Source organism: Castanea sativa, chromosome 3 (assembly GCF_040712315.1).
Source record: "Castanea sativa cultivar Marrone di Chiusa Pesio chromosome 3, ASM4071231v1".
Taxonomy (NCBI): Eukaryota; Viridiplantae; Streptophyta; class Magnoliopsida; order Fagales; family Fagaceae; genus Castanea; species Castanea sativa.
The window spans coordinates 34,114,982-34,187,070 of record NC_134015.1 but is presented as its reverse complement, the minus strand read 5'-3'; the positions used below and the strand labels follow the sequence as shown (position 1 = coordinate 34,187,070).

At 36.0% G+C, this 72,089-nt stretch overlaps 4 protein-coding genes across 11 annotated transcripts; 1 reads left to right on the top strand and 3 right to left on the bottom strand.

Annotated features, from left to right (window-relative positions):
* Nucleotides 1-6,307: 6,307 nt before the first annotated feature.
* Nucleotides 6,308-6,610, bottom strand: LOC142628844 (uncharacterized). The gene has a single exon (XM_075802881.1). The coding sequence runs from the start codon at nt 6,608-6,610 to the stop codon at nt 6,308-6,310; it is 303 nt and encodes a 100-aa protein (XP_075658996.1).
* An 11,789-nt stretch (nt 6,611-18,399) lies between these two features.
* On the top strand, nt 18,400-20,694 carry LOC142628096 (non-functional NADPH-dependent codeinone reductase 2-like). The gene is made up of 4 exons (XM_075802070.1): nt 18,400-18,832; nt 19,438-19,681; nt 19,785-19,964; nt 20,237-20,694. The coding sequence occupies exons 1-4, from the start codon at nt 18,492-18,494 to the stop codon at nt 20,459-20,461; spliced, it is 990 nt and encodes a 329-aa protein (XP_075658185.1). The 5' UTR covers nt 18,400-18,491; the 3' UTR covers nt 20,462-20,694.
* A 13,031-nt stretch (nt 20,695-33,725) lies between these two features.
* Nucleotides 33,726-35,773, bottom strand: LOC142626944 (uncharacterized). Its single transcript, XM_075800691.1, has 2 exons — nt 35,471-35,773; nt 33,726-33,895 (listed from the first exon to the last, which is right to left on the bottom strand). Exon 1 carries the CDS (start codon nt 35,624-35,626, stop codon nt 35,483-35,485), a length of 144 nt encoding a protein of 47 aa, XP_075656806.1. The 5' UTR covers nt 35,627-35,773; the 3' UTR covers nt 33,726-33,895; nt 35,471-35,482.
* A 13,080-nt stretch (nt 35,774-48,853) lies between these two features.
* LOC142626803 (chaperonin 60 subunit beta 4, chloroplastic-like) lies at nt 48,854-61,253 on the bottom strand. 8 transcript variants are annotated; one of them, XR_012842667.1, is made up of 16 exons: nt 60,965-61,252; nt 60,749-60,874; nt 59,544-59,681; nt 58,960-59,055; nt 58,625-58,867; nt 58,313-58,547; nt 57,401-57,570; nt 57,143-57,220; nt 56,967-57,038; nt 56,784-56,888; nt 56,490-56,582; nt 56,279-56,371; nt 55,694-55,817; nt 50,423-50,538; nt 50,213-50,349; nt 49,962-50,100 (listed from the first exon to the last, which is right to left on the bottom strand). XR_012842667.1 is itself a non-coding variant. In XM_075800517.1 (15 exons), exons 1-14 carry the CDS (start codon nt 61,112-61,114, stop codon nt 49,673-49,675), a joined length of 2,151 nt encoding a protein of 716 aa, XP_075656632.1. In that variant the 5' UTR covers nt 61,115-61,253; the 3' UTR covers nt 48,856-49,553; nt 49,649-49,672. The 8 variants fall into 8 exon arrangements, 5 of the variants coding, with proteins under 5 accessions (XP_075656636.1, XP_075656632.1, XP_075656633.1 ...); XM_075800517.1 differs by lacking the exons at nt 50,213-50,349; nt 50,423-50,538 and adding an exon at nt 48,856-49,553 and having other exon boundaries at nt 49,649-50,100; nt 60,965-61,253; XR_012842668.1 differs by lacking the exon at nt 50,423-50,538.
* Between the last annotated feature and the right edge of the window lie 10,836 nt (nt 61,254-72,089).

Here is a 72,089-nt window from a genome sequence, read left to right as displayed (position 1 = left end):
TAATTGCAAGCATTCCTATCTGCTTGAACAAGGTGGAGGACGAAGTGATCTGGCCATTTACTCCTTCGGGTTGCTATACGGTGAAGTTAGGTTCTAAGTTTCTAGCCATAGAGAATTGTAGAAGTCAACAAATAAGCCATACTCCCAACAACAATGGATTGTGGAAAATGATATCTCTCTATCCCAAGCAAGGTTCGTAATTTCCTTTGGAGGGCTTGCTAGAACGCCCTTCCTACCAAATACAACCTGCGACGGAGGCACATACTAAATGAAGACACATGTGAACTATGCATGGTGGAGGTGGAAGACACGTATCATGCATTATGGGGATGCAATCAGCTTGCATAGGTATGGGATTCCATCCCTTCCTTTGACTTCAGGCAAGCGAAAACCTTCCCATCAATTCGAGATGTGCTTACTTTCACAAATGAGGAGCAGAAGAATGTAGAGCTAATGGCTGTGGTCATGTGGACAATTTGGCATCGTCGAAACCAGGTCCAAACCTCATCCAAAGACTACCCGTTGTCGCAGATTCTCCATACTGCTTTAGAGGCTCTAACCACATTCCACCAAGCTGCTTCTGACACCCTAAAACAGATTCATCACAACCGTCCAGCCCTGATCAGGTGGTCTCCTCCTCCATTGGGATGGGTTAAGGTAAATTTTGACGGTGCGTTATTCAAAGATACAGGGAAAGCTGGCTTAGAAGTAATTATCCGAGACAATAATGGACAAGCCATAGCTTCTTTGTCCGAACAAGCTAGCCTCCCTTTTTCCCCAGACATCGCTGAAGCATTGGCTGCAGCCAAAGCATTGTCCTTTACACAAGACCTTGGGTACACTTCATTCATCTTGGAAGGAGATTCAGCCAACATTATAACCACCCTGAGTTCAGATGAGAAGTCACTCTCCATATACGGTCACATTCTCAGCTCAGCAAAGGCCAATTTAAGGGCAGACAGTTGTGTTTCTTTCTCCCATGTCTGTCGTGCAGGCAATAGTATAGTGCATAACCTAGCTAAACATGCTAGACATGTTAGAGGTTTCTCGGTGTGGACGGAGAATGTTCCTCCACACTTGATTCTTGTAATTCTCGCCAATCATGGCTAAGTTTTTTAATAAAGTTTGATGTCTTCCTTCTCAAAAAAAAAAAAAAATTTTATTTAAATTCAAATTTTTGTAGTTTAAAATAATACATAAAAGATGAGTTTATGGATCGAATGATAAATAAATTGATGTAACTCTACGCTATATTTCACTACTCAGTATTTTTTAATTAGATGTTAATTTTGATAAATTCACCACTGAATTACATTATTTTTGTATATTCTCTATACTTACGAAATTTAAAGATGATCAAAGATCAAAAGTCATGTCATCAATCAATTGTTTAAATTCAAATTTTTGTAGTTTAAAATAATACATAAAAGATGAGTTTACGGATCGAATGATAAATAACTGATTGGTATGAATATTGGTTTGCATGTTAAAAACATATAAAACACATAATTCAAATGTGTAATTTTTAAAATATGAATTTATTTACAAGTTATTGGGCGGTGTAACATTATTTAGAGTTACACCGGGTGTAACTTGAATCTATCCACTAAGAAGGTATCCTATGTGCCAAATGTATGCATCTAAATACTTACAGCATGTAGGTCTCACTATTGTCACAAGTTGTGAGAGACTCATTGCATATCCCTAAAATACAATATACTATTTTCTAACTACTTGTCATATAGTTGAAAGCAAGCAATGCTGAGGTCATCCATATTTGAGGTTTACGGGATGAATGATAAAAATAAAATAAAATAAAATAAAAAGACAAAGAAAATAAAAGAGAGAAAATCCGGTATTAACAACTTTCACAGTGAATTCATTACCAAAATTAAAATCTTTCGTTATGAATTCAAGGCTATGTTTTTCCATGCTTTTAAGTTTTAACCTTTTTAAATTAGAATACAAACAAAAAGAAAAGTTGTTGGCTGAAATTACGGTAAAGTTGATAATGATATATCCCCAAAAGATGCATAAGGCATGCCACTACAATAATGCTAAAGATACAATCTATTTTACAAACTACTGATGTGGTGAATAGTTATTGGTAAATAAAAAAAGTGATGTTAATGGTGTGATTAAATGAAAACTAATAAGAAGTTGGACACATCAACAGTTTGTAAAAATAAAATAAAATAAAATACTTTGTGACTGTATCATTACTCATGAAACTATATATGCAAGTAATATTTTAACATTCCCATGATCCAACGATAAAAACATGAATTTCAGGGATTTTTACATTTTTACATGTAAATCGACGGTAGATAAAATGTGGTGTTGACAATATATATATATATATATATATATATATATATATATATATATATATATATATATATATATATATATATTAATTGGATCCGGTTAAGCACACGTCAATCATCTATTTTAGGAAATTTTTTATGAAAAATCAAAAAATGTCAAATCAGTTAATTACTTTTTCATTTTTCCATAAAAAAGTTTTCTAAAATGGTATACTAACACTACTGCACACTTTTGGTGCGATAGTCACTCCACAAGTATAAGTGCTTATGGAGTGTTGGGGGCAAGGGCAGAAGTTTAAGTCTCTAGAAGAGAATTTCACACACATATACACTTAGATTAGGCTAGAATAAAATTTTTATCTTATATAAAAAAAATGATATACTAATATATGCCCTTAGGGCATACATTAGTAAAACTCATTAATTAAGGGTCTAATTATTGAGAGGGTATCTTGCGTATAAAGACACTCACAACATGTGGGTTCCACTGTTGAATGGGGCCTGCAAGCTGTGTGGGGCTCATTGTATACATCTAAAACATAAGATACTTTATGTTAATTTTTTTCCCATTGTTGTTGATTGGCTTTATCTCTTGCCAATTTCCTTGTAATTGCATACACATTTTCTTTGTATTTATTTGACTTTTAATGTAATTGGGTTGGACTTAGAATCTCATGAAGATTAGCTGGAACTGTGGGTCTTGCGAGATGCTCGCAAGATCAGGCTACCCACAAGTTGACATGTGAGGTGCACGCGCTTTTTCAAAATTCAGTTACAGTTGGACAATTCGCGAGACCACTCGTGAGATAGATTTTCCCACGAGTGGCCCTATACTATAGAGAATTCAGTTATCTTAGATAATCTGTTATACCTTTCTATTCCCACTACTTATATGTCTCTTTCCCACAATTTTTAACCTAGGTGAGGTAGATTGTCACGAGAGCGCCAAACACCTTAGTTTTCTGTACATCTTCCCTCTCACCATTGCCCCACCTTTTAGAGGTGATTTACCCAAATACAAAATTTATCTTACTTGAATGTTGTGAGTGAATTGGAGTTAGGAAGCATTAGAACTTAACTATTTTCAACCATGGAGGCTTGGTGGTGCAACCAAGTTGTATCAAGAGATCTGAAAATCTAGTGAAGATAAAAGATTCTGAAAAGTCCGTTGGTAGCTAGAGCTTGGAGGAGTCAAGTACATTAGGTAACTTAGGCTTGGAAGGTATTTGTGTATATTTGTACTCCAACTCATTCATTAGTGGTGTAGACACTCGATTTTGCACCCATAATTTAATCAAGGAAAATGACGAGAGTGACCATCCATGTACTCAAAAAAATCATTCTTGCATTACATGCATCATTTTGTTCTTGCATCACATGCATCAATTTGTTCTTGCATTGCATGCATCAGTCTACTCATTGCATATCATAACAATGATCTTGAGATTCTAACAGTCGCAACGGTGTGTCCGGTCTCAAAATCGAACCATCGGATCGAAAGATATCGCACGATCAAGTTTGCACGGTCCATATGCATTATGTCTAGGAAGAGTCAACCACACACGATTAATTTAAATTAATTCTAATTGGTTAAACAATTAAAATTAATTAAATAATTTTGTGATTGGTTAATAATTAGTGTTTAAAGTAGGGTTGCATGCATAGGAATAAAATGGATGATTGGATAACAATAAAATTGTGGATAATCTGAACTTTATTAAGATTTATTTTAGGATATTTATCTACAAGATAATTGTTCTTAAAAAGCCTGAATTATCTATAAAAGAGACAAAAAATCATAGACGGAGGATGAAAACACGTCTAAGTGCAAGGACCGGTCAACAAACCCTAGATGAGTCCAAATGGCACCTGAGCACGAAAGTGCGTTCGGCGTCCAAGAGCCAATTTGGCACTTTAAAAGTGTCGAATTCCCACCTTTTGGGCTTTGGCCCAATGGCCTTCAGGTGATGATAAGGCATATCCTTTTGTAGAAGGATGCGTCTCAATTCGCATTTTAAGGTCGTTACTTATTTTTTAAGCACTCTAGTCCCTATAAATAGAGGTTAGGTCTCATAATTCAGCACCTTTTGTTTATGCTCTAAGAGGCATACGTTTTAAGACTCTCAAATTGCTGATATTTGCTGATTATCTCTGAGATTTGCTACAAGAATTAGGGTTTTAGATTTCAAAGATAACTGAATAAGTTTCTTTGAACACTAAAACATCCTCTCAAGTAGAAGAGTGTTCATGCAAGAGGTTGCTTTCTAACCCTTTTTTTCTTATGCTTCTCTTACCATGATGATGCATGCTTTCTTGTTTCAAATATTCATATTCTAACTTGTTATGCTCTTGATTCTTTTATTGTTACTATAATCTGTTTCTTAGTTTTAAAGATCTACTTAACGCTCTCTCTTCAAAATAAAACGGATCTACATCTTCATTAGATGTAGATCTGATTTTTTTCTTCAAAATAAAACAGATCTACATCTTCCTTAGATGTAGATCTTATTTTTTCTTCAAAATAAAACAGATCTACATTTTCCTTAGATGTAGATCTAAATTTTTCTTCAAATAAAATAGATCTACATCTTCCTTAGATGTAGATCTGAATTTTTTCTTAAACAAAAATGGATCTACATCTTTCTTAGATATAGATCTAAATTTTTCTTAAAACAAAAACGGATTTTGTATCTTCTTTAGATACAGATCTTTTTTTTTTTAATGCATGCAGATTTTTGAAATAAAGAAAGAAGTCATGTATTGTTGTGTTTATTGTTTGTTCTTTTTGGTCCATGTAGCATAAAATTATTTTATGAATGAGATCCTCTCCAGAAAAAATAAAAAATAAAAATCTTTTTCAAATGAAAAACAGATCTAATTTTTCTGTCACAAAGCAGATCTGATCCTTTACAAAACTCAAAACCATTTTTTTTTTCCTCTTAAAAACAAATCTGAATTTTTTAACCAACCAAAAGACTTTGTTTTATTAAATAAAAACATATCTGAATTTTCTCTTCAAGAACCATTCTTTTTACACATACAAAAACAGATCTAATTTTTTTTTTTATATAAGTCAAACTCAATTTTCTAATCATTAAAATAGATTTGAATTTTTAATAAAATAAAATAGGATACATTCATAAATGGTTTTGTGTGATTTAGTCTATTTCACATGTTCAACATAGCATTCATAACATGCATAAAAATGGTACATTGGTCACAAGAGTCTAGAAGACCAGACTCTGTCAGGTCGGAATAGGTGCCTAACACCTTCTTATTCCGCTAGCCTCCGGATTTAGGTCTTTGGCTAAGTAGATCTAGCTTTATCTTTGCTTTTTATTTTGGGTAGATTGTAACTAGGACAAAAATGTATGTATTTTTGGTAGATTGTAAACTACAACCCAAAGCCATGTAATGTTCAAATCTTCAACTTATATCCTTTTTTTATTCAATCAATGAAACGAAGCAATTTAGTTATGTATTTTTTATTAAGTTATTCATATTTTTATACATAAAAAATAAGTGACGACTTCACACCATTTACCCAAAAAGAGAGGTGCCTTAAAAAGCACACCACAATCTCTTTTTTTTTAAGAGGCAGCCCAAATCTGGCGAGGTCTCTCACAAGTGGACCATTTCCAACTTGGAGAGTTGCAGAAAGGTTTTTACATTGAGTTCTTTGATTTTCCTCTTCAATAACACATTGTATGTTATTTTGGGTTTGCTGCCTCTTTACCTACTACCAGTCAGGGGCGGCTTCAGGATTTTTGTCCAGGGGGGTTTAATAAGAAACATAAATTATATGAAATCTAAAACAAAAGAGACTTGAGTATATCAATATCACAAAAAAAAAAAATTAACATGAAATTTTATAATTGTCTTCTATGAGGTTTCATATTTTGAAACATTTGCATGATAGATTCATTATCAATCCTACGAGCTATATCTTTTTCAATGTATACAGTCAAAAAATCATTCATTCATTGATCCCCCATTTGATTGCGCAGTTCATTCTTGATATATTTCATTGCTAAAAAACTTATTTCCACTATTGCAGTCGCAACAGGAAGGGTCAAAACTAACTTCACAAGCAAATATACCAGTGGATATATAACATCCTTATTTGTCTCCACCATCTTTCTAGCAAGGACCCCAATTCCTTTAAGCTCTAAAAACTCGTCATTGGAGCACATATCAACAATGTAAGTCTGAAGCTGATTATCAAGTGCCAATACATCTGTCTCAGAAAAATCAGATGGATAGAACTTTGCAAGATGGGTCATTTTTTTTTATATCAAAAGCCAAAAGCGAATCACTTGGATTCAAGCAAGCCATACAAAGTAGCAACTCAGTAGTCACCTTTGAAAAAAAATTATTAAGCTCTTGAAGTTGCAGATCTATGATTTGAAAAAATAGATCAATACGATAGTGATGTAAATTTGTAATTTGTGGGGCGTTGCGTTGTGGCCTCACACTAACTACAAATATTTCATCCATGTTCAAGATAGGAATATCATGCTTGCTAAAAAATGTGGATACTTCAGTCAACAGAGCTTCCCATTCATCATCTCTCATCATCTGCAATCGCTGCTTAGACACTCTGACAAATGTCCTAGCATTTACAATATATATCTTGATTTTTCTTTTGTAATGCTATTGACAACTCATTTTTGATCCCCAAACCATTTTTCATCAAGTATAAAGCAAAGGAAAATTCAAAAGATAGAATTAACCTTAAAATAGATCGAGCTTCAACTCTTTGCTTAGAGAGTAGGCTATCCTTTTCAGTCATCTCAAGTACATCAACTGTGGAAGAGAACATCAAAATCAAGTTGAGGATTGTCCTATAATGTGATCCCCAACGTGTATCACTAGCACGTTTAAGTCAACTGAAGTTGATGAGCAAAGCAATAGAAATAAAATGCTAATTTATTCTCCTTCAGAATTAAAGTTTTAAGACCATTAAATTCACCTTACATGTTACTGGCCTCATCATAACCTTGCCCACGTAGTCTTGATAAACTTAATGCATATTTATAGAATAAATATTCAATTGCAGCTTTTAGAGACAAAGCGAAGGTATTTGCTACATGTACAATACCAAGAAATCGCTTTGTAACAATTTCCTTTTTGTCCACATAACGCAAAACAATAGCCATTTGTTCTTTTATTGAGATATCACGAGACTCATCAACTAAAATTGAAAAGAACCCATTGTCAAGATCTTCGATGATGGCATTGGTAGTTTTATCTGCAATTGCATTCACAATGTCTTTTTGAATATCAAGATGGGTTAGCTTGCTGTTTTTTGGAGTTTTCTGCAACACTTTATTAATAACATCATTATGATCTACCAAAAATTATAGAAGCTCAAGAAAATTTCATTTATCACTTGAATCATCAAATTCATCATGACCACAAAAAGTTAATCCCCGATGCAAAAGGAATCTTATGCAATCAACTATTGCATTTAATTGAGTTCGATATTCAATTTTATCTTGATTTGACTGCTTAACAAAAATACTTTGATTGTGTTGATTTTGCTTCATTAGATTTTCACCATTTTTAAGAGCTTGGTTATGGGCGCTATTAACACCTCTAACATGTAGGTCTAGCTTTTCTTTCTTATTCCAACTATTGAATCCCTTTGTCACAAAACTATCACCTCCAGATTGCATACCAACATCTTGTCTAAATAGGTAACAATATAAACAATATGCAACATCCTTTTCAATACTATATTCCAACCAACTTCCATACTATTGAAACCATTTAGGATTAAATCAACACATAAGTCCACCAATTTTTGTTTGAGGAAAATCGTGTTCATAAGGTTGACATGGTTTTTTTTGTAAATAATATCTTCTTATTTCATCTTGATCATTAGGATGATAAAATGAAATCTTTTTTCGTAACCCAGGATCCGAAGGAAGATTGTTCACATCAACACGACCATGCTTAGAAGATGAATCTTGGGTAAGAGATGAATCTTGAGTAGGAGATGAATCTTGCGGCCTACAGGGTTTCCTTATTACAAATTTTTCCATAGTACTAGCAAAAATAAACTATAAGTTCATTTGACATATTTCTTTCTAATACAATAAACATATTAGTTATTGTTAAGTGATTTTTTGCAATTATTTAATTTATAAGTTTACTATTTTTTAAATGTTTTATATTTTTATTGTCCTTTAGTGTTAATATATTGACCAAGTCACATAGCCAACAACCACTCACAAGTCACATTCAGTAAAATTAAAAAACCACTCACAAGCCACAAATTAGTCAAATAGTCAAAGTGCAAAAGATGAGTCATAACTCAACTTTATATCAAACCAATACAAACACTAACAGCAACTCTACAATAGTAAAGAAACTCAAAACTCAACAACAGTAAAACATTATAAGTTCTCTAACCCATTAACCCCCACAAGCCTACACACACGATCAGACTTATTAGAGACTCAAAACTCAAGTTGACTAGTTGAGTTACTCAACAACAAATATCATAACATAGTCACAGTTCTTAACCCCACAGCCCCCACACACACACCCACAGTCCAAGATTCAAAACTCAACGGAAAAAAAATCAAAAGATAACTCCACAAGCACACACGGTGATTCACTCACACAGATTCAGTGAAATAGCATATCAAAACACTATAAACACACTCTCACAGTGAAAGAAAGAGAGAAAGAGAGCTGAAAAACCAGATAAAGCGATGGCAGAAGGAAAACCAAGCGGTGGCAGATTAGGGACAGTTAGGCAACGGCAGATCGTGGGGGCTATGCAGTCGCAAATTTTGTGTGTGTGAAGCAGAGGCAATGTTTTTCCTTTGGGTTTGGAGAGTGAAGATGAGAGATTTTGGAGGTTAGGCAGCTGCAAATTCTTAGGTTTTATTTGACCTTTTTTTTTTGGTTTATGATTTTTCAAAATTTGATTTATGGGCTTTTTATTACTGAGATTAAAGACCAAAATTTTCTTTTGGACTTCTTTTTTTTTTTTTCTGGAGTTTAAGTTGGGCTTTAAAAAAAATGGGTTAGGTTCATGGTGAGGGTGTGCGAATTTGTATTGTAGGGGTTCAAAACAATTTTTTTAAAAAAAATATTATATATATATATATAATTTTCGGGTTAGGGAGTTCATTTGGACCCCCTAAATATAACGTACCGTCGCCCTTGCTACTAGTCTACCCTTTACATTATTGGATTGTTCATTTAAGCTTATCCATTCATTTATTGAGTTCTATACTTAGCTAATTTGGTTAATAATGTAAATTTTGCTTTGATTATGATTAGTTTAAAATTGATTAAGCATTAATTAAAACTGTGTGTAGCCCCGTGTATATGCACGGATACAATTAAAAAATAGAGAGATGCTACGTCCACAATTTTTTTATAATATTTTCACAACAAATCATAGGTGGTTAGTTGTTATTGGTTCAAATTTGACCCTAACACTAAGATTACTTTTTTGCCCCAACAATAACAACTCGTAACAATCTGCCACTTAAGATTTGTTGTAAAAATGTTGTGGACATATTATTTCTCTTAAAAATATCCATAATTATACGATTCAAATTATATATATTTTTTAAAAGATTTTCAAATTATAAATGGTATTAGCTTACACTTTTTTTAAACCATATATTTCTAAAATGTATAATAATTTCTCATTATATATATATACTAGTCGTTAACCCGTGCGATGCACGGGAATAACTGCTGGATGAGTATCAAGAAAAAAAAAAAAACATTATTTTTGAGTTAGAGTAGTAAGTAAAAATGCATGAAATTATTTTTAAAAAATAGCACAAATGCATGGATTTACTGTGAACTATCTCTCCAAGTATGCAGTCAATTGCTACACCCTGATTATATAGAATATCATTAGATAGCAACAAAAATGCGAAATACCCATAAACTAAAAATAAACACGTAATATTAGAAATTTTAACTATTCAAGCATGCAATCACCTTTGTTAACACCAAATGCTCACATCTCAACAAATCAACCACCTAGAACAACATCAACAGATGCATTTAAAATTGGGCTTGTCCAATGAAGTTGCACGACATTCAAAATGTCATCGGGGAGTTCATCTGTGAGGTGTTTAGGATATGAAGGAATTTTTTTATTTTTTGAGAAATAGGATACGAAGGATTTTGATATGATATATACGTTTTATTTGTAATAGTTTCTAAAACAAACTAAAAATAAATAGAATGCGATTGGGAGTTTTTAGTGTTATTTATAGTTAGTTCTTAAAAACTGTATTTAAAACAAATTGAATTACATGAAAAGTCACACTCTTTGGTGTTTAAGATGTAAACATGGCTACAATTTATGTAGACACATGGCGCAATTAGGCATGGTCAACAAAAAATCAAACGTTTCGACTATTAGTTATTATATAGATATAATTTAGAATTTAATTAGCTTTAGACCTTTCGATTTTTGCACTTAATAAATCATTTGCCACAAAAATTAAAAACTTAGATGAACACATGGCAGAAAATTAGACTCAAATTGAAATCCAATTTAGCATCTAATTGGATTTGGATATTTGATTTTTACACTCAATTATTCATTTGGCACAAAATAAAAAATTAAATGGGACACACATGGTGCAAAAATGAGAATCTAATTAAAATCTAATTGGATTTTCTCTAAGTTTTGGCTATATATATTTGGGGGCCTAAATTGTGCCTAGTAATTTAGGTTTTATCGTCTCTCATCTTTTCCTAACTACTCAAACAATCCAAGAGATACTTGTTCCTAACTACTTCTCAAACAATCCAAGCCAAACCGGGATGAAGTATTTGGGGTTTACTGGTTCAACAAACAATCCAAGAGATACTTGTTCCTAACTACTTCTCAAACAATCCAAGCCAAACCGGGATGAAGTATTTGGGGTTTACTGGTTCAATGGTAAAATAGAAAAAGGAAAAAGAGTCAGACAAAATGAAAATCTGATATCAACAAACATTCACAATGCCCATTACCAAAAAAAAAAAAAAAAAAAACTTTCACAATGAATTCAACGTTTTGTTTTTCCATGCTTTCACCTTATGAAATTAGAAAACAATGGAAACGAGAAGTTGTTGGCAGAAATTGCGGAAAACTTTTTTTTTTTTTTTGAGAATCTTGTGAGAATCAAATTGCGGTAAATTTGATGAAGAAAAACTGAAGGATATATTCCCAAAAATGTTTAAGGTAAGTAGAATTCAAAATAATAATAATTAGTCGCTAACCCGTGCTATGCAAGGGAAGCTACCTATTTATGAGGTAGACTAAAATGATTTTATAAAAAATTTAAAAAACTACACTATTGCATAATTTGTTTTTGTATAACTTCAATTTGTGTTACAATTAAATGAAAAAGTCATTGCTTGAACATACAACTGCTTACAAAAATTTGTCAATATTTGAATTTGAATTTAAATTGGACTTGTTAGAGAAATAAAGTTTCACTCCTTGTTAAGTATGGATTAAACAAAAATAATTTTTTTAAAATGATAATGATGAGTTTGAGTTTAAGCTAGACTTGTTAGAGAGATAGAGTTTCACTCCTTATTAAGTTTGGACTAAACAAAAATAATTTTATTTAAATAAAATGACAATTTTATTTAAATATTGTGTTGACGTGAAAAATTGTGAGAACTTCAGAGGTTTCGGTTATATATATACATATATATATATATATATATATATATATATATATATATATAATAGGTAAAATTGAGAAAAAATCTAATTAGATTTCAAATTGGAATTCAATTAGAGTCTAATTTTGCTTTATGTGTCCCATTTAATTGAAGTTTTTAATTTTTGTGCCAAGTGAATTAATTCAATGTAAAAATTGAAAAATTGGAATTCAATTAGAGTCTAATTTTGCTTTATGTGTCCCATTTAATTGAAGTTTTTAATTTTTGTGCCAAGTGAATTAATTCAATGTAAAAATTGGAAAATTGGAATTCAATTAGAGTCTAATTTTACTTTATGCGTCCCATTTAATTGAAGTTTTTAATTTTTGTGCCAAGTGAATTAATTCAATGTAAAAATTGGATTGCAATTAGAGTTTAATTTTGCGACATGTGTCCCATCTAATCTAACTTTTTTTAATTTTTGTACCAAATAAGTTAATTTTGTGTAAAAAACGAGAAGTCCAATATAAGTAAACCATAAAAAAAAAAAAAAACATAATTTTTGAATGATTATATATTTATGATTCTTTTTTTTTTTTTTTTGTAGATCGAAAAATAATTTAAGCTTATAAGTCATCCACATGTATATGTGTGTGTGTGTGTGTGTGGAATTCAATCAGAATCTAATTTTGTACCACGTGTCCCATCTAATCAAAATTTTTAAATTTTTTATCCAAGTTAGTTAGTTTGGTGTAAAAATTAGATTTCAATTTGAATTTAATTTTACAGCATATGTTCCATCTAATCGAAATTTTTAAATTTTTGTGCCAAATGAGTTAATTTATAGTAGAAAAGGACGAGTCCAATATAAATAAATCATAAAAAACATAATGATATATCTAATACTATATATAAAATTAGAGGAAGAAATATTTTGAATAATTTTATATTTATGAGCTTTTTTTATAACTAAAAAAAATTCATTTGGTACAAAAATTATATATATATATATATATATATATATATATTAATAGGTAAAATTTAGAGAAAATCTAATTAGATTTTACAATTGAAGTCTAATTTCGTGTCATATGTCCTAAATTATTCATTTTTAGAGAAAATTTTATTTCTTAATTTTGGAATCAAATGTGAGACCATATCATAAATATCTATTCAAGTGAGTTACTGTACACAAAACCAAAGAGTCTAGAATTAATAAACATAAAAATATTTTAAAAAATTGACAATTTACATTTTCTACCAAACAACATTCATACAAGACTTTTTAAAGAGTTAAAAAATATATATGAGAATCGTTAGGATGTGTGCCCTTAAATCCTATTGTATGATGCTATAAATGACATTATGTATGACATTAATGTTGTGATTAATAAAGTTGTTTTATTATTTCTAAAAATAATGGTAACATAAATATTGGGACATTATCATATAGTCCATGAGATGCATAGTATGTGATTTATGTGAAAAGTCACAGAAGATATAAATTACAAGTTCTTTGTAAATTTAGAATTTTAGTTCATAGTCAGTGATAAAATTGGGCATTTCATCTGCGAAGACTATAACATATCAATTAAGATGATTTGTCTTAATCATGAAAATGGAGATTTCTAGTTGGTATGTTGATATGTTTTAAGAGTTAAAATATATTGAACTGGACCGCTGTGAGATTTATTATTCTCCTAACAACTATCAAATGAATAGTAAATCTCACGATTTCTATTTACATAAACTCTTAATTCTGAGAGAATAATGGACTTGATCATGAAGTGTAAGTTGCTTTGATAGATCAGGAGTGAGATCTAAAATAACGATCAAAACCTCAGTATGTTGGGCAGCCACATTTAGTGTAGATGGAACATATATTCTCAAGATGAAATTTATAGTCTCTTAACGGATATATAAAATATTCTCTTGAGATAAGTTTAATGAGTTTAGTTATTCAGAGAGTTAGGCCTAACTATTTAAGGAGTTACTAAAATATATATTTATGGAATTTTATTTCATAAATATATGATGAATAACTTAAAGGATTAAATCGGGTACTCAAGGAATTAAAATGTAGTAATTTACAAAGTGGCAGTTTACATTCATGACTTTGTATTATTACAAATATTTTATGAAAAGATTGCATGTACATTAAAGTCTTGGGATATAATTTATAAATAAGGCCTAGAGTGCAACTATATTTATATAGTGATATTAAATATAGTTAATGGTAACTTTGGACTTGTCAAGAGTTGACAGAAAAGCCCAAGGTCCATTAGAGCTAGTGTCTTATTGGTCCCTTTTGGTCCCACTCCAAGAAACATACTAAAACCCAATTGGAAAGGCCCAAAAGGCTAGCCCAATTAGATAATCAGTTAGATACAAAGGGAGAAACATACATAATATTATTGTGTGTGAGACACTATTGTGAAATGGTGTATATGTGTGACAGAAAGCCACTCTCTAATACTCCCTTAGAAATTGATTGAGAGATCACACTTCTTTGGCATTAGTGGAATTGGAATGAAGATTAAAAGTGTTTCCAAGATCTTCTAATCTTTGTTTTGAAATTCACTACTTTAAGGTATGCTCTCTTGCTTTTAAATTCTAAAAATTATATGGTGCATGTTATCAATATCAAGTGAAGTAAATCTGTTAATTTTCCGCTGCATATGTTTTGTATGAACTACAAACCATGTTTTTCCAACAAGAATGACTATCAATAATATTTAAATTATATATGTAAGATTATTATACTATGCATCTTAGTGTGTATCTTTTAAATATACCCATGCATATGCATGGGGTCACAAGCTAGTATATAATAATAGATAAAGATGAGAGAAAATTCAATTAGATTTCAAATTAGAATTAAATTAGAGTCTAATTTTACGTCATGTGTCCCATCTAGTGAGTTAATTCAATATAAAAATGGGATTTCAATTAGAGTTTAATTTTGTGACATGTATCCTATTTAATCTAAGTTTTTTTTTAATTTTTGTATCAAATGAGTTAATTTAGTGTAAAAAACGAGGAGTCCAATATAAGTAAACCATAACAAACATCATTTTTAAATGATTTTATATTTATGAGCCTTTTTTTTATAACTAAAAACAATTCAAGTTTATAAGTCATATATATATATATATATATATTAATAGCCAAAGTTAAGAGAAAATTCAATTAAATTCTAAACTGGAGTATAATTTTGTGTTACGTGTCTAATCTAATTTTTAAATTTGTGTTTCAAGTGAACTATTACGTGCAAAAATTAAAAAATTTAAATTTAATTAGATTCTAAATTGAATTTTAATTGGAGTTCAATTTTGCGCATGTGCTCCATCTAATTTTTAAATTTTTGTGGCAAGTATATTATTGAATGCAAAAACAGAAGAGTCTAGGGGTGAGTTTGGTTCAGCTTTTTAAAACTGGGCTTTTTGAAAAAGTAGGGTTTTCAAAAAGTGCAGTATGAAAAAGTGCCTTTTGAAAAAGCCGAGTGTTTGGTAAAAGCTGTTAAAAAGTATTTTTTGAAAAACTGAGTATTTGGCTAGCGCTTATAAAAGTGGTAGTTTAAGTGGTAAATTACCTAAAAGGACAATGTAAATATAAAGGAATTTGTTTCATACTTAAATTAACTACTTCATCATACTTAAATCAATTTTTCTCTTTCTAAAAAAATTATTTTTTTTCTCACCAATATTAGCTAATAATAACCTACCACTTAAGATTTATTGTGAAAGTATTGTGAAAATATTGTGATAATTGATATCAATTTTAATTTGAACGTACTATTACAATTATTTTTTTCTCTTTCTAAAAAAAATATTTTTTTCTCACCAATAGTAGCTAATAATAACCTACCGCTTAAGATTTATTGTGAAAGTATTGTAAAAATATTGTGATAAAAATTGATACTGATTTTAATTTTAACGTACTATTAAAATTATTTTTTTCTCTTTCTAAAAAAATTATTTTTTTCCCACCAATATTAGCTAATAATAACCTACCACTTAAAATTTATTGTGAAAATATTGTAATAACATTTTCATCTTTTTTTCCCCTCTTTTTTTATCCTCCACACACAACATTTCTTTCTTTCTTTTTTTCCTTTTTTTTTTCCCTCTTTTATTCTCCTCCACACACGTACCCTTACTCTTATCTTTTATTGTCTTTCTTTCCTCCTTTTTTTTCCTTGCCATTCTTCCAAACTCTAGAGTCCAGAACGTTCTAGAGCTCTCCTTCTTTCTCTATTTTTTTCTTTCTTTCTCCCTTTTCTCTTAGCACTTCATCTGCAACATCCATGCACTTCTTCACCCTGATCTTCTTGATTCTTTTCTTTTTCTCTAAATTCAACCATTCACAAAGGGGATGATTTAGATCGGGAAGATTGGATCAGAGCTGAGCAAACGGGATCAGATCAGATCGAGAAGTGCTTGCAAGAACTCATCCGTCCTCTTGGAGAGACTCTTCAACTTCTTCTCCAAACCTCCATAATCCATCTACCGCAAGATGGGTACAAACTCCATTTGAAAGATTTTGCTATATTCTGATGTTTTTTTGTTTTGCAATTTGAGGAATCCTAATTTGCAAGGGATTGATTTTTTTTTTTTTATTCTTAGCTGATTTGGGAATTTGTTATTGAAAGGGCAAAGCAGAAGGATAAAGTTTAATTACAAAACTAGTTGTAGCTTAAGGCTACAAACTGCTCTAATAAACTGATATGTGTAAAAAATAGCATGTGCATTGCACATGATTACTTAAGTAAACTTAACCCAACTAACCCTAGTTAACTACACCACCTATTAAAAAAATAAAAACTAAAACACCTATACGTACTCTCTCTCTTTCTCCGACTTCTCTATAAACCCAAAAACACAATCCCTCTTCTCTATAACCTAGAAACCCAATCCCTCTCTTTTTCATCGACTTCTCACCACTGGTCACCTCAATCCCTCTTCTCCATCCAATGCAATAATACGGTAATATCATTCTAAAGTGTTTGGATCTTAGAAAACTAAGATCCAAACACACCACCGCGAATCCTTGGTGCGGTGGTCACTCTACAAATATAAATACTTGTGGAGTGTGGGGGCAAGGGCTAGGTTCAAGTCTCCAAGTGGGAGCTTCACACACATATACACTTAAATTAGGCTAGAGTAGAAATTCTATCTTGTATAAAAATAAAATAAAATAAAATAAAAAGATCCAAACACTTTTGAGTGAGCTGCAGGAACCTTATTTTGCCATTCAGCAAAATCTGAATGGTAGCATTTCTTAAATAAAAGAAAATGTACTTGTTTAAATTATAATTGGGAAAAATTTGAATATCTAAATTAATTTTCTCTAGATATTTGTTTGTGTCATCACTTCAGATTAGCCCAGAAATTGTTTCAATATTAGTGCTTGTGGTGGTGGAAATATAAGAAAAGAGACAATAGCACTGAAACCCTTACGGTAAAGAATGTCCATGTAGTTTGTTTGTTAAATCCTCCCTCACACGTGGAAATTCTTTCAAGAATTCCAAAAAAATTTCAAATCAGTATTAAAATAATCACGTTCTATGGCATACTCATTGTTGTGACCAAACTAATTCAATTACAAGCTTCAACGCATCAAATATGATCACTACCTTAAGAAGAGTGCGAAACCTACAACCAACCAAGCAAAGATTCTGATGAGGTACAAACATTAGTTCAATTTCAAGGTATGGAAATTGTTGCTTTGGTTTAATAATTCTTACTGACATTTTTTTTCTCTGATGATTGCACAATAGTAAGTCTCATCTATTTAAAATATATGGATTGTGTTGGCCGGTGGTGAGAAGTCGATGAAAGAGAGAGGGATTGAATTTCTAGTTTACAAAGAAGAGGGATTGTGTTTTTGGGTTTACAAAGAAGTCAGAGAGAGAGAGTATATACATACATACATACATACATACATATATATATATATAGGTGTTTTAGTTTTTATTTTTTATTTTTTTAATAGGTGGTGTAGTTAATTAGAGTTAGTTTGGTTAAATTTACTTAAGTAATCATGTGCAATACACGTGCCATTTTTTACACGTGTTAGTTTATTTGAGCAGTTTGTAATCTTAAGTTATAACTAGTTTTGTAACTAAATTTTATCTTTTAGGAAGGTTTGGTTATTTATTTATTTTTTATGAAAGGTTTGGTTGCTTATCAAAAAAGATATATATGTTAAAGGTGGGGTAAGCCGGTTTGTAAAAGGTGGAGAATTAAAAAGTAAAATTCGGAAAACAAGCACAAAACTTTTGGACGTAATATGCACTTTTGAAGCTTCTGTGTTGGTTACACAATTTCAGAATATTTTTCACTGTGTTGTCATCACTGACGTCACTGGGTATGATGAATTATTGGGATTGCTGAGAGACTATATATATAAGACTGATAAGTAAAGAGTTGCCCAGCCCCAGGCCCAAGTAACAACCATTCAAGGTTCAGCGCATTCTCAGTTTTTCTCTCTCACTTTTACCACCACACTCCACACATGACTACTGCGCTAAATTCAGTCACTAATAAAATCCCAAAAATGGAGCTGAGCTCCTCCTCCGGCCCGGTTTCCATGCCCGTGATTGGGTTCGGCACGGCAGCTGACAACAACGACGGTGCCACCTTGATATCAGCTGTGCTGGAGTCAATCAAGCTTGGTTACAGACACTTCGATACTGCTTCAGCATATGGGTCGGAACAGGCTTTAGGAGAAGCTATTGCTGAAGCACTTAGACTTGGTCTTATTGCCTCTCGGGATGACCTCTTCATAACTTCCAAGCTTTGGCCTAGTGAAGCTCATGCTCATCTTGTTCTTCCTTCCTTACAGAAATCACTTCGGTGAGTCTTGTCAACATCAACCCTGCCTTAAATTAAATTACATTGTGAGCAAGCTGCAAAATTCTTTTGGCCTTTTAGGTCCTCTTTTTGATTAATTAGCATTTATATTATCCATCTCATTTTGTTTCCTTTATTCATTTGGATTTATTTTTAATGATTTGAGAACTTTATTCATGTGGATTGGTTTCAACATTTTTGAATGTTTACCAAGAAGCAAAGAATTTGCACGGACATGTCTTTTTGCTCTTTAGTTAGTACAGGTGTATATACATACCAACTAGCTGACATCTGTATGTATCTATAAAAAAATCTGTTGAAAAGAACTTGGAACGGTCAGGGTTCAATCATACATTTTAAGTAGAGAGATTAATTTCCTTTTCTGGTGTAACATGTATGAAACTTTCAATTGGGAAATTGCAAACTTAGTCTTGGCCATGGCCAAAGATTAAAATACTTTGGGGACTTTATGATTGACATGAACCTCTTTTATGGTATCACAACTGCATCATTAACTTTCCAGGAATAATTTACAATCATATATGGAAAACCAACTAATTAAATTCCTATTCAAGCAAATCATGTTTTTGAATGACTAATTTGTATAGGACTCTTCAGCTGGAATACCTAGACCTCTACCTGATCCACTGGCCCATCACTGTTACTCCTGGAAAGAGGGAATTCCCTTTTGATAAACAGGACCTTATGCCCATGGACTTCAAGTCTGTGTGGGCAGCCATGGAAGTTTGCCAGAGACTTGGCCTTACCAAGTCCATTGGAGTCAGCAACTTCTCTTGTAAGAAGCTTGAAAACTTGCTCTCCTTTGCTACTATCCCACCTTCAGTGAATCAAGTGAGTCCATTGCAGCCACTTAAAAATTCTAGACACTGATTTTCACAAATTTAATTTGGCCTATAGATAAACAATGATGATTAGGATATGATCATTTGTATAGGTGGAGATGAACCCAGTTTGGCAACAGAAGAAGCTGACAGAGTTTTGCAAGGCAAATGGTATCATTGTCACTGCTTTCTCCCCTTTGGGAGCAAAAGGGAGTAGTTGGGGCACCAATGATGTTATGGACAATGAAGTGCTCAAAGAGATTGCGAAAACTCACGGAAAGACTGTTGCTCAGGTTCTACTATGCAGTTTTAAAGATTGCAGAGGGTCAAATTTCATATACAAAAGACTGATTTGGTGCATTTGTTATGGAAAAAAACAAAAAACACTATATACGTATTGGAGAGAATAAATGCAAAGAAAGTTCAAAAACAGATCATATGTAATGGACATAATTTCACCTAGACACCCAATTATATATACAGATACCATAGCTATATATGTGTGCACGCGCGCGCGTGTCCCAATATGTTCAACTAACTTTATGATTGTTTGGTTCATTGGCAGGTTTGTCTCAGATGGGTTTATGAACAAGGGGCGGTTCCTATAGTCAAGAGCTACAACAAGGAGAGGTTGAAGGAGAACCTGCAGATATTTGATTGGGAACTATCAGAGGATGACTATGACAAGATTGGTCAAATCAAGCAGCACCGAATGATGCCTAAAGAGGAGCTTGTTTCCGCTCATGGACCATACAAGTCCGTTGAAGAGCTGTGGGATGGAGAGCTTTAACGTAATTGTAGCCATTGCAGGCACACGTTTAATGTATATTTTAATAAGAGTGAAATGGGGGTCGAGTTAGTGCATTGAATTGAATCAACCATGTTTCCTTATTGTTGTTCATCTGTAAGACAGTTCGCTAGTTGCAATATGCTTTAATAAGATCTTATTGTTGATCATCTGTAAGACAGTTTGCTAGTAGCAATATGCTTTAATAAGATGAAATGATGTGAGAGTTTGAGTAATCTTTAATAAAGTGGCAAAGATCCCTTTGAGCCTTTATTTGAGTTGGCCGTTGCAAGTCAACTGGGTTTTAGATTTGCTAGTTGGTTTTAAGATTTGTTGATATTTGGTGTTCCTTGCAAGTCAACTGAGTTTTGGATTTGCTAGTTGATTTGAGATTTGTTGATATTTGGTGTTGGATTTAACTCCTTAACCTTGAGTAAGTAATATAACATATAGAGACAGATTTAACCCAAAAGGCCTAAGCTCAATGGATATGAGCTCAACTATATTATATTAATCGCTTATTTTTATCATCATTACCCAACAACCTCCCCCTCAAGTGTGAGTTTCTGCCTCTCTATGGGACATGAGTAAGTCCTACTTTTTTTTTTTTTTATAGGTAAGATAAAATATTATTGAAACTGGAAAAGCAAGAAAAATACATAAGGTTCACAATAGTGAACAAAGAGGAAAGAGAAGTAAAGATAAACGAATTGTCACTAAACTATTCTAAGAGACAAAAGAAAATCCATAAGCGTAGAACAATCCAAGAGACTGCAACACCAAAACCAATCAAAAAGGGTCCAATGACATAAATCTAACAACTAAGCCAAAGATTTTCTAGTATCCTCAAAAGAATTCCGTTCAGTCCAAATAGTCCACATTAAGCAACCTGGAACCAAATTTGAGATGTTGAAATCATGTTTCCCAAGCCAATGATACCAACAAAAAAATAAGTCTACAACTGAACCTAGCATGACCCAATCAATCCCAAACAACCGAAGCATACACATCCACAAAGAATGAGCTACCGGATAGGAAATCAGCAAGTGATCCATAGATTCCTCATTACAACAACACATACAACAACGATTCACCAAACTGCGATCACGGAGTATAAGATTATCCAAAGTAAGAATCTGGCCATGAGTTGTTGTCCACATAAAGAATGCCACCCTTTTTGGAGCCTTCACTTTCCAAATGCCATTCCAAGGAAAAGTAGAAAGAGTTACATTTCGAATCTTATGATAGAAAGACCGAGCGTCAAACTTCCCACTTCCATTGAGTTGCCAACAAAGTCTGTCACTACCTCCACCCCTAGGAATCCGAGTTTGAATGAAATGAAGAAGGGAATAGGAAGTCGCTAATTCCCAATCATTGAATTCCCTATAAAATCTTAAACTCCAAAATCTATCATTATCACCAACTGGAGGACTTAGCACTATACAAGCTTCCTTATTGGCTGAGCACACAAATAATTGTGGATAAAAGATTTTTAAAAGAATTTTCCCTAGTCCACTTATCATGCCAAAAAAGAATACAAGAACCATCCCCCAATAGAAAACTTTCCCACCCTTTACTAATACTTCACCATAAACTATAACTATGAGCCCTTCTACAAACTCTAATGCTCCACCCCCTATCCCTTCCTCATATTTCATGGCTATGACACTCTGCCATAGATGAGTAGTTTCATGGCCATAGCTCCAAAGCCATTTCCTTAATAAATCCTGATTAAACGACACCAAATTCCCAAACCACCCAACTTGCGTGGTAAGCAAACATTTTCCCAACCCACCAAGGGGTATTTAAAGCATTCAACTGAGGAACCCCACAAAAAATTTCTTTGAATACATTCTAATCTCACTGCCATAGCTTTAGGAACAATAAAAAGGGAAAGATAATAAGTCGGAAGGCTTGAAAGGATACTTTTTAACAAAGTGAGTCTACCACCCTTTGACAAATACAGCTGCTTCCAGCCTGAAAGTTTCTTCTCCATCCTCTCTAGAATTGGATTCCAAATAGAGGCTGTCTTATACAAGGTACCCAATCGCATTCCCAAATAAATCATAGGCAAACTGCCCACCCTGCACTGAAGAATATTAGCCAAAGTTTGAATGTTGCTCACCTCCCTAATAGGGACAATTTCATTTTTTTTCCACATTCACCTTCAAACAAGTAAAAGCTTGAAAACAAGTCAAAACCAGCCTAATGGATAGCAACTGCTCCTTAGAAGCATCACAGAAAAGAATGCTATCATCAGCAAATAAAAGATGAGAAATACGAATACCAATAGGATTAATAGGTCCCATATGAAAACCCTGAATAAGACCACATTCTTTAGATTTCTTCAGGATCCGACTTAAAACCTCCATGATCAATAGAAAAAGAAGGGGAGACAATGGATCACCTTCTCTTAGGCCTTTAGAGCTACCAAAGAAACCAGCAAAAGATCCATTAACCAAAATTGAGAAGCTAACAGTAGTGACACAAGCCTTTAACCATCTCCTCCATCAACCTCCAAAGCCCATCATCTCCAACAAATAGAACAAAGTGTTCCAATTTACATGATTATAGGCTTTTTCGATGTCTAACTTACACACCACCCCCGGAGTCTGACACTTCAGTCTACTATCTAGACATTCATTAGTAATAAGCACTGAATCCAAAATCTATCTACCACCAACAAAATAATTTTGTGACTCCAAAATGAGGTTATCTAGCACCGTCCTCAATCTATTAGCCAATACCTTAAATAGTAGCTTATACACATTGCTCACTAAATTGATAGGCCTAAAATCCCTAATATTCAGGGCATTATTTTTTTTTTTTTTTGGGATTAAAGATAGAAAAGAAGCATTCAGAGACCGTTCAAACTCTGAGCTCCTATGAAAATAATCAAAGAAGGCCATAACATCGTTTTTCACCACACTCTAGCAATTTTGAAAAAAGGCCATAGTGAAACCGTCAGGACTTGGGGCTTTATCACCGTCCATCTCTTAAAGGACCTGTACCACCTCCTCCTTAGAAATATTCCTCTCAAGAGCAAGCCGCTCATCCTCCTTAATAATAGCAAACTCCAAACCGTCCATAGAAGGACGCCAAGAATCTGACTCCATGTACAAGCCCTGATAAAACTAAACCACCTTAGACCGCACCTCTTCCTTATCCTCATAAAGGACACCATCCACCTCTATACCTCAAATATGATTAGTTCTTCTATGCGAGATTGCTACTGGATGAAAAAATCGAGTATTATTGTCACCCTTCTTCACAAACAATATCCGGGACTTTTGTCTCCAAGAAATCTCCTCAAATGAGGCTAAATGTGCAATGTTGCCTTTAATCTGACTATGACGAGTTTGTTCCTCTTGTGAAAGACCCAGAAAGTCCTCCCTAGCATCCTAAAGGCCAAGTCCCCAAATTCCTCCTTATTCCACTTTTTCAAGTCATCTTTAAGAGTTGTTAATTTATGAGCCATAATAAAACTCAGAGAACCCAAAAAACAATACCCATTCCACCATTGCCGAACTCTTCCCACAAAACCCTCTTCTTTCAACCACATATTGTCAAACTTAAAGGCACTTCGACCTTTATTAACACAACTAGCAACCACCAAGAGTTGGCAGTGATCAGAGACTACTAAGGGGAGTACTCTTTGAGACACATTCCCAAAATGATCTACCCAATCCACCGATGCCAAGGTCTTGTCAATTCTTGACATACAATTTGTCCTCGAATCTCTAAACCAGGTGAACGAAGCCCCTTCAAGTGGTAAATCTACAAGGTAATTAGCCTTAATGAAATCTAGAAAAGCAAACATAGCCGGACTAAAAGCCTCACAACCAAATCTCTCACTCAAATATTGAATGATATTAAAATCCCCAAAAACACACCATGTTGTATTCCACCTAGAGTGCATCCTTGTGATCTCCTCCCATAAAGCACCCTATTGGCTATCATTATTAAGACCATACATTCCTGAACATGCCCATACAAAATCATCCACAACCCCTTTAAGTAAGACATAAACAGAAAACTGACTTGTAGCACTGTCCATTTTTTCATAGACTCTCTTGTCCCAGACCAATAACACCCCCCCTTGCAATGTTGACTGCATCCAAAGCAACCCAATCGAGGAATGGACTACCCCAAAGACTTCGAACAATAAAAGAGTTTAAAGAAGATAGCTTAGTTTCTCAAAAACAAACAATATCACACTTCCACTCCTTGAGACGATTCGTACATACCTCTAGCTTTTAAGGATTGTTTAATCCCCTGACATTCTAAGATAAAAGCCTTAAACTCATTTGAAACTAGTAATCACCCCCATACCATCTAAAGAACCTCTGTCCCTCCCTTTAAAAGATACCTCATCATAATTGATTGAAGAAATCAACCCTTTTAGTTCCCTGAGCCCTTTCTGCCTTGTGTTTACTATCCCTTTAGAATTCCCAATGTTAGCCACATCAATGTAGTCCTATTCTAGAAGACCAAACAAAGCCAAACATTAATTTTCATGTTTTACAATGGGAAACCCCACAATTTTACAGAAACTTTTCATCAAGCTTGCAACCCATTTCGAATGTTTCACCTCTGACCCCAGAACCTCTCCTTCATCAACTTCCCGTGTCACGTCCAACTCCATCTGTTCAAAAGGATCCCACCTAGACAGTGAGAACACTCTAATAAGCCACTCTCTACCTCCCCATAAGAAAGACCAAAAGTGTTAGTACCACTGTGTTTCCACTATAGCAGAAGATGCTCAAAACCACCCTTTAACAACTCAAAACCATCCAAGTTACTCAACAGTACACACCCTTCTTGAGGATTGCACCATTGATCTCCATTCACACTCAAAACTTTCATGAGGTCATCGCGCACCCCAAACAGAAACCCATTTCATTGCCTAAGTCCAATAGAGGAGCAAATTGATTCCGATCAACAAAATGGTTCCGATGATGAGCAAAATCTTTAAGCCTAGGCCCTAACAACACCACCGTTGCCCTTGAGCTCAAGCCAACAAGCATCGGAGTCAAATTATCGACACCCATACCTAAATTGACCACCGCCTCATCAATGTACCCAAAATTAAGAACCTTTGTCGCTCTTCCCACATCTTCAAGATGAGCTTCCCCCTCCCTGACAAAAGGTGAGTCCATCGGGGCAAGAGGACTATGATCCTTAATGAGGGTAGAGACTTCCAACACTACTATCGCTAGTGTCTTGGTATCTCCACTCGATCATGTACCACCTCCTCTAAGCTCTCGCCCAACACCTATGTATAGTGAGCACCAGAGCTTAAAAGTATTGGGTTGGGCTTGACAGGATTAACCTCTCCTAACGGGTCAACTATGGCCACGGATTGGGCTCTAACAAGCCCACCAGTTTGATTTAAAAACTCAAGCCCACCACTTAAATACTTGGGCCAACCAACACCCTTATCACCCAAATAATTAACCATACGACGCCCACCTTCAGACTTGCAAATTCTCAAAGACAAGTTAGCAGTTGTCAACCTAAATTTAAACACCCATGTTGGTCTCCCATTTATAACTGAAACATTAACTCTAGAATCTCCATGAATCACGATATGTCCCAAAGTGGTTCCAATTTTTTCAAAATCCTTGAATTGCCTCTGATTACCATAGATAGGAAAATTATTCCCATTCCAACCGCCGTCAATTGACTGACCAAACCACTATTATTTGAGGATGCTCCAGTCGGTGTTGCTGGTTTTTTACAAGGTAAAAAATTCCTTAGTTCTTTCTTGATTAGAGACCAACCATCACAGTTAAAGCTTGCTAGTATCATAACACAATCTCTCCGAGCCCCTCCAAAATATACAGCTATAACCACAAAAAGACCAGCTTTATTTGATCTACCACAAAACTCTATCAATTTCCCATTGTTCCTGAATTTTTTACAAAGAACATCTTGACCGGGCACCCAGTCTCGTATATCAGCAAAACAATAAAGGATCCACTCCATGCCCCTTCATCCAACCCAAATAGAGCTCCTAACATCCTGACGGGTCTCACGTTGGGCATACGAATTAGACCGTCCCCTATCAAAAGAGAAAGAAAATAATTTCGCATCAATACAAAAAGACCTCTTACTGCCCCCATGTTCATGAGTAGTAGGAGGGATATTTTGTGAGGTTTTTATGGTGGAAATAGTTGGTGTGGCAAAAGGTGCAGGTATAAGGTTAGACAGTTAGGTTAGGTTAGGCCCCTAAGGTGCAGGTATAAGGTTAGGATATTTTGTGAGGAATATTTTGTTTAGGCTTTTATAGGCTTGCCTTGTGCAAAATATCGTCCCCACTCCAAATGAGAAAGTGGCCCATCCCTACTTCATTTGCAAAAGGGAGCCAAGTACACACACCCCGTTCCCACTCCAATTGCAAAAGGAATCTTAATAACCTTGCCACCTTTTGACTCACACCACCATGTGCTCTAATACCACTTGTTAGGGAGATAAATGCATTGGAGAGACTAGAGACACACATAACCCAAAAGGCCTAAACCCTATGAGTATGAGCTCAATTATGTTATATTAACTACTCATTCTTCTCATCATTATTCAATGTGGGTCTCCATTTACACATGTGAATTTGCTGTAGTTGATATGAGTTTTCACAACGATTGTAGAAGTGCAATGGAAAAGAAAGAGGTGAAAAAAAAATATTTGAGTGGGAAAATAATATATTAATAAAATAGGAATAGAGTATTGAAGCTGATGCATTTGTTGTAAAAAATGCATTAGCTAAAGTAATAAAGTGAAGTTTTTTGGGTTAATTTAGCTATCAACGACTTACCAATAACAAGCCTTTACACAAAATTATCTGTTCATTTGATCTGACTTCTTGCAACTGAAAAAATCATCTATCCTTATCTTTTATTTTGGTGTCATCTTTGGATGAGAAGACTTACCAATAATAGCCTTCTTCACCATGGAAATTGAATGCTTGACCTTTGAGCCAACTCCCGACAGGATATTAAATTGTGCACAACCTTAGCATCTATATCTTAAGAGGCTTCTACCATGACCTGAGCATCATAGCCTAAGCCTGTCCTTTTTTTTTCATCTCCTTCGTCTTAATCTGTTTTGGCTCCATCAATTGTGGTTTCTATTTCTTGTCTTTGAATTTCTTCTTTGTTAGGCATTGGTTCTCTCTCCTTGGTTAAGTCTTTAGCCCCTTTTCCAATTTTCATTGTTGGTTCTTTGCATGAGGCAGATAATGAAATATATTGATGTAGACTTCTTAGTTAACTTTTCAACCAAATCATCAATACTTTTTTTCTCCTTCATGTTGAACACAGTTCCAGTCCACTTGTGAAGAAGACAAAGAAGAATATATGTGAAGAAAACGCACCATTTCATCATACATAAGGCTGGACACTTAAATCATACGCACCGTTTCACTTATGTGTTGACTCTCTTAGGTGCTTTAATGAAACGGTGTGCATCAGTCTTATCTGATTCAATTAGTAGTTCAGACTTGGTGCGGAAATATCAGTTAGAGCAGCTTAACTAACTCTGTTAGTGCAGTGTAACCAACTCCCAAAATATCAGGAGCTTAACTTAATGGCTTAGCATTATCTTGTTGTATATAAACCATTATGTGGGTACAGATGTAAAGTATGCTAGAATTCTCTAGAATTTAATAGAAGTTTCTTTCATTCTCTCACTCTCTCTCGTTCTTAAACTTTCTTGCACTTTCTCTCATTTTCTCAGACTTTCTCTTCCCTTGTGATTGTTCATATGCATTTGATTTCTCTGTGATTTTAACAGAAGCTTAGTTTGCTATTATTGAAACTTTCATCATGGTATCAGAGCAAGCAACTATTGCTTCGAATCAATCTTCAACAATGGCTTCAAGCTCAACAATGGCATCATTCTCATCTACTTCTTCAATGTCATTTGGTACACCAATGAATCTGGTAAATCAGCCTCTCTTACTTCTGTCTAATATGTCAAATATGATGACTGTGAAGTTAGATAATGCCAATTATATAGTTTGGAAGCATCAAATTACCATGGTTCTTGAAACCTATTCTTTGTATGAATTGCTTGAAGAACCTCAGTTAATTCCTAAGAAATTTCTTAAGGATTTGTCTGGATTATATACTGCAATTGTGAATCTAGATTTCTTGATCTGAAAATCAAAGGAAAAGGCATTGCTTACCTTTATAAGTTCAACTTTGTCTCCAACTATTGTAGCACTCACTGTTGGTTGTGCTTCTGCTGTTGAAGTATGGAAGGTGCTTGAAAATAGATTTTCCACAGTGTCAAGGTCTCACATCATGAATCTTAAGAGTGAGCTTCATGATTTGAGGAAAGGAAACGATACTATTGATGTTTACCTTCAGAAAATCAAAGTTGTTAGAGATAAATTGCTTGCTGTTGGTGTAATTGTTGATGATGAAGAATTACTACACATTGCAATTAAGGGACTCCCTAAAGAGTATAATGCATTTCAGTCTGCAATCAGAACAAGGAGCACTCAGCTTGGGTTTGATGAACTTTCTACTTTGTTAAATGCAAAGGAAGAGTCCCTCAATGAAGGGTTTGATGTGAAAGACTCTATTTTTGCCTTAGCTACATTGACTAATCAGAAATCTAATGGCAATGGCAATGACCATAATCAAAATCAAAATAGAGGAAGAGGCAGGGGCAACTTCAATAATAGAGGAGGCAGAGGTGGCAGAGGATCACATGGTCAATCTCCACAATTCAATCCATTCAATCATTTCCACCAAGGTCATTTTCAACAAGGTCAATCCAGTTCTGGTGGTGCAAAATCAGAAAGGCCTATTTGTCAAATCTGTGGAAAAGCTGATCATTTAGCTGTGGACTGTTATCATAGAATGGACTATGCCTATCAAGGCAAGCATCCACCTGCAAAGCTCGCAGCAATGGCTACTGCCTCAAATGCATCCTTCACTCAAGATCAACCTTGGCTTGCTGACAATGCAGCCACTGATCATGTGACTGCTACTCTCAACCAGCTCAGTTTTCCTAAGCCATACACCACTCAGGATCACATTACTGTTGGTAATGGTCAGTCATTACCTATTACACATATAGGTAGAACCCTTATTCCCTCTTCTTCTTCTGGTCTTCAACTTCATAATGTCCTTAGAGTTCCATCCATTGCCTCTAATCTTGCATCATCTGTTCAAAAACTATGTCATGACAATAACTGCTGGTGCTATTTTGATGAAAATATTCTTTCAATCCAGGCCTTGGACACGGGGAAAATTCTCTACCAAAGCAGGAGTGAAGGTGGTGTTGACCTCATCTATCCTCATCAGGCTTCTCAACTTTTCTTGTCTCCTAAAGCTTGTAATAACACTTCTAGATCAACTATTTTTAATAAAATTCTTTGGCATATGAGACTTGGTCATCCTAATGATCAAGCTCTCCAATGCTTATTTCCTAATGTCAAATCTGTATAGAACAATAATGTTGAGAATCACATTTGTACTCACTGCTTAAATGGTAAAATGCACAATCTTTCCTTTCCACATTCTGATTTTACAACTTCTTTTCCTTTTGAACTTGTGCATTCTAACTTGTGGGGTCCTGCTCCTGTTGTTTCAGCCAATGGTTATAAGTATTACATTTTATTTGTTGATCATTACTCTAGGTTCAGTTGGCTTTATATGCTTAAATCCAAATCTGAGGCTTTTACTAAATTTGTTAAATTTCAATGCTATGGTTGCCAATCAATTCTCCTTGAAAATCAAGACCTTTAGGTCTGATGGAGGAGGAGAATTTACTTCTAATGAGTTTAAAACTTATCTGTCCAACCATGGTATTGCTCATCATATATCCTGTCCTTATACACCTCAATAAAATGGGGTTGTAGAGAGGAAACACAAGCATATCATAGAGACTGCCATTACTCTTTTGTCTCAGGCTTCTTTATCATACTCCTTTTGGCCTTTTGCAGTGCAAACTGCAATTTCTGTGATTAATGTGTTTCCCACATCTGTTCTTGGTTGGCAATCTCCTTGGTCTACCCTTTACTCCATCTCGCCTGATGTGTCTCAATTTAAAGTGTTTGGTTGTGCATGCTATCCAAATCTTAGACCTTACACTACTCACAAGCTTGAACCTAAGACTAGGAAATGTATCTTTATTGGATATCCTACCCACTCTAAAGGCTACCTTTGTCTTGATCCTCACACCAAACATGTTTACACCTCAAGATATGTTGTGTTTAATGAGTCTAAATTTCCTGGTTTTCTGTCCAACCTGTTTCTCTCACTTCTTCCAACTCTGCTATTCCCACTTGGTTGTCTAATTAGCTTTTCCTTCACTCTACCAACCAGCCTTCTTTGCTTGGTTCTTATCCATCTCCATCCTCCACTCCTCCTTTCCAATCTGCACCAGCACCTCCCACACCTGTCACTTCACCAAATTCTGCCACTTTGTCTTCCCCTTTTAGTGCTGCACCATCTTATCTGCTTGATCCACCAACTCTTGGGTCTACTTCTGATGCTACCTTTATTTCCAATCCTCCTTAACCTGTGTCTTTACTTGCTTCTTCTCTCAACACACATCCTATGCAAACCAGGTCCAAGAGTGGAATTTCCAAACCTAACTCCAAACTATGTTATAAGGCTACTATTGATTACTCCTATACTAAACCCTCTACCTACAAAATTGCATCTCAGTATCCAAAGTGGTGTGAAGCTATGGATGTTGAATTTCAGGCCCTTCAGAGGCAACAGACATGGTCCCTTGTTCTTGCTCCTCTTGGTGTTAATCTAGTTGGGTGCAAATGGGTCTTCAAGCTTAAGTTGAATAGTGATGGATCAATCTCTAGATATAAGGCCAGGCTGGTTGCAAAGGGATTTCATCAGCAGGCAGGTGTGGATTTTCATGAGACCTTCAATCCTACGGTGAAGCCTGCTACTGTGAGACTTGTCTTGGGCATTGCTATCAAACGCACTGTTTCACTTATGTGTTGACTATCTTAGGTGCTTTAATGAAACGGTGCGCATCACTCTTATCTGATTCATTTAGCAGTTCAGACTTGGTGTGGAAATATCAGTTAGAGCAGCTTAACTAACTCTGTTAGTGCAGTGTAACCAACTCCCAAAATATCAGGAATTTAACTTAATGGCTTAGCTTAATCTTGTTGTATATAAACCATTCTGTGGGTACAAATGTAAAGTATGCTAGAATTCTCTGGAATTGAATAGAAGTTTCTTTCATTCTCTCTCTCTCTCTCTCTCTCTCTCTCTCTCTCTTAAACTTTCTTGCACTTTCTCTCATTTTCTCAGACTTTCTCTTCCCTTGTGATTGTTCATATGCATTTGCTTTCTCTGTGATTTTAACAGAAGCTTAGTTTGCTGTTATTGAAACTTTCATCACTTCACATTTAATCCCTCTCACTTCTTCATGCCTCTATAGCTTTTCCAGGTCTTGTATCTTCTAGTAGATGGTAAAAAATAAAAATAAAAGAAAAAAAATGTTTTAAAACTATATCAATTATAATAATAGTTCAAAGTTTTAACCAAACAAAAACGATTATAATCCTATAATTTTTCCTTTTGAATTAAACCCCAGAAATATTATTGAACTATAAATCAAAGTTTACAATGGTAAGAAGAAGAAGAGCACAAACCGCTCAATTACATTTCTTTTGGATGCACATGAAAGAAACCTTTTGAAACCCCATGAGTAGAGATTGAATCAACCAGTAGACCCAGTTTGGAGAAACATGGTGCCACACCTGTAAGCAAAAAGTAAGACAGCCTATTATCGCAGTCAACTTTCAATGCCCATATCTTTGCAGTAGAGGAGATCTTGAAGTAGTGCATAACAATATAACATGTTTATGGAGGGAGCAATCACAGTTGTAATGGTTCCACCATTGCTACCAACACTTGTCTAGTTGCATCACAGATCACAGCTTCAGTTCCTCCTAATAGTCTCAATTTGGTAGAGGCATTGGCCAAACTAAACTTATATATCAGTCTGCTAGAGAGGATGTAACCATTTTGGAAGCCAAGAGGCCCAGAACAACATTGTGACTCTGCGTAGTTCTGATCTCATGAAATTGTAATTTTGCCATCTTCGCTTTGCTGAACTAAGACTCCAAATTGCTGTGTGTATCACCCAGCCTCCATGCATTGCATAGGATTGAGATAGAGATTTCAATGTCAGGAAATTAAAACTTTGTCATGGCAATCTTCATAGAAATCCATCTAGTCTTGGGCTGTTCCTGTAGTTGATGTAATAGTAAAGTACTTCTGTTCCAGACCCCTTAGACATGAATGAATATCAGTGTCTACATCCTTGGCACAAAACACACATAACTCTTAGAGATGATTCCTCTCTTAAACAGAGTTTTTTAAGTGGACAAGATTCCATTACACATTCTCCACATGAAGTTGACTTTCGGTTGCATTTGTAGAGACTAGAGTGATTCCAAAAGGAGCGAAGGGTGGTTGCATTAGCTGACATGTTAAGTTAGACATGATAAGTGGTTGGGGTAGATAACCATCAGTCTTGCCAACAGTCCGCCTAGGGGCACAACTATTTCCACACCTAAATCTACAACATGCTTGGGTGACAACTTTTGGTTGGATATAACACTTGTACATGGGACCATCATTTGTAACTTAATGAAAAACTTGATTTTGGTGCACCAATCACAAGTTGTCACTTAAGTATGTTTGGATTTTGGCATGTAAATGGGTGACTATAGAGTTTTCCATCTTGACAAACTTGCATGCTATCCCCATTGCCAATACCCTAACGTGTTCCCACAATAAATCAATAATAACATGTCTTGCCTATGCAATACTATGCAAAGTGTAAGATGATTGGGTGGGCATTGGGGCTTTCAGGAATGATATGTAAGAAAAAAAACCTTAGCCTTCAGTAGTTGGAATTATAATGATCATGGATTGTGGATTAGAAGCCAACCTTGCTTGGCTAACAAAGCTAGATTACCATACTCCAGCTCTCTAAAACCCATTCATGAAGATGAAGGTGAATTTGGATATTGAAGGGGGAGAAAATAAATATCTTGAAACTGAATTAAGGGGCTGGCTTCCTTGGGTGAGAATATAATTTTGGGGTCTTTTTGTATTAGAGGCCGCCTAAGCTTAGTGCCAGCCCTGCTACAAGCTACAGTATACAAATTTGTAAGCCAAAATGTTCAACCTCTAGATTACATATGGAAGGGCAACCTAAAAGAAACATAAGAAAATTAAATTGAAAAAAAAAAAAGCTGAAAAAAGTCTAGTAAAGATCAAAATTGCCAATGGATTTCATTGCTCAATAGTGGGAAATATGCTACATTCTTTGAGTACGTATAGGTGAGTGGGAACGTAGTGTCACTCCCATAATAGTTAGAAGCTCCACAAGAAACAAGAAACTACATTTTCAAACTTCCTTCTGTACTTCCAGGAACACCTAAAAATATTAATTCAATACACAAGTTATTATATCCATATTAGTCTGTGAAAAGCACTAAAATGACAATTTAACAAGTAAAAACCTGAAAAGAGTGTAATAAAAAGAAAATTTCATTCCCATTCAACTTAAAGCTTGTTGTGCCACAAAAGTGTTCTGGTTGGTAATAAATCTTTCCATCTCAGTGTTGTTTGGGATGCTTGGATGAATAATGCTGTTACTTATTCTGTTTGATGAAATCATGTTTTTATCAAAAAACTTAGTCTGTTCAAAAATGCATTTTTCACTGTAATACAGATACATTATATGTCACATCCTAGTAGTAAGTAGTAATTGAATGTACACTTTTCGCAGTGATTTATAACAAAACAGACTACCACAAAGCTACAAGAGTAAATCGTAATGAAAATATAAAGTTGGCCAACCGCAAAGGGATATCTAATAAGTGCTAATCATTGAATCAGTAACTATTAATTTTCCTGCAAACCTGTTTACAATCAACATACTACAAATTATAGTCTGAAACAACCAACGTAGACCATGAGATTAAGAAACTCATACTCTGCTTGCATATTCATCTCGTAGATTCTAATACAAGGATGAAAATCCATATTTGGATTTCCAACGTATGCGTTTCATGGCACTAGTTTGGGCACCCCAAGTCCCAGACATATTAGCAACTATTGCACTTAGAGAACTCGAAGTAGTTTTGACTAAGACTGCACTTGACATATTATTCTTGCAATATATTAAATGTTGGACAATATTGTTTCTAAGCAGCCTGTTCATAAGTCAAAATTATGTGATATTATCCTTGTCTTATGTACTATAATGTGTTTGTTTTACAAAAGTTAGCACTAGTTACAATAAAAACAAACTTCTTCTTTCATCTTATTGTTATTATTATTTTTGATAATTCAATAGTTACAATGAGGATGGGGGATCTGAACACCAAGAAATACCAATTGAACTTAACATTTAAAAGGAAGAGATATACAATCATATTAGCAGATCAACAAGTATCTAATAAGTTTGGGATTTACCATAACAGAGAACTGGTCTAAATAGTAGAAAAATCTAAAACCCATAAAAGGTTAAAACAACTTCTAATCTATATTATTCTAAAAAAAAAAATCTAATATATATTTATCTTTTTTGTACTAATGAATTTTGCTCATATTGAGGATTACATGTCTAGCATGCCATCCAGAGCAACTTGTTCTTGTGTAGCTACACCTCCATCAAGCATACAATGGAAGCTTCATCTGAGAAGAACTCAGGTGATAGTTAGTTCCTCAGTTGTTGGATTAATGAGCATTTCAATGTTCATTGGATCCTTTATATACAAATTGTCATATAATGAATTAGCAAGGCCTAATAACATTTTTCATTAGACTTTAATTAATACTACTTTGTCATAGCATTTTGTGACCCTAATTGGAAATCAACCGTCCTCTAATTCATAGCTACAGAAACAGAAAGATGTTTTGTTGAGTTTAGGATAACGATGGTAAATCACTATATTCTTATTCTCTCTCACTAGTGATAGTAATAGCGAAAAAGACTAGCAAATACCTGGAAATGGAATTAAAAGACTTCCTTGGCGTTGTGGAAGAAAGCAGCAGAGCAAAGAATGGAGGCAATAAAGGCAAAAATTCCGAGACCAATCATCAAAGAGAAACCTGCTACCACTAAGTCTAGTACACACTGCATACATAGACTCATCATCATATCTTTCTAGTTTTGAATCAAAACTCGGATCTGTCTGTCTGGCTGAGAGGGAGAGAGAGAATCCAAGACAAGGCAAGAGCGGCGACAGGAAACAAAAAGATTCTTTCAGATTACTACAACAACCCACTGAAAACAGGTTTTGGGATTCGAAAAGGCTTTGGTTTTGGCACATCACATGCACTTGACACGCACGCTTGTTAAAAATGTTAAATGCTATTTTTTAGTAATTTTAGCACCTCAAATGATAAAAATTCACTTTCATCAAACATGCTAATTCTTAAAAGATTTAGCACCAAGCTACAGTGAGCTGTTATTGATAACAGCTCACTGTAGCTGGATTGTAAAAAAAAAAAAAGTTTTTAATTCACCAACGGATCTATTTCTTATTTCTGTCTCTTTTTCCTATCTCACTTCTCTCTTCCCTCTTATCTCTTCTTTGTCCTGTGGTTTGGCGTGGTTTGATGGTTAGGGTCGTGGTCTGATGGTCCGATGGTCGTGGGGTGGTGGCAGCGATGGTTCAATGGTTGGCGATTGTGGTCCGATGGGCATGGGTCGTGAGTTTGACGGTCCAATGGTCGTGGTGGAGGTTCGGCATGGGTTGTGGGTCACCAATCTACTGGGTTTGTGTGTGTGATGGGTTTTGGTTTACCGATCTAGTTTTAGTTCCTATGGGTTTTGGCTCGGCATGATGAGTCTGCTAGTGGCGACGGTGGTGGAGGTTTTTTTTTTTTTTTTTTGCTGTGGTTTCTGGTGATGAGTGTATGTGGTGGTTGTGGGGTGGATGTGGATGTGGATGTGGAGGTTTTTTTTTTTTTTTTTGTTATTTGTGGCATGGGTGGTAGGTTTGTGGTGGTTGTGGTATGGGTGGTGAGTTTTTGGTGGGTGGTTGGGTGGTGGGTTTTGTGGTGACTGTTGGTAGTGCGTTGGCTGGGAATGTTGAGAATAGTTGGGTTGAGAAAGAGAGAGACAGGGAGAGAGAGGAAAAATAAAAAATGAATAAAAAATAATAAAGAAAAAATACTTAAATGAAGTAGTAAAAAAAAATAGAAATTTTGATGTAAGTTGTATTATAAAGTGATATGTTAAATATTATAAAGTTGATTTTTGAGATGGTAAATGCTAAATTTTTTAGAACCTTTGATAGGGATCCCTTATGTCGTTTTGTTGCATAATCAGAAAAGAACATAATAGTCATTGATTGATTGATTACTGTCTGTCTCACTGTTGGCCTTGTGGGCTGGGCCATGTTGTGGTGATTCAGAGCTCAATAATCAGTAATCACTATACCATTTCAAGCCCAATTTTTATCTCACCCTGACTCGGTACCATTCCATTCCTGTTTAGACCTCGGGTCCATTCCGTCCCATAAAAAAAAAAAAAAAAAAAACACAGAGTTCCGAACTTTTTAAGGATCATGTGTGATATTTATTATGTGTTACAATGATTAAAATTCAACAAAATATAAAATTCTTAAAAATATGAACCTATGGCTTGTTTGAATGGACAAATGTTTAATTATTTTCATTAACTTAAGCGTATTGAATTCAAAATTATTTATTTATTTTTGGACTTTGTTTCAATGGTTGCAAAATCAGCTAAATTTGAAAAATATATGTCATATTTCAAATCAACTATTTCTTATATAAATCTTAGAAGAATGACATTAAAATTTAATTATACTTAAATAAATAAATAACACACCACTTAAAATAATTAATATAACTAAATAAATGTATTTATCCAATTAATACTCATTTTAAGAACATAGAATAAATACTATAATGTTGGTTATATATATATATATTACACGTCACTAAAACGAGTTAGGAAATCTAAATGGTTAAGATTGATTTTAGTGAACTCGCAAATGTGTAATTTTTTATAGTTTTTGTTTCAAATTGTTATAAAAAAAACTGAATGTGAAGAACAATGACATATTCTAAATCTTTTTATTATTATTATTATTATTATTATTACTTGATGGGTCCAAATCAAGCTTTGTTCGTCCATGTGATCACGTCTAGAGAGTTTTACAAGGAAGGAAACCCAACAGAGGTACTCCAAACATGAATAAAATCCCACAATTAAATATGGCAACCGTCCAAATCATGTTGGTCGTCCATGGCTCACAAGGTATGGACAACCAAACGACACTTAGCAAATTTCAGAGAAATTCTCTACAAGCTCTACGCAATCAAGCCATGATCTATCATACCGGAACGTGGGAAGGATTCTCTGAAATTCTCCATTTTCTCCATTAACTCCACACATCTCCCATGATGATAGTGGATTTGAACAAGTAGACCCACTCCTAACTCTTTATAAAAGGATTAAGTTTTATTCAACCAAGGTAAGTTCTACTATTCACAATTCAACATCCTTGTATTTTAGAGAGAAAATTGACTTAATTGTCGGAGGGTCCTTGGTTGGTTCATATTGGTCACCCTTGACAGTCTTTTCTTTCTCTTCAGGTCATCAAGCCATCACCGTAGCCCCGAGCATTTAGCCTTTTGATTTTTGTGCATGGCGACTACTTTCACGGATGAGCTTGCCATTACTTTTACGGACGAAGATGCGAGGCGACTACATCATCCTCATGATGATGCAATTGTTATTACTCTGACGATTGCAAATTATACAACTAGGAAGGTGTTAATAGACAATGGAAGTTCAGCGGATATCCTCTACTATCTAGTCTTCTAGCAAATGAGAATTAATAAGGAGTTACTTTGTCCAATGAATGTGCCTTTGATTGGATTTGGAGGAATGAAGGTTCTACTAGTAGGCACTATCTCCTTGCCAGTCGTGCTTGGCTCTTACCCACAACAAATCAATAAGGAAGTAAACTTCCTTGTTGTGGACTGTTCATCCTTATATAATGCCATTATAGGACGACCAACTTTGAACAGTTGGAAGGCCGCAATGTCTACCTATCACTTGTCTGTTAAATTTCCAACGGAATATGACATTGGAGAAGTACAAGGAAACCAGCTAGCTACTAGAGAGTGTTACCTAGCGATGTTAGTGATGGACGAGCAGATGCAGACGATGAACATTGAAGAAAAAAGAACAGTGGCTAAACCGATTGAAGTATTGGAAGATGTTTCACTGGACGAGTCTAACCCGGAGAGGTTCACTAAAATCAGGACAAGCATGGAAGAAAAGACGAAGCGAGACCTTGTACAATTCCTCAAAAAGAGCATAGATGTTTTTGTTTGGAGCCACAAAGACATGCCTGGGATTGACCCGAATGTGATTACTCATCGTCTAAATGTCTCCCCGTCATATAAGCCTGTCCATTAGAAAAGGAGAGTGTTCGCTCTAGAATGAGACAATGCCATCAAAGAAGAGGTCCGAAAGTTAGTGATAGTAGAGTTCATCTGCGAAGTCTACTACCCTAATTGGCTAGCTAATGTAATGATGGTCAAAAAAGTTAACAGCAAGTGGACAATGTGTGTGGACTTCATAGATTTCAACAAGGCATGCCCCAAGGATAGTTATCTCCTTCCACGCATTGACTAACTGGTAGACTTAACAACTAGACACCAATTGCTGAGTTTCATGGACGCATTCTCATGGTACAATCAGAACAAAATGGACGAAGCAAACCAGGAGAAAACATCCTTTATCACAAGCCAAGATTTGTTTTGCTCAAAGTAATGTCTTTTGGTTTGAAAAATGCAAGAGCTAATTATCAAAGGCTAGTCAATCACATGTTTCATCCACAAATTGGGAGGAATGTTAAAGTGTACGTGGACGACATGTTAGTTAAGAGCGTAAGGGAAATGCAACACTTGGACGACCTTCAAGAGACATTTGAAACGCTTAGACGATACAACATGAAGCTAAACCCAAGCAAATGTGTCTTCAGAGTTTCATCAAGAAAGTTCCTTGGTTTTATGGTCTCACAGAGGGAAATTGAAGCAAATCTTGACAAAATCCAAGCAATATTGAGCATGGAGCCCCCAAAGAATGTCAAAAAAGTCCAAAGCCTCACTAGACGGGTAGTAGCCCTCAATAGGTTTGTCTCAAAGGCTACTGAAACATGTTTACCATTTTTTAAAGTATTGAGAAAAGTATTTGAATGGACGGACGAGTGTCAATGGGCATTTGAAGACCTTAAGGCTTATCTCACTTAGTCTTCGTTGTTGAGCCCGTCCAAATCAGGTGAAGAGTTATATCTATACTTGGCGGTGTCCCCTCATGCAATGAGCTCAGCCTTAATCAAGGAAGAAAGAAAGGTGCAGAAGCCTGTCTACTACACCAACAAGGCCTTAAGAGAAGCAGAAGGACAAACCCGTCAATGGAAAAGTTAGCTTTCTCATTGGTAACAACAAGAAGAAAGCTTAGGCCTTATTTCTAGGCTCATGTCATCAACGTCCTGACAGACCATCCACTTAAGAAGGCTATGAATAAGTTAGAAGCCATTGGACGACTAGTTCAGTGGGCGGTTGAACTTAATGAATTTGACGTAAGATATCAACCAAGGGTAGCAATAAAAGCTCAAGCCCTTGCAGATTTCATTGCGAAATTTACTCCTACCCATGCTCAACAAAGTAAAGACTAGGAGCAAAAGAATGGGTCATCCATGTGGATGGTTTGTCCTCGTAGTATGCAAAAGGAATTGGGATAGTATTGGAATCACAAAAAGGGGATTGTCTATAATATTTCGTTCGTCTACAGTTCTAGACAACCAACAACGAAGTTGAATATGAAGCCCTCCTCAAAGGCTTGGAGTTAGCTAAATCACTTGGAGCTGATTCAGTTTTCATCCAGGGAGACTCGCATCTGGTGATAGGCGAAGTGAATGAAACATGAGTAGCCAAGTGAATGGATCTAGATCACTCGTCCACAAGATAGTCCGCGCAGGTGTGGACACAATAGAAATATGGAGTTGCCACCTAGTTTTTGCAATGGTCTAGGAATCATATATATAGCATCCTCTCAAGGAAGGACCATTGATCTTACTAGCAGAGATATGAGTTCGAAGTTTATGTACATTCTTGGAAAGGTGTTAGGCACCCAAGGCTGCCTAACCCTAAGGTTGGCCTCCGATTATTGTGTTTTACGTCTTAACCTCGATAAAATCATGTTCAATACTTGTATCTATACTCACACACACATACACACACACTAGCATACATCTAAGCATACAACATGACATCATTCATCACAAAATGCATACATATCTATCTATAAAGCAATAAGAAACCAAACCACACTTAACCCTAACATCCATCTAGCATGTGAAAACCCCACCATATCATACATCTAAAACAATGCAACAACTCAATCATGGTAGCAAGGTATCATGGCAATCACAAAATTATATAAAACAAATATTCAAACAAAATACATCATCAAATGCATGTTCATACCTATGCATGACTTACATTTACTTACCTTTCAACAACACAGCACCTATGACATCATATATGAGCATGTGAATGCATGTACATAGCATCTTAAATAAGAAAACCTTAATCTAACAAGTTAAAAGCAAATAAGCAAATAAGCAAATAAAACATATGAAACGGGAGCTCAAATATAGATATGCATGTAAAAAGGATTGAAACAGAGGCAAGATATATGAAACAAGCAAACCAAACAAAGAAGAAATCTGAATTAGGGTCTGTAGGCAAATGCTTGCACACGCAGATAGAGGCTTACGTACGTAGGATTTGACCTACGTATGCCTACTCATGACATGCGTGCATAGGATTGTTCAAAAACCCTAACCCAGAAACATAAAACAGAAAAACAAAATAGAAACGAAAACACTAATTCTAACAACCAAACATGCTCAGAACATAAAAAGAACTGTAAAACTAACCCAAACAAACATGCATAAATATAGAATAAGCAATAAAACAAGCTAAAACAAAGATTAAAGGCATAAGAGAAAAAGAAAGGGTTTAAGGGATTCCTTAATCAAAAAGCTCTTTAAGCTTGATTTTTGATTATTCCCCTCAGTCAAATCTATCACAATTAAATAAACTAGTGATTAGAAAATTTAAACTCAAAGGATTGGGGCTAGAAAAGGTCCCAATTAGATAAAAATGACTTGAGGGTGTTTTGTGAAAAACTTCCTTTTGATTCACTATTTTCTAGCGAGTCTTAAGTTTTTCCCGTGGGAATTCTGTGTGTTATGAAAATGTACCATGTAAGACTTATATAGTAAAAAAAATGGGGTTTCAAATAGCTCTTAGATGATGTGGGATTCATTCCAAATCTCAGCCATTATTGTAGAAAACTTGTCATTTTATGTTTTTGAAACCCTAGCTGCGTATGTAGGAGTGTGCTTGTGTACGCATGCTTTAGACCACGTACGCAAGCCGCTACCCATGTATGTGGACCGAGGGCCACTTGGTCTTTTATTTCCAAAAATAGATTTTTGCTCATTTAAAAGGTTATATTTTCCATTTTAACACTCCTCAAGTTAATTTGATATCTGATTGGGCTCTAAACTAGCATTGAGCCTTAGAGTTCGAGCATCATTGGGGAATGGGGGCCTGAGTTGTAAGAGGTACATAATGCTGTGTCTATAGTAGGATACTACTAGCCGTCCATGCAGAGCCGTCCATGCAAACAGATGTCAAAGCTTATGTCAAAGCGTGTGACAAGTGTTGACTCTACAACAATATACCTGGACGACCATCAGAATACCTCACTCCAATGGCAGCCCCTTGGCCATTTGCCTAGTGGGGACTTGACATCCTTGGTCCTTTTCCCCTAAAGACAAGGTAAATGAAGTTTTTGGTAGTAGAGATTGATTATATTACTAAATGAGTGGAAGCAAAGCCATTAGCGGAGATCACCAAGCAAAATGTTAGAAGCTTCATTTGGAAGAACATTATCTGCCATTTTGGAATCCCAAGGGTGCTCGTCTCAAACAATGGATGCCAATTTGATAACACACCCTTTAGAGAGTTCTGTGAGCAGTTAGGAATCAGGAATCACTACTCCTCACCCTCCCACCCACAAGCTAATGGATAGGTAGAAGTTGCAAACCGATCATTGTTGAAGATCATCAAGACTTGTCTTGAGGGGGCAAAAGGAATAGGGCCATACGAATTACCCACCATCTTTTGGGCATACAGGACGATAGTGAGGACTCCTACCGGAGAAACTCCTTTTAAGCTAGCATATGGAAGCAATGCAGTGATACTTGCGGAGGTTGGATTAACTAGTTACAGGGTGGCCCACTATAAGGATGAGAGAATGAGAAACAACTTCGTCTAAGCCTCGATCTCATTGATGAGGTAAGGATGGACGCGAAATAAAGGGTGGCACGCTACAAGAATCTGATGACTAAGCACCATGATGTGTTGGTCAAACCAAGGCAGTTCAACATTAGGGACCTCGTCTTAAAAAGGGTGTCCCTAACTACTAAAGACCTCGCTTAGGGAAAGTTGAGACCTAATTGGGAAGGACCATATAAAGTCATCAACTACAAGAGACGAGGATCGTACTATCTAGAAGCATTGGATGGACGAAGGTTAGAGCATCTATGGAATGTGGAGCCTAAAGACTACTGGTTCCCACTAGCAATCTATTTATGTTATCTTTTAGCACTTCATGTTTTGTAGCTGTAATCTATGTTTTTAGCATTTGAATTTTCTAAAAAGCACTAGCTACTACCATGTGTAATGTTTATGGATGATGCCATGGACAAAGTCCTTTTGTATATAAAGTAGTTTGAATTCCCTAAAAGAGAACTAGGTACTACCATAGGCAATGTCAATGGACGTTGTTATGTACAAAGTTCTCTATTGTATATAAAGTAGTTTGAATTTTTTAACTTAAGTGTTGATGATTCTCTATGAAACTAAAGTCCACAAAAAGTTAAAGATGTCTAAAATCTCTGAACGCAGAGATGTATCGTCATTGTCGACACCGAGCCCAAAATGGAGAACCATGGGCCTTCGTTCGACCACCCATCATGGCGACGCTCCCTCGCACACGGGCCCCCGTTGGAGGCCCCTCTCGAATGATCTTGTGTGTGGTTTGCGCGGAGCTTCAGGTGCTCTCTCTCTCTCTCTCTCGGCGGAGAAGGATAGGTGTCCACCTTTGGAGGCATGGCAGGAATCTTGGCCAAATTTTAGGTGATTACCAAAGGTCAGTAAAGTCGCCACCAATCATTAGGTTTTTGTAAGATGTGATTGGTCACTGGTTTCTAGTTGATTTTATTACCGATCTTAGGCTAAGAAAAAAGGTCATTTTTCCTAATCTAATATGGATGGTAAAAAATCTTGATTCATAAGTCTGGAAGTTTTTTTATGTGTGGAAAAGGTGTTAGGCACCCCACAACGCCTGTCTGAGGACAATCCTTTATTTTGATAAAACCTTAATTTGCAGAGATTGGTAGTAAAAACACGATTTTGGCATTGGCTTTTGGGGCTTAACATGCATGGGGCTTTGAGGTTTGGCTTTTGAATGGGTGTGGTCCCAATCTATACTTTTCTAAGGCATTCGGGAAAAGTACTAGATTTTCACGGCGAAAATCTGACGACATGTCACCTTACTTTTGCGGTGGAAATTAGGCATCGCTTTGCCTTAGGTGACATGGCTTGTGACAATCACACTAGAAGGGGGAGCAGGTATATATATATATATATACACATCATGCAGAATGCAAGCATGCAAAGCAGGAAAGTAAATGTCTACATCCCAAGAGCATGACCCAAAATATAGGTGCTAGAAAGTAAACAGGGGTCGCCATACTCTAGAGATGAGGACGAATGGTACATGGCATGATATACCTATTACAACCCATCTAAGAGAGAAATGAGGGACGAAGGAAGGGGGCTTAAAAGAGTGCATAACTGAATGAGATAAGCTAGACTCCTAAACCTACTGAACACAGCCGCTTTGCTCATATCTACATGCTTGCATCCACGACCTTTTTGCTTACGCTTGGGAAACCGTGCCCTAGCTCCAAGAATCCTCGCTCCATGTGTGTACATGCAAAGGTAATGACAAGAAACTAGTAAACAAGCAATGGAAGGAAAAGATGCTAATAGCATACAAAAGAGGCATAAAACAGATAAACATGATAGACATGGCAAGCAAGAGAACAAGGAAGCTAGCAATCAAGCAAGAAGGCAAGCAAGCAAGAAAGAAAACAAAAGATGGTGTCCACGAGGGACAAATGTAGGTTTGGATCAAATGTCCATAACTTCATTGTGTTGAAGCATGGATGACACACTAGCAAACAAGATTCATGCATGGACATGTAAGCAAGCGTGTAATTTATGGACTACCCACTGCCATCGACCGAACCCGATCTGCTGTCAACCAAATCGACTGCTTCGGCAGTCGGTGACGGATTTCATTCTCCAAAATCCAAGATCAACGGGTCGGAGATCGGATTTCCTCCTCTCAAATTCGAGAAACCCAATCCGACCGACCCATCATTTTTCCGGTGAGAAGGTGTAGATCCGATGAGTTTTATGATTTTTTTGGGAAGATTTAAGCTAGATCTGGTGAGATTTTGCTAGATTTAACCAAGATCTTGCTGAAAATGGCCAAGATCTCGATGGATCTGGCTGGATTTCTACCGTTTTTCAAAATTTTCTCACCGAATTTCTGTCTTTTTCATATTTTCTTGGCCGGATTCTCGCCGTTTTCCAAATAATCAACCCTGACCAAGACCTGACTACTTTCTAGCAAGAACTGTTCGATTTGACCCGATTTTCTGACCGGTTAGCGGCGGGTCTAAAAATTTGGAACCCGATTTGGTCGGGTCGGTCGCGGGTTGGGCACAAACCCGACCCAGACCGACTTGTGGTCACCCTTACGTGTAAAGATGCATAGAAAGCCAATTAGTGGCACAAACAAGCATGGTAAGCATATAATGGCACGGAGCAGAAAAGGAAAAAGGTATGCACGAAGAAACCCAGCATCCGGAGACGCATCCCAGGTGGTTACATCCAAACAAGGCCTCGTGGGCATCAGATGTAACCACACAAACACAAACCCGCTAAGGGCGTTAAACGTGGCAAAGCCTAAAACTAGAAAGGCTAACACAAGCATAAAGCATAGAAGCACAAGCATAGACATGCAAATAAGGATGATCCAAACCCTTTGATATGGGCTAAGGTGTGTGGACGAGGACCAGGACCATAGGGTCGAGATCGGGTCCAAACCAATAGCCAAAACACAAGAAAAAGAGATAAAAGCGATAAAAGGGCTACAATAGCACATGGCATGACAAACATAGCCTAGGTATAGGCACACAAACATGGCATGAAGTGCACAAGCATATGGAAGATGGCATGAAGCATGTAGAGAACACAGATCCAAGCACAGAAGCATGTGAAAGCATAGATCTAGGCATATAGGCATAGGAACATGCATGTAAACATGTAAATCCTAGCGCCTAAACATGGAAGAATGTGAATCCAAGCATATAAGCATGTGAAGACATGGATCTAACCCCATAGCATGGCAAAAAGGCATAAATATATAGATCTAAGCAAGGCATAACCAAACATCATACAAGCATGTGAGCATGTAACCCTAAAATCAACATAGAGCAAAAAGATGAACAAAGCATGGGAAAACATGGCGTAAAGCATAAATGATGAGAATCAACAAGCATTCAAGGATCCATTGCATGTTCCAGTTGGGCCTATTACAAGAGCAAGATCCAAGAAGATCCAAGAAGCACTTAATGGGCTGATTCAAGAGATTTGGGCTGATTCTAATGCAGGATATTCCAAGCTTGGCCCAAAGGAAGATGAAAGTGTAGTAAATTTAATTCAAGCTATTTAGGGCTGATCTGACTTAATTGGGAGTGATTTATGGCATGAATTAATGGCTGATTGACTTTCCAGCTCTGTATCAGTTAAGGCAGATTTTTTCCTATTTTGGATCTGCTAATTTCAGACCAAATAAGCTTTTATTTAGGTTTTTATTATTTAGTTCGTTTTTTAGGTATTTTCCTTGTTTTTAGGTGCATTTAATGCTTTTTAGGTCAAACTTGATTCCTGATATGGTAAGGTATCAATTAGGAGTTATTTTAGAATATATTTTCTTGTCTGTCAAGTTTTCTGGAGCCCTTAAATAGGCTCTGAAGTCTGTAAAAGTTTTTAAGATTATTGTTGAATAAAATTCAGAAAAGGTGAGGCTTTGCTCTCTTTTGCTTTTTCAAGAACTGTGAACTTATCAAGGATTCTTCCTTGTGGCGTTCAAACTTTATACCTTTGGTTCGTGATTCTTTATAATCATTGGGTCAAGGTCAGCTTATACCTTTGGTTCGCGTTTCGATTATAAACGTTGGGTCAGGGTTTCTATCAAATATCTGATTTTTAGCTTTCCTGGGTTAATTATTCCAATATTATTGTTGGGTCTCAAAGCGTGTCGATTGAGGTTCGCATCAATAAACATGTAGATTGAGACAACTAGCATGTGAACGAGCATAGAAACATGTGGATCTAGCTAAACAGCACATAAAAAAGATAGATCTAGGCACAAACACATAACATAAAGTGTAAAGCATGTGGATCTGGATAAGTAGCATGTGAACAAGCATAGAAACATGTGGATCTAGCCAAAAAACATATAGAAAAGATAGATTTAGGCACAAACACATAGCACAAAGGCGTAAAGCACATAGATCGGGATAACTAGCATGTGAACAAGCATTAAAGAACATGGATCTAGCCTAACAACACATAGAAAAGATAGATCTAGGCACAAGCACATAGCACAAAGCATAAAGCAAGTAGATCAGGAAAAATAACATATGAACAAGCATAAAAGAACATGGATCCAAGCTAAAAACATGCTAGAAACAAGATAAAGCAAGAAATATGTCAAAGAAAGCAATAAAACATGTTATTATAGCACAAAGAGCAAGAAACATGCTAGGAGAAAGATTTAGAAGGTTAGGGGTGTTGATGATAGCTAAAAAGCTACATCCACACCCCTAAACCCCAAATCCAAGATGTAGAACCAAGGAGAAGAAGATTAGGTACAAAAACACTACCTTGTATTGTTGGTGAAAAAGCAAGAATCAAGAGGCTTTGATGTGTTTTTTACGTTTGGAAGAGAGAAAAAGAGCTTAGAATTTGTTCAGGTAGAGAGAAGGGAGCCTAGAAGTCTTCCCCCCTGGTCTGGGGGGCACCTAGGGCTATTTATAGCCTCAGACACGTTTTTCGAGGCGACAACCTTTGTAGGGCCACCGGCGGCCTTTCAAGGGCCGCCAGCCTCAATTAGTCTTGGATGGGGTTGATCTTGATACCCTTGGAAAGATCTTGACTTTCAATTTCTAAGAAGGTATGGAGCTCAAAAATCCAACGGTCGGATAAAAAATTATGGCTTCGGGAAGTTAGCGGACGCAGTTTCACAGTTTTCTCCATATCTCAACTATTTTAACTACGATTTCGACCCATGAATAGCCATTGGAATGAGAATTTGATTATCTTTGAAATGGAGTTAGTCTTAACCCGTTTTGACAATTGAATCAAGATTAGGGTTTTTGAGGCCCACCGATAATCAACTTCGGGTCAAAGTTGGTCAAACTTGCTAAAAATCTCCGAGGAGCTCGGGTTTGATATAAAACCATGAAAAATGTTTTTTTTTTTTTATATGAGTATTTTGACCTTATTTGTCCTTCGGTCAACCTAGGGTTGACTAGGGGCATTTTGGTCATTTTGGCTAAAAAAGGCACCTTGGGTGCTCTAGAGTTCGAACAAGTTACACCACATCATTTTGGATGTTCTCGTGGCCCCACGGAGGAAAAATAATATTTTTGATTTTTTCGGGGTCTGGCACGCAAATCAAGGGTGGATAAAATACGATATCAACAGTCATGAGCCATCCTTAGACGAGGAAAAGACAAATTATCATATATAAAACCTTAAGGTAAAAATAGAAGTGCAAAGGGAAGGAATAGACACCTCCCAGTACACTCATGCAATAATGAAAGACGAGGAAAGGCATGCATGCAACAAATAGACAATCTCTAAGGACGACAAATGGCCAAACCCCTGAGTGGTCCAAATTATGGATGAGAAAACACTCAGCCAATTCGAAATTCCTAAAATAAGTCCAAGTTATGGACAAGGAAATACTTAGCCATTCCAAAGTAAAGTCCTAACTATGGATGAGAAAATACTTGGATATTAAAATTGGCAATAGAAACAAAAAAAAAAACATTCACACATGGACGAAAACATATTTATAGATAAAATTAAAGGTAGACGACCATCTTCCAAAAACCCTTCAAAGTAATAAGTCTAAAAAGGCATTTGTATCAACCCCCATCCTTAAACATGGACGAGGTAATGTACTTGAAAAAAAAATCTAAAATGATCCAAAACAATGGACCCAAAAAAAAAGAAAAAAAAAAGAAAAAGAGAAGAAGCAAATAAAGACAAATTTTTTTTTTTTACTTTAGGGATAAACCACTGGGGGCAGTGCCCCCAGACTTTAAGTTGTCCTTCGTAGGATAAGGAGCAAAATCATCGTCCTCAAAATTCACATCCTCTGAGCTTGTCTAGAGTAAAGAACTTTCAGCCGCAATGGGAAGCTTGATGGAGTTAAAATCCACCCGAGGGAAGGATTCCATAGCGTCCATGCGAAAGTCCTCAAAACCAGCGGCAGTCCTCAAAACCAACGACATAGTTCTTGTCTAAGAGGTCAGTGAACACGCTAGACGCCTTAAATTCTCTGATAGCTTCCTCCTTAGCCTTGCCTAGAGAAGAAGAAAGCTCGTCACTTCTCTTTTGTAAGTGATCTAGATGAGTATCCTTCTTGACGACGTCTGCCTCCAGCTCCTAAACAAGAATTTTCAACTCCTTTATCTCATCCTCCAGCTTTACCCTCTCCATAACTTTACGGCTAGATTCCTTCTCCATGTCATGAATCTTCGTCTCTAGCTTGATCCTCTCGTTGTCCAGCTCATAGGCTTGTCTAGACACTGCCATAAACTTAGACAGCCTATATTAAGAAACATGGACGTGAAATAAAAGAGTAAAGTTCAATTTGTGTATGGCTAAGGATGAAACAAAATACCTTGAAGAGATCATGAATTGTAGATCATTCAAATTCCTTCACGGACATGTCATAGCAGATAGAGATGTCTTTATTAGTCACTGCCTGCTTAAACCTGTCCCAAGCAAGACGTTCACTTTTTAAGAGGATCATGGCACCACTGTCAAGAGGCCCAGCAAGAGAAGGATTAGACAAGCTCACTTCAGGAAGAGGGGTTTTTGCCATCAACAGCAGTTTAGCAACAACAAGATGAACAAAAGGGCTAGTCTCGACAACTAAGGGCTTGGACGGACCATGTCTTGGCTTTTTATTGCCTCGACCGCTAGGAAGACTCCCAGTATCAAGCATCCTGGACAAAGTCTTTTTCTTTTCTAAAACAGCTGGACGAGATTGGGTGAGGACGTCTTCCCTAGGTTGGACAGTTTCTTCGTTTGCCAAACCTTTTCCCTTGTTCTCCTTCATAGTTGTCATTCCTACATATAAGAAAGAAGGTTGTCAGAGTCTAGACAATATAAATGAGAAAGAAAAATTTAAGAAAACAAATAGCTTACTTCGACAAGAAGTAAGCTCGTGGGCTAGTGCTACCTTTGTAGGAACAGGCCCAAGTTCCCAAATGGCTAGACGATGGAGTGTTACCAAGGAATGGAAACTTTTGCCAGCAAAAGAATGTGCCTATTGGACACGATTCAGATGAAATTTACTTAGCGAACGATGAGCTACAGCTGAAAAGGAAACAATAAAGAGTTAGACGAAGATAAAGAGATATTTAGGACGAGGTAAAAGTAAGAAACATACCCTGATGACGTAGACGACCCATTTCACCAGTGTAAGGGGGGAAGGAATCCCTACCTACCTCAATGGGGTTTCCAGCCCAATACCCAAAGACGAAGAAGAACTCTGTTTTCCACCTCCTATCAGATGAAGGAAGGGAACTAATTAACCTATAGCTAGAGTACCTAGCAGAAAATCGATTAAAACCAACAGATTGGCTTATCTTAGAGGGCTTATAGCAATACAAGAACTCGTTCACAAAAAGAGGATGGTTCCCATCGAAAGCCTTTCTCTATAGTACCTGTATAAACACTATGGTTCTCCATGCATTGGGGTTTAGCTGATTTGGCCCTATACCTAACCTATGACGGAGTTCTCTAGCAAAGACGTTCAAAGGCAATCTAAGTTCCCCTAGAAGATAAGCCTCATACATACCAGTACCATGAGAATTAGAAGTACAACATCGTTCTCCAGGGGCAGCAAGATGAGGGTCAACCTTGTCAGAAATTTGCTATCTATCTCTGAGCATAATAAGTCTTTTTCATCTAGTTTGGACGGAATATTAATGGCACAAATATATATGATGTCCACCTCTTCACTAGGAGAAGGTGTGGACGGCTCAACACTCATGGACTGGCCAACAGACGACCTAGAAGCAATCCTCATCGTCATTTCTTCGTGAAGGATCTCTAAAGGAACCCTAGGGACTTCAGACGAGTATTGCTTGTCCGTGGTATTACCCCCACTACAACTACTACCGGTCTACTCTCACTATCACTACCACTAACACTACTATTACTCTTGTTGTGATACTTATCTATTTCTCTTTCCTCCCTATCACTAGACGAGGACACTATAATCTCAGCCATTTGTAAAGAATTCTAAAGAAGAAAACCTAGAGATGGGGAAAGGAGGATACCTGATTCAAGACAGAGAGGATTAAGGACGGGAGGAAACTTCTAGACGAGGTGTAGAGGACGACTGATGTCAAAATAGAAAATATGAGAAAGTAAGAGAGTAAGAGAGGTATTGGACTATTTATAGGCAGCAGAAGTGGACATTGAAGCGGTGCGAGCCAATGAGAATACGCCATATGGCAGTTTTTCTCAAAGAACAAAACAATGCGACCTATGGACCACTAGGATTAAGCCACGTGTCAACATCTAGGACACCTGATCTTGAACCACCTTGACATGCCATCTGGAAAATCCTTCAACCAATGAAAAATTGCCACGTGTAAAGGCAACAGTGATATGGATGACACAAGGACAAGGGGGCAACTGATGAGGTCCAAATCAAGCTTTGTTTGTCCATGATGGTCGCCCATGACCAGATCATGTCCAAAGAGTTTTACAAGGAAGGAAACCCAACAAAGACACTCCAAACATGAATAAAATCCCACCATAAAATATGGCAACTGTCCAAATCAGGTTGGTTGTCCATGGCTCACAAGGTATGGATGACCAAATGACACTTAGCAAATTTTAGAGAAATGCTCTGCAAGCTCCGCGCAATCAAGTCACGATCTATCATTCCAGAACGTGGGAAGGATTCCCCGAAATCCGCTCCATTTTCTCCATTAACTCCACACATCTCCTATGATAGTGGATCCGAACAAGTAGACCTAGTTCTAACTCTTTATAAAAGGATCAAGTCTCATTCAACCAAAAGTAAGTTCTACTATTTACAATTCACTATTTTTGTGTTCTAGAGAGAAAACTGACATAATCGTTGGAGGGTCCTTGACCGGTTCACACCGGTCACTTTTGATAGTCTTTTCTTTCTCTTCAGGTCATCAAGCCATCAACGTAGCCCCGAGCATTCAGCCTACTAATTGTCGGACATCATTATTATTATTATTCCAAAAAAAAAAAGTTTCTTATACAAGTTATATAAAATAATGATATAAATTTTTTTATATAAATATTTAATATACATTTTACTCTATTGATTATTTCAATGAACTAATATCTTGATATAAATGTAAACTTTTTTTTTTTTTTTTGGGGAGATTCAAGCCTAAATAAATAAAAATCAAAGAATGTGCTACATTACAGTTACATGGCAACATGCTGACATCTTTCTAAAAGCTCAATATTGTGTATGATGAACCCAATTAATTAATTGATTATGGTGATGCTATCCCTCCCACATTCCCACTTGATGGTGGTTATTAATTCTTAATTTTTGATATTGTTTTTTCTTCTCTTTTTACCGTTCATTAATTTTAGACTCTCTGGTTTTGTACTCAATAACTCATTTGGATGAATATTTATAATGTGATTTCACATTTGACTCCAAATTTAAGAAATAAAAATCTCTATAAATAAATAGTTTAAGACACATGACACAAAATTAGATTTCAATTGTAGAATCTTATTGAATTTTCTCCAAGTTTTGACTATATATATATAGATTATGAAAATCATTGTCTCTCGAGTTAGAGCTGAGAAATAGCACCATCTCTCCTAGTCAAGACGAGTAATTTCATATTATCCAGCGCATTTTCTTCATACCTTATATCCTTTCCTTTACCAAAGGAAAGCTTTGCTCCCAATCCAAATACGTTCACTTCTTACTATTCAACCTTATATCCATGTCTCATCAGGAGTAAGTTTATTGCCTATAAAAAATATGGGATCCACAAACACAAATGATAAGAAAATTTTGTAGGGAATATTGGTTCGTTTTGAACAGAATTACAACCTCTAAAATTATAAATTGATAATTCATAAGTTTCTTTTACTCCAAAGTAAAAAAGGCTATATTGTGAATTGATATTTCTCCAAAGACAGGCAGAGTGAGCCCAGAAACACATAACAAGTTAGACCAGGTTTACAAAATTGTTATAGCCATGGTTGTCAAAATCGCGATCCAAATCGTAGAATCGCACGATCTTACGATCCCACCTCACCAAAAAGTTTTAAATCGTAGCAGGATCGCAAAAATGTTAGGATCGTAGGTAGGATCGTGTAGAATCGTATAGGATCGTAGGATCGTATGGGATTCTACCGATCCTACCGATCCTACCATTTGGCTTGAATTTTTTTTTTTTTTTTTTTTTTTTTTTTTAAGTGGGATTCATTTGGGTAAACCTAAACCCACAAGCCCAACAGGTTTTAGAAGCCCAATAATGAATTGAAGTCCCAAATTTACCCCTATGTCAACATAAAATCTCAAAAATACCTATGGTATAAGTTTAATGTTTTCAAAAACAAAACCTTTTCTTTCTTTAACCGTTCCTGCTTTTTTAAACTGTTGTAGAAGCCAATTCACTTTTAATATTAACATACTTATGCTAAATTAATCATCTATTTGTATCGCCTTCACAAATGTTGTTACATAAAATCTAATGATGTACTTGTGTTTCACTATCTGTAGGCAACCATGTTTTATATAATTTTGAAGTGATTATTTTTATTGAGTTAAGAAGAACTATTTTTTTTTCATAGAATAATAAGACCTAAAAAAGTAAATATCAATTTTAGAACCAAAAATAAAAAATAAAACCACACAATTGAAACCAATGTCATTAAAGCATTAGATTTAGGAACTTTACCTTAGAAATAACAGTTTTAGTACTCACAACAGTGGTGTTTCTAACTTCATAGAAAAGAAAATGCATTTTGTAGAGTCCATATTTTTGTAGTTGGCAAATACGATAAATGTAATCAATTCATAGTGTTTTTGGTGTGTCTTAAGTGGGTTAAAGATGTATTTTATAGTCCAAGACAAAGACCCAAGTTCAGATCAAGAAAGAATCAAGTTTAGAGCAAGAAAACTAAAGTTTCTATCAGTTTGACTGCTAGCTTGATTCCTGACTAGACCGTATAAGATTTTCGATTTCAAGCTTGACATCTAGTTCGATCAATCGAGATGGCGATATTATCAAAAATATAAAACGTGAAAAATGCCATAACTAGCCCTTTGTCAAAAACACAGCATCTTTCAGTCCTGTTAATGGTGAGCCATCACTGCCTTTAAGTTTTCTTAACTTAAGTTTAACGTTTTAAAAAAAAAAAAAAACTCAGTCAAAAACCCAGCACCTCTCAACCCTCTCAATAATGTTGCCATGAGCCATTGCTGCCTTTAAGGTTTCTGGTAATTTGTTTTGGTAGTTAGTACTTAGTAGTTTATCATTTATTTGTACTTTGTTAGCTTAATTCCATATTGTTGTGTTGCGTATATGATTTTGACAAAGCTTTTAAGGTTTTTATTTTTCTATTTTGTTAACTAAATTAAGTAAAATTTGAAAAATTATGAAACAAGATCTTCATTATTTAATTAGCTAGTTTACCTTAGATTGAGAATTTTCTTTTAGATTACATATTGTAAAATTGTAGTTAGCTAGTTTTTATATGCTAACTAGTCTAACTTATTTTGGATTTGGAACTTAGAATTTGGAAAACATTTTTCATATGTGTAGATAATATTTTGGTACTTAGTTGCTAATTAAACATGTACTGAACTTTTTAGATACATTATGTCAAAAGTTAAATATATTTTGCTTCATTAGAATGACATAAGAACGATGTAGTGCGTGCAAATTACATTTTATGATGCAATTTTTTTTTAATGGATGGATTTATATTTTAAGTAATTATATAACATACAAAGTCACTATCAATAGGTTTTTTGCTTAAAATCTGAAAATAGGTAGGATCTTACGATTCACGATCCGATCCTACGATCTCCGATCCTACCTACCTCCCACGATCCTACGTAGGATCCCGATTTTGACAACCTTGGTTATAGCTTTCCAAATGTATCATATATTTAGCCAGTAATGCATTTCAAGGTGTATTCTGTCTTGATCCTTTGAGGTTCTATTGTCATTATTACCACAGAAAAAACTAGCCTCCATCAAGGAAAGCAACATCACTAGTACCATACCATATCCCTTTCCAAAGTGAGCTAACTTAGGCAGCCACCTTATCTTGTTGGATTCCATCTTCAGGCCCCGAGGAAAATTAGCGTGAAGGAATTGAATTGAAATTCAGCACCATTGTATCGGTAAATTAGGATTTTTGGGTAACCTTTGTATAATTGATAAATCCTATAAGGCTTTGTTTGGGAGTTCATAAAAGAATGAAATGGAATTGAATGAGTAAATTTATAAAGGACTAGAATGAGTGCAGCATTTTAAGAGCTGGATAGGTGTATAAGTCCATCCCCCAAACTAAAAGTTCATTGGGCTGAGACCTGAATGATAAAATATTGAAATATATTGTCACTTAACTCGTTATAATGTCATAGATTAAGAAATGAAAACTTCTTTGGGAATGCAGAAATCACCTGACGTTGGCATTGGTGGTCTCCTTGGGATGGGCTCTAGTTCCTTGATGTCAACTACAACTGCAGAAGAAGTCAGAAAACTCTTGGCTACAGATGTTGCATGCTCCAAACAACATCTAACTACCTGCTCCAATGTTTGATCAAGGAAATGATTTTATCAGCTATAATTTCTCCTACATATTGGTTAGGTCAAAGATTTGATTTTCTGGCTTAGAAGTTAAAACTGACATCCTTAATTATATATGTTCTTGATTGAGATCTTTATCTAATTTCATTGAAATATATTCATTTGTAATGTTTTCTGCATGACAGTTAGATAACATCTCTCCAGATCATCTGGTAGCTTTCTCATGGGGTGAAATATATTGGCACATGGTATGCCCAACACTTACATGTCTAGGTAATTAGGCCAATGATATGGGCATCTTCTAATAAATCCATTCATTTTACATTTGATTTGTAAGTTTACATATGCATCCAGTGGGTTTTGAACCCACAACCTTACCCTCCACCCTTTCTTATAGGGAGAGGAGGTGCCATCTAAACTAGAGCTCATTAGCAATAAAATCATTCAATTGATGATACCTTTGATGGATCTATAATTCCTGCCTTCATCAAATCCTCATAACAGTCTCTTGCAGCGTTGTACCCATAGTTAATATTATCATTAGAAAGAATCTGCAAGGATTATTTAACAGGGCAGTTTATGGATTGTATATCTATAACAAACAGCAAAATTATTATTTTTTTAATCTCAATTTACTTAAAAATAAAATAAGGCTTATTGTGCAGAGACCTTTTCTATAACCACACTGCCATTTACACCTGCATTTTTGGCAATCAGTCTTGCAGGATAATACAAAGCTCTTCGGAAGATCTCAGCTCCAATCTGCAAAGCACTTCTATTTCTAACATCACAATCTTTTTATATACAGTCACAGGAAACTAATTGCATCACTACAACACCATGTGGATATGTAATATATGACATACACTTGATTTAGAAATTCAGAAATGAACTTAAGTGGACTTCAAATATTAAGGCCACTGATTGTGATATGTAATCTGGAAGTAAAAGACAGATATCTACCTTCTGTTCTTCATTGTCCAATAGTTGTTTGATGCCATCTACCTTTGTAGATAGCCTCAAAAGGCAACATCCCCCACCAACTACAACACCTTCCTCAATTGCTGACTGTAATATTCCAAGTTAGTAGGTTTCTTTACTGATTCACAAACCAGCTTCTAATGAGATAAAAAAGAGATTTTCTACCTTGGTTGCATTCAAAGCATCTTCAATCCTGAGTTGTTTATCCTTCAACTCAACTTGTGATTGTGCTCCTACCTAGGATTAAATTGATAAAACTCAGTCTGTCAGTTAGACAGTGAGCTACAGCCTCCAGACTCCCAGATTGGCAAGATGCGGGCTGTAAACATAACTTTGATTACCTGAAGAATGGCAATTCCCCCTGATAACCTAGCTATTCTTTCATTTAGTATCTTCTTTTGAAAATTTTCTTCAGTATTCTGCAAAACAAGAAACCATCCCATTGGTATTCATGGGAATGCTAACAGCACATCAATTCTTTCTACAACTCAGCAGTGCACTAGTGTTAAAGCGTGCTTATTTACTCATGCAATTAACATTAAATATGAAACTTCAAAGCAGATGATACACCAATGCGGCTATAGAGATGTTAGTTGCACCTCAACAAGCCCCTGGATTTGAGAAACCCGCTTTTCAACCGCTTCACAAGTGCTCCCATCTGTGACTAGTAATGTAGAATCCTTGGTTATCAAAACCTTGGTAGCGGAGCCCAATACCTCCTTGCCAGCCTTCTCAAGGGTCAAACCCATCTCATCTCTGATTACAGTACCTGCAAAAATTATCAAGATCCAAGAATGCAAGAGCATGAAGAACCGTAAAAGGCAAAATGTGGAAGGGATGAAAGAACAACTCAACTAATTAAGTCTTAACACAAACTATGTGAGTTTGGTTACATGAATTTGCTATCATCAAATCCCATTTAACCTTATATCCATTTTCCTAAAGAATTTGTGCTTACGAGATGTGGCTAACTTTGCATTAACCTACAATCATTCCCCCATTTTTCTGGGCAAGGGACCCACTATGTAAATATATTCAAGATGGGCTAAAGAGAAACATAAGAAACAAAATTTTAATATTTAAATTTAAATGAAAATGTATATATTTATTTTTTATAAAGCATCTCAGAATATCAAACAGCAATCATTTGCAAACCTAGATTAATTCGGTGCATTGTCTGTTAGTAGTACTAGTAGTAGTGGTGTTACTATTGCTACTAAGACTACTTGTTGTTACTATTATTATCACTGAGATATAGCCCAAAAGGATGTCTTTTTATTGTTCACCTCAAAAAGCTACTGAAAACAGCATGTTAATATTTGGTGTTTCAACAACCCTAAGTGCATAGGCATAGAATTTGGGTAACTGGAATACCCAATAAAGTTAAAGTTGCTTCCTTCTTTTGCCTCATCCAATGAAAGGAAATATACGCTTGTAGCTGTTGTAATTGACATATAAGCACTATCAAAATCAATGCTATAATATCTATGTTCTGGTGTTTAATCCACTACCTCCAGTCAAGATGGCGATGTCATCTAAGTAGAGGCTCTTGCGCTCACCAAAGGCAGGAGCCTTAATAGCAGCCGCCATCAGCACACCCCTGAGCTTATTTCTAATTACTGGAGCCAGAGCTTCCTGCTCAATGCCCTCTGCAACTATCACAATTGGATACTTCTCTTTAACTGCACTGTCCAATATTTTAAACATCTCCTTTGGGTCTGTGATTTTTTTGTCGACCAAAAGTAACTGCAAACAAAACATTTCACACCTTCTAACAATTCATGGGAGAACATGCCAGACTATGAAAATTGTACAATTCCTACCTTGCAATTGTGGAACTCCACTGTCATCTTTTGTCGATCAGTTACAAAGTAAGGAGACAAATATCCACGATCAAATTGCATTCCTTCTACAATTTGTAAACTGTTCTCGGTACTTTTTCCTTTTTCAATTGTCACTACACCCTTCTTTCCCACTTGATGAAGAGCATCAGCTATCATGTTTCCCACCGCATGATCATTTCCCGCACTAACTGCAGCAACATCTGCAAGCTCATTATCTTCAACCTGCATACATTTGAAATGTATTGCAGTTTAATTCAGCTAAAATGAGAAAATACTTCTTGGAGAAACCAAAACAAGAAAAATATCTTGTTTACCTCTCTGGACATTAATTTCAGTTCAGAAACAAGGGCCTTTGCAGTCTTCTCAATCCCACGAGCAATTTGGACAGGATTCATACCAGCAGCAATAACCTAGGAAAGGTTCAATAATTAAAACAAAATATTGACAGAGCTTGACATAACTTCCTAATCCATTCAAAGTGGAGGTACCTTTATATATGTTGGCAAAAGAAGTGCCTTTAATATAGAGAAAGCTGTAAGAGATATTAACTCCATATAAGCAATTTCATTAGGCAATTGACAAGCCCTGCCTTCTGTATAATTTTTTATGACACAACCTAACCTAGATGGTAAGGCCTTATTGGTGTAGAACCTGCTCAAAACTACTGTCTTCTTAATTCACAAATTATCTATCGTCTTATTGAGAAGTGCACATTCACAATGTTAAAAAGCCTTGCCATTTGTTGCCTAGTGTTTTTAGTGCCTTCCAGGTATTTCCTTGTTTAGAAAGCACGCCATTATATCACAATGGCAGAATATGCAGTGGTCCTTAACCCATCAAAGCAAAACTTCTTTTGTTGTAGTAATATGGCTACTCATGTACAGGATCCAATTCATACCTTCAAACCCTCAGCAATTAGACCCTGAGCAAGAATGATTGATGTAGTGGAACCATCACCAGCAAGGTCATTTGTTCTGGCACCAGCTTGTCTCACCAGTTTAACTCCAACATTCTCCAAAGGGTCCTCCAATTCAATCTAAATAAAACAATTTAGAACCAGTTAAGGAGAAAGCACCTGATAAGAAAAGTTATGATTTAAATATTAGATTTTCTTTCTGTTAATGATGTAATTTGAATAATTAGAATTTTCCTTTTGCTAATGATGTTACTCCACCATTGTGTCAGAGAAAAATGATTTGAAGTAAAACAATAGCAAGAATTAAGGGGGATGAGGGAATGAAATGAAGTTACTTTCTATAGAGATTTCTTTTAAAGTCATTGACAAACCCCTAAAAAATAAAATCGAATATTAAATCATGGCCATAATGCCATGTTTGATATAGATGAAATGCTATAAGCTCGCCATGATATAAGTGAAAAACTTGAAAGTCAACTCACATATTTATATATACAAAATAAGCTCAACATGAAATTGTCAATTTGATATACATGCATAATGTAAGAGATCAAAAGGTGTCAAATAAAATTAAAAAATGTTGCAACGAGGCAAGTAGATAATGAAAGATGAAGAAAATCCCCAGCAAATTGTGATAAAGATATAAAATAGGTATATGTCCTGGTATAAGTCATTTCTCTCTTACTGCACTTGCACTCGCCATGAAAGACATCTGCTTGTCCTCTTATATGTTGTTTCTTGCTTACAAAGTACAATCGTACTTGCATATAGGATATACACAAAAAATAGTAATAGTTGTTCTACATACCGCAGCCAATTGATTTTTATCTTACTATCACTTAATTGTTTCAGGTCTGGATAATATATAAAGCGGGGAACCATTTCTCATGCTGAAACCTTGGCTTCCACAATTGTACAAGCATTTGAAACACAGCTTCAATGGTACTTAACTTAAATGCATAATCTCAAACCAAAACTACAAGTCTTACAATCATGGTAAACTTCTAGGACTAGGAAGACAAATAATTAATAATCAACTCTGTATGAAAATTGGAACTAATAGTAATTTAAATTTCCAGCCACCTATGCCATAATTGTCAACTTAAAATGTGTAACCAAATAATGAAATGGACAAGATAAAGGAGAATGTGAAAAGGGTAATGGACAAATGGGTACGTGTGCAATACCTCTTTGAGAACAGTTTCACCATCATTTACAATTTTTGGAGGTCCGTACTTGTTCTGCAATACCACATTCCTCCCCTTTGGACCCAAAGTCACCCCAACAAGTTCAGCCACCATGTCCACCCCTGCCTGCATCACCAAAGTCCAAACCAGACATTCAAATCAAGCCCAGCAAAATACAAATGTGGGTGTTGAAGAACTAGTGCCATGGACTGTAACCTGAAGCTTTTTTGTGGTTGAACCATCTTGGTTCAAGTGAAGCTCTTTGGCCATGGCTTTTGGGTTTAACATGGAAGGTGAGGAAGGTCTTTTGGGCAGTATTGGGTTGGCGAAATAAAGAACAGAGATATGGGTTGCAGAAGATGCCATGACCTGCTGGTTCAGTTTGGTGTACTGGTTGAAGTAAAAAATATCTTGATAAATTGTTTGGAGGATAAGAGATTACGAGAGAGAGAGAGAGACAGAGTAAGAGGATGGTTCTAACGAAAAAAAAAAATATCTAAGTACATGTTCTGGCGCTATTCCAAAACCAACACGTATGTAAGTCTAATAGAACATTCCGGTTGTCTATGAAAGAGCTCATCGTAGTGAACCTGTCGTTTTGGGTTTTTTTTTTTTTTTTTCGTTTGTGTGTTTCATTAGTGATAAAAAGCATTTCGTTTCGTGAGTATGCAGGGACGGAGCTAGGACTTAGAGTTAGGGGGGCAAAAGTATAAACAAATATTTTTTTGAAACTCCAAGTAAACAATCATTTAGAAGAGAAATGTTATATCCACAATATTTTCATTACATTTTCACAACAAATCGTAAATGGTAGGTTATTTTGGTTGTTATAAGTGAGCAAAAAAGTAATTTAAGTAGTGGATTCAAATTAGAACCAATAACAGCTTACCACATGTAATTTGTTGTGAATATAGCACTTCCCAATTTAGAAAGTTAAGCTTTTTTTAAAACTTTTTTTTTTTGGTGTCTTGTGTGTTGTCAAATGTGTGTGGGTGTTCACTTAGACTAGTTAGAATTGGCTTAGGAATTTTTTATTTTATTTTATTTTTTGTTTGTGTCTTGCGTGAGTTTGTTTTGGGGTGTTGTTTGGGCTTAAGTTTGTTTTTGGTAAATTTTGTTGTTAAGCTTGTTAAATTTATTTCAAATTTTAGATCAATAAAAATTTTTATAGCCTTTAAAAAGATCAATAATATTGTTGAGATGGCAAAGTACAAATTTATTGAAACAAATTGCTAAAATTAATACACACACACATATATATACACACACTAAAACAAATTTGAAAAAATTTAGGGGGGCCACTGCCCCCCCTAGTCCAACTATAGTTCCATCACAATGAGTATGGTTCTCGTCAGTACCGTTGGATGACGTGTGTTCCTATTAAGAGAAAACACCAAGTGATGAGATGACACCAGTTTGGGGCTTGCCAAGGATCATCCGGTACTTAAATTAACTTAAACTCTTTAGAAATCAATAATCTATAAAGCAATTTGTGTGTGTGTTCAGAATGAATCACTTACTTGTCTCTCTTAGCTTTATATAGCCTTTGTGTGAGTAAATATCCAATCTGTTGGCCTCACATTACATTGCCTAAGCTGGAGGATTAATGGCACAGTAATGACTAGTTAATCCTAGCCATTTAAGGTTTGTAACGGCCATTAAATGTAGAGAATTTGACAGCGGTAATGACTCTATATCCATTCATCATTTGGTCATTAAATGCTGAATTTATGTTTGGAATTAATGTGCTTACGCTCGTCCATACCTAACTCATCACTTGCTTGGATGGTTTGTAGTATGGAAGGCCATTTTATCGCTATTCGTTAGTTACCCCTTTGTTCCTATTGCTTGTCATTGGTTTGGGCATGCAAAGGAATACGAAAGGTTTTGATGGTCCACCTACATTATTTTCCCAAGATTCTTGTTCAATCACCATAAATGTGACGCAACTTCCCTGTTAGGCAATTGAGACATGTTTCTTTCCCATTCGTCACGCGTGTGGAAATTTCATAGAATTTCCTGCGCCTTGATTTTCATTTCTTCCTTTCTGAGAAACCGTTTTCTTATTTTTCTTCCTTCTTCAACCTTTGTCTCTGAAGTTTGAAGCTCTCAAAAGCTCCCAACTTCATCCTGGTAAGCTTTCTTTACTTCGAATCTCCATTAATGGTTGATTTTGTTTCTCTTAGGCAACAAACTCCCCCTGTTTCCTTTTTCTTTGCTAGGCTAGGATTTTTTCTTGAACACTCTAGTGGGAAATGTCCCCAAGTAAGTTTGTTCTTACCTGGCAGTTGTGCTGCGTTTAGACTTGTCTTAGTTACCCTTTATCCCCTAATCCGATGCTCTCTGATTAAATATCATTTGGAGATGGCCATCATAGATGAGGGAGATTCTAAAGCTAGGTCTAGCAAGCTTGAGATGGGCCTGTCTTCAAACTATGAGTCTAAGGAGCTAGGTGTGGACACTACAGTGTTGAAGCCTTTGCAAACTCCAAACCCACCTTCGCCCTTTTCTTCGCTCCCTTTCCATGCCCTCTCTGAGTCTTGCTGTTTAAAGACAAAACAGTTGAAGTCCATAAGAAAAAGATTCCAATTCCCTCGCGGCACCGTTGCTTGCTTACCTCGCCCAAACAAGAAAGCTTACGCCTTTGCCCATGGCGAGGTGTGCTTCTACAAAGCTACCTTCTCGTATGGCCTTCACTTCCCCATTCACGCATTTATAATGTTGCGTTTTTCCTCCCTCAATCTTGCCCTTGGTTAATTCTATGTTGTATGTCGATTTAGGTATCCGTCCATGAAGGGGACATGATATCATTGAACGAGTTCCTTCATTTATATTGTCTGAAACCCTCTACCCATTATGGGTATTATGAGCTTTTGCCTTGGAATAGGAATTCTTGGATTGTCTCTAGATTCCCTTCTTCCTTCTGTGATTGGAAATCACGATACTCTTTTGTTTCTAGCTCTGGGTGGAAAACCATGACTGACGACCTTTGGGCCGAAGTCCCATGGTTACTATGGAAATGGGAGATCCCATCTCTTGGTGCGTCTTTTTGAACTTTTTTATTTATTTATTTTAAAGATGACCTCTGTTTCATATACGTAATGGTTCTCTTGATACCTGTTTTGCAGCTTCTGAACAACCTATCTTAGAGAGTCGCTATTAGAGCCGAGTTATAGCTGCTTTGGAGTTTGCTTGCAGGATCAACGACTTTGACGATTTGGTGGATCCTCGTTGTCTGTATGATCACTGGCTTAGACCTAAGCCTTTTGAATACGTGCTGAGAAAAATACACCGAGAAGAGAAAAGTACATGTATCCCTTTTTTTGATCTTCCTTTTATTTTTATTTCTGTTTCTTATCCCTCTCTCTGGTTTTGTTTTTGCAAAGATGGCCACTAAATACAGCAAGGACAAATATGCACGTGTTAAGGGAATGAAGAATGAACCTTTGTCTCAACTGGTTGTTGAAACGAAGAAACGCAAACTGAATGAGGAAAGAGGTGAGACGACCATTTCTCCCACCGTTCGTACTGTTTCTTCTTCTCCAACTCCGTCCCTCAAGATGATGACCCACCACTTGCTCTAAAGGGAAGAGCAAGGTTGGAAAAAGTGTCTGGGAGGACCCGGCTATAGCTCTTGGTCGGGCTCATAACATGATTACAAACGAGGAGCTTAAGGGTTTGTCTTCCATCCTGTCTCACAAGTTAGTCAGTCGTCACATACATAAATCGGTGCAAGTATTATACTCAATTGTTTCTTCGTCATTGAATTTTTTGCTCTGTCCATAGAGTCTAACTATGTACTCTTCTTTTAGGTTCATGGAGAGTCACTACGTTTAATGACCGACTATCTGAGCACCAAAGAGAAGGTAGTGATGGCCAACTTAAAGGTCGAATCTGTGGAAGCAGAAAGCTCAAGGCTGCAAAAAGATCTGATTGAGGCTATGGACGAAGCTACGAAGGCAAAAGGGAAGGTTACAGAGCTCAACGAGGTGCTGAAGGTGGAGAAACTACTTGTCGCTCAAAAAGACGATGAGATTCAGGTTGCTCTTCTTCGGACTAACGAGGAACATGAGAAAGTGATTGATCAGTTTCTGAAGTCTGAGCACTTTTCTGACCTTCAATTCATCCATTATTACAAAGGCTTTGAGCTTTTGTGTAGATGGACAATGAAACATCATAGTCAAGTTGTGGACTTCTCCAACCTTGACTTTAAGGCCATTAATACTAAGCTTCTTACTGATGAAGCTAAGGAACAAGAGGAAGCTACTTCCGTTGCTGTTGAAGAAGATGGTGCTATTGAAGATGGACCAGTGGATGAAGGTCACGTGGATGAGGTCGTCGATGCACCTTAAAAAAGACTTTTAATATCTTTTTTTTTTTTTTTTTTTTTTTTTTTTTTTTTTTTTTTTTTTTTTGTGTGGAGAACTTTGGTTGCCTCCTGTTTTGAGACTTTAACTTAAAAACAATGGATATTTTGGATGCCTTATGTTTTGAGGCTTTTACATCTCGTCTTTATAAACAATAAATATTTTGGGATGCATCCTATTTTGAGGTTTTTTTTCTTTCATTTCTGTTCAAAAAGATATCAATCATTTCGAATGTAGCATCAGTTCCTATTATCTTCTTTGTTTTGATTGCTTTGACCTTTCTTTTGGAAGGGCCTTTTTTGCAGCTCGTCAATTAGACATATTAACGGTTGGTCAATTAAGTCCCTTGACGATCTTTTAATACTAACAATTTTTTTTTCTTCTATGATTTGAACTCGTCATTGGAGTTCTTACCATGAACAAGTATCTTTTATTATTTAAACTCATTATGGGAGTTCTTACCACTAATAGTTTTTTCTATGATTTGAACTCGTCATTGGAGTTCTTACCATGAACAAGTATCTTTTATGATTGAAACTCATCATTGGAGTTTTTACCATTGATGATTTAAACTTGTCATTAGAGTTTCTACCTTTTATAATTTCCTTTACGATTTAAACTCGTTGTAGGAGTTTTTACCGTTTATAATTTCCTTTACTATTTAAACTAGTTGTAGGAGTTTTTACCATTTATAATTTCCTTTACTATTTAAACTCATTGTTGGTGTTTTTACCATTTATAATTTTCCTTTACGATTTAAACTCGTCAATGGAGTTTATACAGTCAACAATTCCTTCATGATTTAAACTCGTCATTTGTAGTTTTTACCGTGGGTATCTCTTTTTTGTGATCTAACCTCGTCTACAACCTTGCCCTTGAGATTGTGTTGTCATGGACGACTGAATCAAAGATCAAGCCTTTTGAAAAAGATATGGCTTATGGAGCCTTATTATTTCATTCACCCTTTATTTGTGAGGGGATTACAAGGGAAATAACTAGAAATAATTTGACCAAACTAAAATGCTGAAAGAAAAAATGCTAAATTAAAAGCAAAAGAAATCTCGCTTTTCTAATGCATCGTCAGGCGAGGTACTCCTATGAACGGAGTTTATTGATTTAGGTACTTCCTATTAATAGTACTTCTTGAGGTGCTCCACATTCCAAGGACGAGGCAATGGATTATTGTCAAGGTCCTTCAAGTAGTAGCTTCCTCTTCTTGAGTAATAGATGACCTTATATGGACCTTCCCAAGTAGGGCCTAACTTTCCTTGGGTTGGGTCTCTAGTGGCTTGTGAGACTTTTTTGCAGTACCATATCGTCGGGGTTGAACTTCCTGAGCTTCACCCTCTGATTGTGGTACTTTGCCATCTTCTACTGATATTGGGCCATTCTTTAGGCTACCTCGTCTCTTACTTCAGATAAACAATCCAAACTTAGCCTTAGTTCGTCATTGTTTGAACTCTCGTCATAATGGGCTCACCTAAGGCTGGATAACCTCACTTCAACTGGAATAACTACCTTTGTACTGAAGGCCAGGTTGAATGGTGTCTCTCTTGTTGGCGTTCTTGTAATTGTTCGATTATCCCATAGTCCCATAGTAACCTTGGTAACTCTTCTGGCCATGCACCCTTTGTCCCCTTAAGTCATGCTTTGATGAGTTTGAGTAAAGTACGATTTGGTACCTCTGTTTGTCTATTCACCTGTGGATGGTCAGGTGACAAGTAGTGATTTTTTATTCCCAGCTTTACACAAAATTCTCTAAAATTTCGGCTATCAAATTGCCATCCATTGTCAGAGATAATCGCCCTTGGGATTCCAAACTTGTAAACAATGTTCTTCTAAACGAAGCTTTGTATCTTTCTTTCCTTGATTATTGCTAATGGCTTTGCTTCAACCCATTTAGTGAAATAATCAATGGCAACAAGTAAGAACTTAACATGTTTCTTCCCTTGTGGCAGTGGACCAACAATGTCAATCCTCCAGGTGGAAAATGGCCATGGTGAAGAAATGCTCGTCATTAGTTCTCCAAGAATGTGTTGCACATTTTCAAACAGTTGACACTTATCACATTTTTTTTACGAGCTTAACTGCATTTTTTTTTCATAGTCGGCCAAAAGATGCCTGCCCTGATTTCCTTCCCAACTAAAGACCGAGAACCTAAGTGATTCCTACATACACCTTCATGGATCTCTCACAACACATACATCACTTCATTAGGATCCAGACATTTTAAGTAAGGCAATGAAAATCCCCTCCTGTAGAGTTTGCTGTTCACGATAGTGAATCTTGTGACTATGACTTTAACCTTCTTTACTTCAAATGGGTTTGATAGGAGCTGGCCGTCTCTAATGTAAGAAAAGATCGGATCCATCCAGGTGCTTGACTGCTGAACTGGGAAAGCTTGTAATCCTTCTATGCTAGGGATTTTTTTTTGAATTTCCATATATAGCCCGGGCTTCTCTAGGGCATCTTCAATTGATGCCAACTTAGCGACCTCGTAAGCAGCTGAATTGTTCTCTCATGGGATTTGCTCGAACTTGACGTCATCAAAATAATCAACCAATTGATTTGTTAGCTTCAAGTATTCCTTCATTCTTTCCTCTTTAGCTTCGTACTCATTGGTTATTTGCCCAACAATTAGCTTGGAATCAGTTCTCAGCTTTAGATTCTTGACTCCCAGAGTTTTTGCAATCCTTAGGCTGGTGAGGATCACTTCATACTCTGCTTCATTGTTTGTTGCTGGAAATTGGAGTTGAACTCTATATTTAAGGACATCCTTCTTAGGGGAGGTCATAATCACACCGACGCCTTCAAGACCTACGACAGATGAGCCATCTGCACACATCGTCCAATACTCTACTTCTAGATTTGGGTCTGGGAGGGTGAAACCAGCAATTAAATTTGCTAATGCCTGGGCTTTGATTGTTGTTCTCAGCCTGTATTCAATATTAAATTGGCTCGGTTCAACTGCTCACTGGACCATGCGTCCTGTTGCATCTGGTTTGCTCATGGCTTTTTGGATTGCCTGATTCGTCATTACCATGATGGTGTGAGCTTGGAAATATGGAAGAAGCTTTCTCAAAGCAACGATCAAAGAAAAGACCATCTTCTCTATCCGTGGGTACTTAATTTCGGCACCTTGAAAAGCTTGGCTTGTGTAGTAAACAGGTTGCTACACCCTAGACTCTTCACAAATCAAGGCTGAGCTAACAGCCGTTTGTGATACAACTAGATTAAAATAAAAATCTTCCCCCCCTACAGATGAGCTCAAGAGTGGGGGCTTGGCCAGATACTGCTTATGGTTCTTCTAAAAGGCTGCTTCACACTTGTCTGTCCATTAGAAGGCCTACTTAAGAGTTTTAAAGAAGGGGAGACACTTATTAGTGGCCTTTGAGATGAACCTATTCAATGCTGCGATTCGTCCTGTCAGCCTTTGCACCCCTTGATTTTCCTTGGAGAAGTCATGTCAAGTATAACTTTTACCTTTTCTAGATTCGCCTTAATTCCTCGTTGAGATACCATGAAACCAATGAATTTTCCTAATGAGAATCCAAAAACACATTTGGTAGGGTTGAGCTCATTCTATATCTTCTTAAAGTATTGAACTTCTCTTGGAGGTCATCAAGGTGAGTTTTTGCTTCTTTGCTTTTTACGAGCATGTTGTCCATATAGACTTCCATATTCCTGCCTATTTGCTTGTTGAACATTTGGTTCACCAGTCTTTGGTACGTGGTATCTATGCTCTTCAATCCAAATGGCATGACTTTGTAACAATATAGGCCTTAGCTAGTCACATATGCAGTTTTTTCCTGATCTTCCTTATTCATGAGAATTTGGTTAATACTTGGAAAAGCATCCATGAAGGTTAGTAGTTCATAGCCAGCTTTGAGAAAACTGTGTTCGGGGCATGCATTATTTAAGTCAGCAAAGTCCACACACATTCTCCACTTTTTGTTGGACTTTTTTACCATGACAACGTTGGTGAGCCATTCAGGGTAGTAGATGAAGGAAAAACTGGTTTTGTATCTCATACAAAACACATAGCGGAAGCAACAAACAATGATCTATTTCGTTCATGATTGATAATGTGCACTATGTAAATTTCAGAATTTAAGAACAAGATTGCGTACCTTGGTGTGGTGAAATTCAAAACCAAAGATTGAAGTACTCAGGAATACTTTTAATTTTCACTCCAATTCCACTTTACGCCCAAGATGTGTGGTCTCTCAATCAGTTTTCAGAAGGAGAATGAAAGTGTGTCTCACTCTCACATATACACCATTTCTTATATCACTAATAAAAATTCTGTATGTTTCTCCCTTTATAACTAATTGATTATCTAATTGGGCTGGCCTATTGGGCCTTTCCAATTGGGCTTTAGTGTGTGGCTTGGAGTGGGACCAAAAGGGACCAATAAGACACTAGCTCCAATAGGCCTTGGGCTTTTCCGTCAACTCTTGACAAGTTCAAAGTTACCATTAATTACATTTAATACCACTATATAAATATAATTGCACTCTAGGCCTTATTAATAAATTATATCCCAAGATTTTATTATACACGCAACCCCTTTATAAAATATTCGTAGTAATACAAAGTCATGAATATAGACTGATACTTTAAAAATTACTACATCTTAATCCTTGAGTACCCGGTTTAATCCTTTAAGTTATTCATCATATATTTGTGAAATCCAATTTCATAAATATATACTTTAGTAACGCTTTACTAAAGTGGTTAGGCCTAACATTCTGAATAACCAAACCCATTAAACTTATCTCAAGGGGATATTTTATATCTACGCTAAGAGATTATGAATTCCATCATGAGAATATATGTTCCATTAACATTAAATGTGGCTGCCCAACATACTGAGGTTTTGACCGTTACTTTAGGTCTCACTTCTAATATGTCAAAGCAACCTACACCTCATGATCAGATCCATTATTCTCTCAGGATTAAGAGTTCATGCAAATAGAAGTCATGAGATTTATTATTCATTTGACAGTCATTAGGAGAATAATAAATCTCACAACGGTCCAGTTCAATATGTCTTAACTCTTAAAACATATCAACATATCAACTAAAAGCCTCCACTTCCATGATCAAGACAAATCATCTTAGTCGATACGTTGTAGTCTTCGCAGATGAAATGCCCAATTTCATCACCGACTACAAACTAAAATTCTGAGTTTACAAAGAACTTGTGACTTATATCTTCTGTGACTAAATCACATAAATCACATACTATGCATCTCATGGACTATATGATAATATCCCAATATCCATGTTACCATTATTTTAGATAATAATAAAACAACTTTATTAATCACAATATTAAGTCATACATCATGTCATACATAATGTCATACATAATATCATACATAGTATCATACAATAGGATTTAAAGGCACTAATCCTAACAGTAGACCTCTCGAATAAATCCTGCAGTTAAGAGCTCTTTACTTCTAGGGCAAATACCCGTTAATTCTTTTGGAAGGGCTTCTTTGTTGGGTTGACATTAAGGCAATGCTCTATCACATTTTTGTCTATTCCTGACATATCTTCATGGCTCTATGCAAAGACATCCAAGTTCCTTTTCAATAACTTCACAAGTTCGTCCTTTAAGGACGATTGGAGTTCCTTCCCTATCTTGGTAGTTTTGGAAGGATCTCCTTCCACCAACTAGGCCTGTCCACGGGTTGGGCCGGTACGGGTCTGGGCCTAAACCGAACTCGACTTGTCTGAGTCGGGTGGTTGGATGTTAGGCCCGTATTCGACCGAATAGTCTGGTCGGATCCGGCGCTTCGGGCCACCGGATGGGCAGGTCGGAGTTGTCGGTTAAGCTACTTCACTTATAATATATTGCACATTCAGAACAAAAACTTTCTGGAAAAAATACCTCAACAACCTACCTGGAAAACTTCTTATTTTCATTTTTCATCACTTGTGACTTGTTAAACAGCCACAATGACTACCCAAAAATTAACATAACAAATAACCTGGACAAAATAGCAAACCAATACACAAAACATGTATTTCCAACAACCACACAAGTAGTATTTCCAACCACAGTAAGCATAAGCTACAGATTTATATTGCAATACTTCCATCTATATAATAGGCAAGTCATATAGGCTAAAATGAGATTACTGCAAGTTTATAAGGTAGTAAATCATAAGAAGGCAGTAACCTTGCTGGCTATAAAATGTTCCCAGCAATATAATTACAATTATAAAATACCACAGGTATTTCCAAAAAAATAGCTTTTCCCAAGCATTAAATGACAAATACTCAAGCTTATAACTAATAGAAAAGAAAACCTCTATGATTCCTAGGATTTCTTTTCTATAAGCATTAAGACTAGTATTGTTAGAAAGTCAATTTGCAAAAAAAGGTTCCACAATGTTCCCAAAAGGCTGCCTCCATTACAAAATAAATGATTCCACCTACAAAAGACAAAAAAAAAAAAAAAAAAAAATTCAACAAATAATATGTTACTACCAAATACAAGGCCAAATATAAAGGGCAGCATGTTTTTAACAATAAGAAGCCAAAGGCAGTAACATACCAAGTCAGTTATCAATCTTCAACACTAATTATGGGTCGTTTGCCTGAGCTAGAATCGAATTTGGTGCTGGTACTTGCTGATGCACTTAATGATGATTGTTGATTTAAAACTAGAAAATAAAAGGAAATAAGTACAACATATTAAAGTTTGTTTGAACATGAGACATTCAATAATAATTAATAGAGTATAAGTTCTAGAATTTAAACATATTACCTAAATCATGAAATTCCTCCTCCAATGCCTCAACCTCATCCCTTGATTGGCGATGAGAAATTGGTACTGTGGCTTGAAGCCAATTTTGTGCACATACAAGGTTTTGAACCATGAGAGGAGAGAGAGAACTTCGAAATGGATCAACAATGCGGCCTCCGATGCTAAATGCTGACTCAGATGCAACAGTTGA

Excerpts from the sequence above, each read along its gene's own strand:
- LOC142628844 (XM_075802881.1), bottom strand. The coding sequence starts at position 6,610 with ATGACCCATCTTGCAAAGTTCTATCCATCTGATTTTTCTGAGACAGAT.
- LOC142628096 (XM_075802070.1), top strand. The coding sequence starts at position 18,492 with ATGACTACTGCGCTAAATTCAGTCACTAATAAAATCCCAAAAATGGAG. Across the intron at positions 19,682-19,784 it reads TCCCACCTTCAGTGAATCAA|GTGGAGATGAACCCAGTTTG; the intron begins GTGAGTCCATTG and ends TCATTTGTATAG. Across the intron at positions 19,965-20,236 it reads ACGGAAAGACTGTTGCTCAG|GTTTGTCTCAGATGGGTTTA; the intron begins GTTCTACTATGC and ends GTTCATTGGCAG.
- LOC142626944 (XM_075800691.1), bottom strand. The coding sequence starts at position 35,626 with ATGATGATGAGTCTATGTATGCAGTGTGTACTAGACTTAGTGGTAGCA.
- LOC142626803 (XM_075800517.1), bottom strand. The coding sequence starts at position 61,114 with ATGGCATCTTCTGCAACCCATATCTCTGTTCTTTATTTCGCCAACCCA. Across the intron at positions 58,548-58,624 it reads TGGAGTTCCACAATTGCAAG|TTACTTTTGGTCGACAAAAA; the intron begins GTAGGAATTGTA and ends TTTTGTTTGCAG. Across the intron at positions 57,571-58,312 it reads CATCGCCATCTTGACTGGAG|GTACTGTAATCAGAGATGAG; the intron begins GTAGTGGATTAA and ends TAATTTTTGCAG.